General features: G+C 43.1%; 1 protein-coding gene and 1 long non-coding RNA gene across 3 annotated transcripts; one reads left to right on the top strand and one right to left on the bottom strand.

Annotated features, from left to right (window-relative positions):
- Nucleotides 1-8,169: 8,169 nt before the first annotated feature.
- Nucleotides 8,170-31,114, bottom strand: WDR44 (WD repeat domain 44). 2 transcript variants are annotated; one of them, XR_013775999.1, is made up of 20 exons: nt 30,974-31,114; nt 24,709-24,742; nt 22,192-22,266; nt 21,079-21,709; nt 20,359-20,489; nt 20,172-20,264; nt 19,113-19,249; nt 18,032-18,115; nt 17,604-17,710; nt 16,495-16,646; nt 14,932-15,070; nt 14,772-14,836; nt 13,477-13,590; nt 12,562-12,684; nt 11,658-11,849; nt 11,398-11,499; nt 11,033-11,148; nt 10,456-10,583; nt 9,689-9,849; nt 8,170-9,238 (listed from the first exon to the last, which is right to left on the bottom strand). XR_013775999.1 is itself a non-coding variant. In XM_079318856.1 (20 exons), exons 1-20 carry the CDS (start codon nt 31,045-31,047, stop codon nt 9,144-9,146), a joined length of 2,724 nt encoding a protein of 907 aa, XP_079174982.1. In that variant the 5' UTR covers nt 31,048-31,113; the 3' UTR covers nt 8,170-9,143. The 2 variants fall into 2 exon arrangements, 1 of the variants encoding a protein (XP_079174982.1); XM_079318856.1 differs by having other exon boundaries at nt 9,689-9,820; nt 30,974-31,113.
- A 3,043-nt stretch (nt 31,115-34,157) lies between these two features.
- LOC306808388 lies at nt 34,158-36,761 on the top strand. The gene is made up of 3 exons (XR_013776016.1): nt 34,158-34,377; nt 36,130-36,175; nt 36,640-36,761. It is a non-coding gene; the product is annotated as an uncharacterized lncRNA (long non-coding RNA).
- Nucleotides 36,762-66,476: the final 29,715 nt, after the last annotated feature.

Below are 66,476 nucleotides of genomic sequence, written 5' to 3'. Positions count from 1 at the left end.
TGAGAAAATATCCAACCTATAGAGTTTGCTATAGGAAAGTGCTTTGATTACAGAGTCCATGATCACATTTGCTTGCCCAGCTGCAAAACCAAAAGTAAGGATATGAAAAAAAGGACTCAGTTCCTACTTCTCATGACTTTATCACTGTGGACTTCTTTGAAGGATGGTAATTTTGAAATTACAACAGAGAGCCTTTGTCTTGCCCATTAAAGCCTTTTTTTTTTTTTAACTTATTTTGTGTGTTGTGTCTTCACAGCAAGATATTGTATTGAATAGTTTCCATATAGTCATAGGAATTTATACAAACTGATTAAATACTATCTACAAGGATCTCACTGGAATTATAGGCATGCCTTAAGTCACACAACATATAGAGAAAAAGTTTTGATTATGAGAGACAATCTGTAGGGGGTGATGAATACAGCCATTATGACCCAAACCATTCAAAATGTTATTTGTGACTCCTAAAGCATGCAAGCCAGTTATTGTTCTGCTTTTTAGCAGTTCACTGAAGGGGCAGCAGTCACTATTTCATATGAAATATTGCTCTGGCTTTTTACATTAGAAACAAATCTGGTTTACATCAAAACTAATCTGAAATTTTATTGTTAATTATCAAATATCTATTAGATGTGGGATAGAAAATGAAGAAGTTGATGAGTTAAAGGATTTGCATTTTCACAAACACTAAGCTTTTCCAAACCCAAGTTGAATGAAAAGCATTGTGATGCACAATTCCAGTGGCAGCACAGTGAGGTTCACTTCCTTATCCATACACCCATCAATGTTCTTGCAGAGATTTTCTCAACCACTTCAAACCCTCACAGCACAGCCTCCAGCGACTCCCTTGCAGTGAACTGGCAAATAAAATTATTGGGTCTCCTTCACCTGGCCACAAAGGACAGGTAACACCACAATGCCTGTCACAGAGTGAGGGTACCCTGTTCATCCTGGCCCCTGTGGTTCCTCAGAGGGGAGTGGACACTGCAGGAGAGCTCACACCAGTGACTGGGGTCAACATCTTTGGCAGAGCCATTTCTGCCTTCCATGTGCAACATTAGGAACAGCTCTGAGAACCAGTGTTTGTCTGGGGGGGAGAATATGCTGTGATGGTCACTTGACAAGGAATAAAACCCTCCCTAAAGCACACACTCCATTTCTTATCCAGACAGAAGCAAAAGGTTCCTGCTATGATTATGAGCCTGGTGCAGTGCCAGCATCCAAAGAGCTGCCCATCAGCACCCCACTGACCTGACCCAGGGGAGACCAGTGAACAGTGAGGCTGTTTTTTGAAGCAATGCATGAAAAGGAAAATAAAAGCCAAGGGAAGGACACATCACAGGAAAACAATAGAAAAGCAGAAAGCTGTGACTCCCTCTTGGGCAGATGAAATATCAGAGTAAGAGTCTCAAGAACAAAAAGTGTAAAAGCAAGACAACAGCAAGCACAGCACTGCTGTCACAGACAAACCCAGACCTGCAAGGACTGTAGTTTACGTCTTTTTCACAGGGAAAAAAGGCCAGTAATGGTTTATCAGCATAAGAAATGCACCAAGGACACACAGGGGCATTCTGGAAGTGCTGAGGAGTTGCACTGCCTCAGATAAGCAAACTTTCTCCAACTCAGTCTGCCATGGGGAACTCACAGATTCAAATGTGCTAACATTTTCCTCTCTTTGTCCTTTTGTTGAGACTACAGCCTTGAAGTCCCCAATGCCATTTTGATCCCACACCTGCCTGACTGAGCAGATGAGCAGCAGCAGATTGCAGTTCCCAGTGAGGATACACATTGGAAGATGTAGCCAACATGGGCAAAACAGCTCTCCTGCCACACCTCCTCCCCAGCTCTGCTGGACAGCACAGACTACAGGAACAGAAAACTTGCAAAGGACATCATATTGACTGATGATTCCCTCTTACCTAGCACTATAGCACAGAAGATGCACTAAAGAAGAATCTCTTTTTTTTTTTTTGAGAAATACCTGTCTGTGCAACTGACACTGACATAAGGTCTGGAACCATAAATAGGAACCAGCTCCACAAGCCTCCCAAAGGTGCTGAGGGTTGGTGGCAGGCTTAGGACTTAATTCATCAAGCCATCCAACATAAAAGGCACTTAATATTATCAGCCAACAGTCCCTTTTTTCACTGCTTTCACTGGTTATCTGTGGGCCTTTCTATCACCTGCACATGAGCCTGTCCCAGAAAAACACTTACCTATGTGATTAACTTCAGCAGGTGATCAACCAAGTGTTTCAATGCATTGGGGAGGGTCCTGCATTCCTGCAGGGAACCTGCCAGACTCAGTCACCCAGATCCAGATGTACTTTTTTTGCCAGGCAGGAGGAGAATTATGAATGACTTACACCTTCCCTTTCCCAGCTTCAAAATTGCTGTGAGATACAGCTGTGATGTTTGAATGTATTTCTAGTACATCAAAATTTAAAAAATTAAAACAAACAAACAAACAAACCAGGAAGTGGCCTTAGAATGATATCTGCACAGACCCCTCTCGATAGCAAAGCCAAGGCACAGACTGCCCCAGGTCCACACGTGAAGAATCCTTAAGCAAAAACTTTTGTACAGCTTGTGCCTTCTGCCAAAGCAAGGGACAAATGAAGTGCTCGGGTATCTTGATCAGACATCATTCCTCAGCTGCACATGCAGCCAGCCAGCACTGCTGGGGAAGTCTGGGGAGTCTCAGCAGATAGAAGCACAGTGCAAGGCCAGGTGCACCACAGGCATGCTGCTCCCCCTGGGAGCCACATCCCTGCCACCCATCGCTAGAGGTGTCAATGGCACTGCCATTAGGCAGCCCCGTGTTGGCTCCTCCAGCCTGTGAGGGGAGGCTGCTCCAGCAGGGCTGCAATAAGCTGGTCCTTATCTGCTCAGTCCTGGCGTTAAAGGGCTGCCCTCTGCTGACTTATCCTGGATGCACGGCACAGCTCCCGGGGTGGGAGGAGTGCCGGATCCAAGCATGCCTTTCCCAGCAGGGCTCCCTCCGGGTGTGCATTCAGCTCTGCAGGAGCTCACACTGCTGCCCTGCCTGCCAGGGCTGCTGTACTCCTTGCTCACCTCCTCCAGATCCTGGGGATGCAGGTCAGGACAGCTACAGGGGCATCCTGGCAGTTCCCAGCAGCATCCACCCTCATGGAAGAGCACACAAGGGTTTGCAGGGATTTAGGGCCCTTGCACAAAGGGTCAGTGAAGCAGCACTAAGAGGCACCACCAGTTTACCTCCTGAAAAACAATGAAACTTCATCATATCTGATTTAAGAAAATTCAACCAAGGTACTGCTTCTGAAAAACCCAGCATTAACTATTTTCAGATACAGAACTACAAATTAGATGAATAGCAATTCCAACTGTCTCGAAATCCCCTCTTTTTCCTTTTTCATGTGTGGCTTTTTTCCTTGTGCCACAGAGAACTGAGCAGAGATAAAACCTCCTCACTCCTTGTATTCTGCACACCCAGACGGTGGAAGGGAGAGAGGTTGAGACATGGTTGTTGGAGAGGGCTAGCTCTGGTCTCACCATAAGGGTGGAGAGCCTGACAGCAGCTGCAGAGCTGCTGCCTGCACCAGTACACCAGAACAACAGTGACAGCACTGCCTTGGCTGCTCACTGCCCCTGCAGCTCCACCCCTAACCCCAGGGGGAAAGGGCAACAACAATTTCTGGCAAAATTCTGTTGAGGAGCACCTCAGGTGGCTGATGTTTGAATCTGTTCTAGTGTTTTACTACTCTGACAGGGGAAAAACAAACAAACAAACCAAACATTTTTTAAATATCTAGAAATAAGGATTTCCTCTATCTCATTTGTGCCCATGGCCACTTGTCCTTCCTCTGGATAGCACCAAGAAGTCCCCAGGATTTACCCATTCAGAATTTTTACACATGGGCAAGATGCCCCTGAGATGGCTCTTCTCCAGGGTGAACACACCCAGCTCACTGTAAGCTCACTAACCCTTTGCTGGACTCTCTCCAGCACATCCTTGTTTCTCTGTGCACAGGGGAGCCCAGCACTGCAGTGATGATGCCCCTGAGCTGCTGCCTCTCTCTTCTGCATCCTGGAGTACAACTGATCAGCCAGCAGTGATGGAAGGAAAGCACAGGGCTTGGTTTAGTGTAGAGCTCTACTGTAACACAGCAACATCCAGCTTATGAGCACTCCCCTATTTATCTTCCTCTGCTTGAAGGTTTTCAGGATCATTTACAGTAACTGCCACACACAAGAGGATTATTAACTTCTCATACAGCTCCCATGAGCAGCTCTCTAGCTTGGACAAAGAATACAGCAATTAAGAAGTGGATACACACAGCTGCTGGACATCCCCCCCTTAGGTCAAAATCCCATTGCTGCCTGTATTTTTCACAGCAATTCTGTGAAAAGGCAGAAGTAGAAACTCCCTGATGTTTGCTTCCTTGTATATATATGTGAGGCCAATTGGAAAACAGTATAAGGGGGGAGAGAGGTCACCATTGCTCAAATAAATCTATTCCACAATATGCTCTGCACAGGCCAATTAATTAATCTCTCACCCTTTCAAATTTTCTTATTTTATTCTGCTCTTAATTATTTGTTTTCAGACAGCAAAAGGAAGGAGCAATTACTTCCATAAAAACAGAGTCTGTTGAAAACCTTAGGCACAAATTGTACTAAGCAAAGTCCAGCAGGTCTAAAAAGACAAAAATTGGGACATTTAGATATGCAAACAGAGGAAGTAAGTGGAAACAGAATGGCAGATAACAAGGAAACACGTTTTGTGAGTCTGGTCACATACTGGGACAGGTTATCTAGGAAAAATATAGTGTCTATCCCTGGAGATACTAAAAGGCCTGTGCAACTTGCTCCAACCTGGGTGAAGAGCTCCAGAGGACTCCCTGGACCTCGAGTAATGTGATTCTTTAACAAGCTGTTCTGTTAATTACCATAATATAATACCAGCATTTATTCAGGAGGGTACTAAAGGATAGGTTTAAATTTATGCATGAATCCTACAGAAATCAAAGGACTTACAGTTAGTGAAAGAACAAATTTTCTGGCACAGCTTTAGACATCTGCTCATCACTTACTGCAGTTAAAGACAAATTTACCCACAGGCTAAAACAAGTAGTCGTGTTCCTTTCTGAATGGCCTTTTGTGTGTTGTTCTGTACACAGCACTTGGCTCCACTCATTTTTCGTGCTCCATTTACTGAGCATTATAATCTGAGCAGAATTCCACACCAAAGCCTGAAGCAGCATCACTTGTATCAGTTTCTAACCATGTGAACTGAAAAGCCTCCATTGCACCTTACCAGGAGACCAATACTATTAGCAAAATACTAGGAAAGCAAAATAATATTAGGAAATACATATATATGTATAAAACTAGGAAAAAATACTAGGAAAGCAGCTATAGACATCAGCATAAAGAACATGGATTCATGACTCCAGCAGCACATCCTCAGAACCAGCCAACAGTTCCCTGCAGCCTTCCAGTTTGTTCCAACCTTCACAAAATGAAGTGCTTATAAGCAGTTCTCAAACAAACAAGGTATCATATATGAAATCAGAGAAAACACTTAGAAAACAGACACTGATGAAACACCAAAAAAATTGCATTGCTGATATTCCAGCCAGAAGCAGCAGGTAAGTTTGCCTCAAAAGGTAACACCTTACACTCAAAAGGTAATATTCCTCACACTCACAGGTTCAGTTTGGCTCATTTGAACAGTGGCCATCTTCCAACACATGTTCATCAAATTGCTAATGACAAGCAAAAAAAGCATAGTGGCCTTCAGTGACTGATGAATCGATTCTGCCATGCCTATGGCAAATGCTCTAATATTTAACAGTGTTAGCATCATGCCAGTTGCAGAGTTCAGCATTGCTTTCCATTAAAAAAACCCAAAAGAATCTCACCAACCAAAAGGAACAAAGAAACCCTTCAGCTTTTTAACTTCAGAAAACATGACTTGTCCATCTAGAAATCAAATTTTAGTATGATTCAGCTATTTGATCTGTTGTTTTTGTCCCTCTGTACGTGCACTTGGCTTGATGCCCAGCTCTGAAAGAGACAAAGGTAGCAGAGACACAGCTTTGTTTCCAGCCGCAGCCACTCAGTGCCAGAACCAGCTGCCAGGAGCCAGCTACAGCAGAAATGAGGTGCTGAAGATCTGTGACACTCCAATCAGCTCATTTTATTGATTCTTGTAAAGTGACCGGGTTAATTCACATTTCCTGCACCAAGGTTCCCCTGCAATGGCAATTCCTCACTTTGCCTGCTGAGAATTCTCAATCACTTTCTGCAAGGAGAATTTTCATGACATGAATATCAATCCTTCATTCTTTAACAGAAACTGTTAAGTAGCCCCCTGAAAAAACACTCCAGAGAGAGGAACCCTCCTGCACAAAGGGAAGTGTTCTATTTCAATAGATCTCCATCCATGCTGTGCTTGTGCTCCAGCCAGGAATATCACTGCAGTGCAGGGGCACTCCCTGAGGTACAGTTTGGATGTACAGACCTTGGAGGCTGTGGACAAAAGCAGAATGTAGCATGTAAGGTACCAGAGAAACCCCCAGGCTCAGCAATGGCTGAGATCAGACAGGACACAGCACCACTCAGACTGGAACAGCACTAAACCCACACAACTTCTGGAAGGAGAGGGAAAGAGGCACTGATTTCTGAACCATCAAAAACGAGCAAAACAGTTCAACTGGGAAAAAGCATTGAGAATACTAGATCAATGCAGGGGAACACCAGAACTGAGTGCTGAAAAGCTAAATACCAAGATAAATGGAAATTAATATTCCTCAAGATCAGCTTTGTTTACTACCTGGATAATGAAAACAACAACCCTTTTTAAAATGATCACTTGAGTACTTAACAGGTCCAAACACAACATCTTAATAGAGTTTCAGGCAGCTAATAAGCAAAAGTAACAGTTCAACTTACATCCCCAAAGTAGTCATGTTGGGAAAAAAGAAACCAAAACCATTCAGATCATGAAGAGGTTACAGAGGAGACTTTGCATAGAACATGTAAAACAACTGCCAAAATGCAGGCCATTCATGCTGCAGGAACCCCTCCCAAAGGCCACTCAGCCCCACACGTACCCCCAACACCACATGTCGACAGCAGCCAGGTCTTCAGCCACTCAAAGCTGGGTTTGACTCATCCTCTTCTGTGTATTTCTTAGCAGCTAATAAGAGCTCCCTTCTCCTATTACTCACCCCTAATTTTTGCATTTACTACTTTAACTATAATATGGGAAAAGCAGGCATGGAAGACCAGCACAAATAAAAAAAGCATAACCAAACTCCCTAAAGCTAAGCCCATGTTCCTCTTCCTCCAGTCTGGACTTTTAGCTCCAGAGACAGGAAGGCCACAATGTGCCAAGACTCTGGAATAAGGGTACCTGTAAGCAAAGTGACAGCATTTGTACTGCACAAAGCAGCTTCTTAATTTGTATGAGTCAATAAATATACAGAGCTCTATAACAAACCCTAGAAGTGTCTGGTAACAGCTCACAGAAATCTCAATCAGTTACAGTCTTCTACACAGTTACTGCTTGTATTACAGAAACTGATTTTTGGAGTCACAAATCAAATATCTTCTCGTGGCATCTCCTCACTTCTGTCAGTTCAGTGGAGCTCAAAGTAACAAAAGAACCTTGAGAGTTTAGCTTGTTTCATCCATGCAGGTATTTTCAACAATGAGTCAAACTCACCCAAGTGTGTTAACTGAAGACAATTTTATATCACATGTACCATTCTTGTATCTATTTTGACTGATAATAAACCCCTTGCTACTGCCTTTCTTGTCCAAGACAATTCTGTACAAAGTCATAGCCAAACTCACCTGAGTAAAAAAGAATTAAAACGTGAGACTCATTTCCTGCCTTTCCACATCTTCATTCTTCCACTAATGGGAAGGAGAAGATTCTGTGCACACTTTTGAAGTGTCCTCCTCATGCTAAACTATCATATAATTACTCCTAATTCTGCTTAATATCCAGTTGCAGTACTCCATTCCCCATTCTTTCAGAAAGAAAGGTGTGATAAGATCAGGAAAAGTAGAACTCAGAAGGTAACAGGTGTTTGCAGGATCAATGATTGCAGAAACAGGTCAAAACTACTTCACACAAAAGGCAAATTAACAAATCAAAATGGAAAAGAAACAACAATTTCCAAGTGTGTGACCAAGTTTAATGACACATTTGTTCTCTGAAACATTTGACCATCAATAACATTTCATGGGTTACAGTGCCCAGAATGTTACTTCATAGGTGTTTTATACGAATATTTACAAGGACTTTCAAAATTCAGTGGCACTAAACAAACAAGAACTTAAAACTTTAAGCTACAATGCTTAAAAAATGTAAACAGTTTATTTTACATAGTTGTAAAATACAAGAACTTTCTAATGCAGCTTAATTTTATCTGGAAGGTGAATATATCCTGGTGCCCGTGAACACGGAATGAGAGAATTCTTTACACAAGTATTGTGCTCCAGTGTGCAAAAAATTATGTATAAGAAAGGAATCTAAAGTCCACAACAATTAAAAGACAACAAAAGAATTTTCACGTCCTGAAGTTGAGAAATTTATAAAAACATTTACACATGGTTGCTGACCCATCAAAAACTTGCATAACTTAAAACTCTGAATATTAGCTACTACAAATTCAAAATCTTTCTCAAATAGAATTTTGTGCAAAGATCAGACAACATTATTCAGCATTTTTCCAGCCTTCCTCCCACCTCAGCTCCAGACATCCAGTGGCCACAAACACCACTAAAATGCTTTTTATACAGGTTCCAATTCGTGCATATATCCAAAAGGCACACACATGTGTGAACATGGTTTTGTGCAGAAACCTGTGCAGGTTCACAATGACATTGCAAAACAACTGTTTGTAGAAAGTTTAGAGTCTAATGTTTGGCAGGATTATTCTTACACATTCCTTTCTATCCTACAAGCCCAGGTGTTAATAGGCACACTGCTTTCCAAGAATCCAATATTTGAGTAGCCTTAAAATAAAGATTTAAAAATAAATCAGCCTGTAACATTATTATATTAGATACTTTGCTTTTGCCTGCATTATTTATGGAATTTTAATCCCACAGTACCATAGCTTTATGTGGTCAGTTGCAAACCAACTAAGATACATATTTCTTTTTGTTAATGAAGACTTTAATTGCTCCAGTAAAGTCAGCTGATAAAAGCACTTCTGTGTGATCTGTCTTCAGAGCTCCTTAAAAAGAAAGAGAATAAACTGTTAGTTCATTTTAAAAAAATATATAAATAAAAATCACATTCTCCTTAAAATATATGACATCATTGTGATACTCTTCTTCCTTTATCATATTCCTGATTTCTACCCAATACTTCAAGAAAAATCTGCATTTCTAGGAAAGAGACCTTTTCATTAATGGTGGATGCAGCTCTACTTCCTAAGAACTCCAATGTAAAAGGAATAATCCTAAAGTACCTAGGATGGCAACTGTACCCCTTATCTCACATCTTCAGCTTTTAAGAATGCAACAGCTGCCAAATGTTTGAGGTGGAATGCTAAATTGCAACACATACCCACACCACTGCAAGGACTTTTCTTCTCAAGAAACCCCCACTCAGATTGAAAGTATTTATAATATTTTCCTGCTCTTACCATGGTACCAAGCAGAGTTCATCTTAAAACACCTACCAGAGGGTATGGTGTCTGATATCTCACAATCTTCTCCCTTACTTTCAGCTTCTTGCTTTTCAGAAGTTTCCAGTGACACCATCAAACCAGGATTTGGAGCAAAGATCGCAGAAGTGACGACTGCATTGTGTGCTTCAGAAAGATAATCCAATTTTGATTACCTTGTTTCAAGAATTTGTTAATTTTACAAGAATAGCAGGCATAAGTTCTAGTAAATATACAAGAATCTCACTGCTAGTGGCATCAGGTAAACTCAGAATTCAAGGAACAACTGTCATTATTCTATAATCTTAGGGATTTCAGAAGATGTTCTAAGTGCCCAAAACGAACTGGCAAGAGTTCCAGAAAACATTTGACATAAACATGGTCCACATTTCCCAAAAACTGTGTGTATGTGGAACAGATAAAAGTGCTGCTTTTTCCCAACCCATTTCTGCTTTTAGCCTACTATGAAAGAAAAAAAGCTTGCATTTGTTTTCAAAGGCACTTTTCCATAAAGGATTATGGGTTGATAATTATTTTGATTTCTACAATCAGCCAGTAAAACACTACATTAATTTCAAATCTCTTGCTGAAGCTGGACAAATTCTAAGCTACTCTGTCTCTTGCCATCCCAAGAGAGTCTCCTGTGAACAAGGATTCCTGATAAGCCACCAATTACCATCCCGTTAAGAATTTGTTCAAGTGAAATGCATAGCAAATAAAATACTTCCAATTTTCAAATCATATGAACTTTGGTGAAACAAAGTTAAAAAGTTGGTTTTTACCTTTAATGCCTTCCCAGAAGTCATTTCGGTCTCTTCTTACAGATGTAAACTTGCTCAGGTCATGGTATGTACTCCAAATGTAGACATATTTATCTTCTGAACCACTTACAATGTAGGTAAAGTCATGGCTAGATTCAAAGAAGGAAAAACATTACTTTTCTTAGCTGTTCAGGCATGTGTTACAGTAGCTCTGCATCTCTAAACTCTGACACTAACTGGGCTACAGCTCAGTATGCAGAGATGATCTAATCTGGGAAATTTATCTGGAGCAGGGGGACTGAGCAAGATGATCTCCCAAGGTCATTTCCAACCTCAGTTCTAACACAGTTCCTGCACTCACAGCAACAGTAATGGACACACAACACATTGTCCACAGGATGCAACTGCATTCATTCATCCACAGGAGCTCCTGGCTCATCACTCTTGAGCAGAGTCTCTTTTTTACCTTTGCATTCTGAGACAAATGACATTTCAGAGGCTCAGTTTTGTGCCAATGTAGATTATTTAAACAAAACCCTCTGTACTTCAGCCACAGTTTCCCAAATCCAGCAACTTCATTGTTATAATATTGTCTTACCTAAAGCTGGCTTTGATTTGGCTGCTGCTGTTGACATAACCTTTGTACTTCATTGATAGAGACAGATCTCTTAGGTCATACAACCTGATTCTGGAATCATTTGATGTCACTAGTATCTAGAAAATAAATAAATAAATTTAGGAGTGGAAACAATTTGCTATCTGTAACTATTTTTCTACCTGCACGTTAATCAGAGCATAATGTAATTTAAAGAAAATATTTTCTATTTTACCACTACTTAGTCTTGTATTAGCCTAAATCAGCAAAAAGGAAGGATTATTTCAGTAGTGTTACAAGATCTGGCACAAACTTACTAAGCATTAGATATCAGTACTGGGCCAAAGCTGCACTGAAAGACAGTATACCTTATTTTCTCCTGGCAAAGGTTCAATGCCAGTAATTTTTCTTCCAACTCTATTTCGACCTCTGGTAGAACGTACATGTATTTGTGTGTGATACTTCAAGTGCTGAAAAGATAACAAAACATGTCCCAGTTTGAAACAATTGTGTAAAAATGTTAGTTTGCTTCAAGCTCTAACAGGTTTTTCTTGGTATTTAAATAACCATGACTTCTAAATCCATTTATTACTTAACATAAAAGAATCCACAGCCTCAAAGTTTTTACCTCTGTGTCATAAAAGATGCATCTTCCATCATAGGTGCCTATGACTGCATATTTGCCATTCTGGCAGAAGTTGGCAGCTGTAATCAATTTTGTCTGCCCATCTACTTCATTCCATAATGCCACTTTTTTGTCAGGAATGTTCCAGAGTCGGAGTTTTCCATCCAATGAACCACTTAAGAAGTACCTGTCATCCTGAGAACACACAGAGGGTTTAATCTCTGCTTGAGTTATGAGTATGTCTCTGCCCTCCTTAAAACCTTTTCCCATTCCATTTCCAAATAGCTCCTCTACACAATTTCCCAAATAAGAACCCTCAGATGAGCTGATTTTGATGTTTATTAAATTTGTGGCAAATGGAATTCAAATTCTTACAGATTACACACATGCAGTTATACCTCAGGTTAAAAAATTGCTGACTGTTAGCACAGGAACTTTCTACCCTCCCAACACTCACCCTGCCAAGAGCTGAAAGCTGTTTTCACAGTTTCCCATATATCCACTAGTTCTGTATGTTTAGGGAACACTGACAAACCCTGTTCTTCCACTTGAGTTTTATTAATACTAAGAAGCTTGATAACAGTATTTTTTTAAAAATTATAAAAAATAAGTTGAAAGTAATCTCTGGAGGTCTCTGATCCACCTCCTCTGCCTGTAGCAAGGACAGTTCTAGAAGTTTGATCAGGCTGTACTGTGTTATATTCTGTCGAGTTTTAAAAATTTTCAAGGATTATGTAGTCTCTGAACAATCTGTTCAATCTCATTATGATTTTTTATTATCCATGAGACATATTTTTTAAGTGCATAAACTATTATTCAACCCTTTATTTTTTTTTAAACAATTAAAAGAGGAAGTGGAATGTTATCATTTTACATTCTACCTCTCTAAAAGGAGAGTTGCACTTACCCTTGGATGGAAAGCTATAGCAGTGACAAAGTCTATGTGCTGGAAACAGCAAAGACATTCTCTTCTTGATATGTGCCATAATCTGACAGTTTTATCCATAGAAGAAGAGAGCAAGAAGTAATTCTGTGAAACAAGAGCATTCCACAGTTATTAACAGACACAAAAGTAACTGAAAATACAGAATTGGATTGGCAGAGCCTTACCAACTTCTATACTGTCATGAAATTCAACATTTTATCTTTTCAGATAAAAAGGTTTATCCAAATTATCATTACTGATCAGTGCTTTCCTTAAGAGCTGTACACTGACCCTTTGGCACAGAAAATTTTCTGGAAGATGCTCAGTGAAAATGAGTACTTGGAATGTAGTTAAAGTATTCAGAGAAGAAATGGCATGACAGACTTCAGAGATGCCTGAGATGCTTCAACCAGACTGTGCTCCTAAAATGACAACTGCATTCTCATGTGGAGAATTATCTGAATAAGTCTGTTGTGAAACAAGGTAATTTTCTAGATTTAAAATAGATGTATATATTCAGCAACTTCAGAATGTGTACACTTCACACAAAAAGCAAAGCATACTGCAGATAAGAAAAGCAGTAATACCATAAAACACAAACCACACAGCTCAATGGAAAATCCTCTCACTCTAAATCACTTACTTTCACTATTGAATAACAACTGTAATTGTTACTGGCTTGGTTTTTTTTTAAAGACAACTTTTAATTACACAAGCCCAAGAAGGTTGCTCATTTTATTCCAATTATTTCAACTAGAATAAATGTCGCCTTTACAAAACTTCTCTTAACTTCAAGGGTCATTTCATATTGTTTAAATGTATGGCTCCAGTGGCAACTGACAACAGAAAACAAGGAAAACACAGAAGAACTATGTAGCCTGTATGAAGGTGCCTTACTTTAGACCAGGAAAGATCAAGAAGATCTGCTGTATGGCCTTTGTATTTGCAAAATGGTCGTTGACGAAATGGGGCGTTTTTATCATCTGGGTCTTCATCAACTCCACCACAAATCTATGAGAGAAATGTACAGAAATACTACCAAGTATTAGCTGGGAAAATTAACAATGAGGCATGTACTTCTTAAAAAAGTATAAGGATAGTAACAATTTGAACAAACAATATTGCACTAATGAATAACCAAAGTAAATGTCAAGTACAATGGGCTGTGAAACATCATCCTGAAATTGCAAAATTAACAAGTTCTAAATTTTCCATTTTTCAGCTCTTATTCAGTGGGATCAGTTTGACAGCAATTTAAGCAAACACCTAAAGATAAGCTTTTGGAACAAAGTATATCAACCTTAAAAACTGCATTCCACTTCAGAACATAAGGTGTGAGTTCAGGTTTCCAAATTTCTAGTGCATATCACCAATGACAACTTCCTAGTAAGAGACCAGCTCAGAAGTAATAGTTGTAAAGTAATAATTTTTAAAAAGCCCTAGAACTTCCTATACAAAACCTCTGCAGGAAAAAAAACAACCCAAACCCAAAAAAACCCAACCACTCAAAACAACTTCTCTGGTGTGTGTGGCTCAGCAAGCCCACTCATTTACATGAGTTAAAGAATGATTGCTGCCTCCTGCTTTCCCCTCTGCCAAAACAACACACACTAAATAACGCTGCTGCCAAGATCTTCACTTAAACCCTGATTTTGTCATCTGTTTCTTACACCAGTTGAAGCCAAAAATAGAAAAAAAACACCTTAAATAGATTAATTTTAATGGCAAAGTTTACTACAGTATCTGAAAACTTTACAAGAGTGTCTGAATACTTTTTTTCAGTCATGTTCCATTTTTATCTACATAGATGTGAAAAATTTAAATATGTTAGATATCATTATGCTTCTGAGAATCCCATTGCTCACTTTGGCCTTCCTCAGAAAAAAACATCAAGTGAGACATTAACCACAAGTCAGACATAAAGCACTAAGACAGGAAATTCAATGATGTAGGGTTTTCTCCCTTAGCAATTCACTCAGAAATCTCCTCTGGCAGGAGGCGCCAGCACAGCCATGCATGGGCATCCTTGCTTGCACCCCCTGGATACAAGATTAACATACTTGATTGAAGACAACTATTGATATGACAGTTTGACAAAAGACACAAGCCAAGAATTCCTTTAATGTGTGTTTGGATAAAGCAACAATGAAGACCAGACCATCTCTTCCCCTCCCAATACCTTGTGTACCTACCCCTGCATCGGTATCAGACTTGGAAGAATTCAGGCTCTCTTGAGAGGGAGAAGGGGAGACACGGCCTGGAACACAGACAGAAACACCAGGCTCAACATCAAGTTCCCAAATACCCAGAATTTCTGCTGCTTCAGATCTCCAGGCATGCATAGAGAGATACCTTCTGTGTTGTACTTCATGCGCATGTTATTGAAGTAGTCAAAGGCATTCTTTAAAACCCATATCCTCACAACGTTGTCCTGCCCTGCAGATGCCAGCAACCGACCACAGTGAGAAAATTTCATTGTCCAAACAGCACCCTGTCAAAATAAAGAGATGATTGTTTAAGTCACAAAAAGTGCTTTTCTGCATACCAAAAAGACTTGCTACGTCAACTGACAAGATTTAGTAATACACAAGATACCACAAGTAAAACAAACTGTAGATCAAAACACTGATAAGTAATTGTTAAGACTGGTGGATTGTGCAACACATGTGCAAAAGCAGTTTGAAAGAAAAAGCCCACAGGGCAGATGACTGCAAGAGAGGAAATATAGGAGGCCAGCACTACCACAGAATTCCACATAAGACTTGTACAGCTGTCTGAGAGACTCAGAACCTCCTGCTTGTTTTGTAGAACTGACAAGTACTTGTAGCTGCACTTGAGTTTTGCATGCTTTTTTTTTTAAAGTAGAAATTGTGCTTGGTTACACCAACTGGCAACCAAAATGGGTACTACATGTATTTGTTATATTCATAATTGGCATGAGGGTTTTGCAAAGCCTCTGATGATAACAATTCTTTCTCCATTGCAAAGTCCAAAGAGTTACTAGTCCATAAACCATAACCACACAAGCAGTACCCCATTTCCTCCTGCTACTGAATAAAGAGCTACTAGGCATTTGACTCCAACAAGCTCCAACAATTGGGAAGAATTTCCTAGGTTTAAGAAGTCAAATGGCATGATGGAAACTAACACAGATTACCAGCAGGAATTGAAAGTTTGGTTGTGGATGACAAGTTTGCAATCTCTGGTCACTGACTGCTGTAGGTCATGACCCCCAGCCCAACACTTAAGAGATGAGGAATTGCTTCCAATGTCAGAGAGCTGCTGTCAGCAGAAGTTTGGGAAACCAGGAATATTTGAATGTATTCCAGACTCCATAGGGAAGCATGCACACTTCAAACAGTGATGATAGTTTTTCTGCCTCATTCTCCACTGGCATCTCTGCATTTATCCTATCCTGGCTTCTCCCCTCCTTATTATTATGATCACATGCTCCATTAACTTCTCCCAACTTTTGCCTCCAGAACCTATTAAGTATTTCTGTTCAATACTTGTGTTCATCTGTCTAATAGAGTGATTTATTTACTGCTGAGCAGGTCAAGCTTGCTGCTCTGTGCTCAATTCTGGTAGTGGAAAATAGCCTATTTCAGCCTAAAGTTGTAACTGCAGGAACTAAAAAAAATAAAATACCACTTGATATCATAATTCTTCAAAGGAGAACTCTGGAGACTCCCTGATGCCTGGGAGTCTACATGCTTTTCACCCCCTGAAGATCTGGGCAAACCAGCCAAATTTTCTTTTTTTTTTTTTTGCCAGACTATTATTTTCCAGAATTAAGTTTTTCACAGAGAATAAACCTGACAGTGATTTTTGGAGGTCAGCAAGTAGATGAAAATGAAAAGTTGAATCTCAGGCTGAACAGATTCAGCAAAATCACAGATGGAATTTGATACCTACCATATGCTCTCCACTGAGATCCTGAACAACTTTGATTTGTTCAAAATCATAAGGTCCCTTGAAGCCATGTGCTGCCTTGAACTTAACTGGTCTTGTATAGGGCATCCCTTCATCATCACTGGAAGAGGGATCATCTTGATCTGTGTGAAAGACTAAGAGGAAAACAAATTCAGCACTACATATTGCAGCACACATTTAATCTGTTAGTAGCTTTTTGGTAGCAGATTAGTCTTGAATTAGAAATTTCTATAGGCAATTTTAAGATCTTAAAGCAAAGTACAAATAGTATTGCATCAAGGTCTAAAAATATATCTGCATTAATTTTAGGCTACAGTGAATCCAAACACTGAACAGTGAAAATAAAAACTGCTATCAATTTTTGTACTGCACCTGTCTTGCATTTAGCAGATCCTGCACTAAGTGATTTCTGTCAGTTTAATGTGTGCTGAAAACAAGTCTATTGGTTTCTTCTGAGTACACTGCAAAGGCCCAGTGATTTGCCCAATTGCAAAAGAACTGTGGCCAACAGCCAGTGGCAACACAAGACACTGAAGTGCAGCAGCTCCACAGCACTTATCTCAGGCTGTGGTTACACCAGCTTGCTGCAGCACTAGAAGTCTGTGTGAAAGATACACTGATGAAACAAGAGGAGGAGAATTCAGTTAGATTTCCCAACTACAACAGGAGCTCAAGCTATATGAGAATTCTAATTATGGCACTGGTTGCCAGAAAACAATCTGATTTACTAAAGTAATGAAGATAATCCCTACCTCTACCTTTGCTGGAATAATTTTGTCACAATATCAAATTTTTGGATTCTGATATCAAAACCTCTTTCTAACAGCATAACAAAAAATCAAAGTATTAAGCTGGTTTAGTTGAAAAGATCTCTCAATGATTACTTTACAAGAATTTATCCTTGTAAACTGGTCATCTCAAAATGCCTACTAAGCTACAAGGTTCAACTCTAAAAGAATCACATCACCAACTGTAGAACAGTGTAAGAAGTAATGCAGCAGTGTATGTTCCCCTTTTCTTTGATTCCTAAAAGATAAACCAACTATCCTACTTTAAAAAAATAAACAAGAAAAGGATTGAGTATCACTTACCTTCATCTCGAACACTCTTAACCTTATTTACAGCACGTTCACCATATTCTTCAGCAAGGTGCTTTGCTTTCTTTACAGATTTGCCAAGGAACTTTTTCAGTTGAGTCCTTAAAAACAAGGGGGCTTTTTAAACACAGAATAATGGAAAATTCTCATTTTTTTGCTACTATGAATCAATAACTTCGATTTGAAATGCTATCTTATCTTTTGTTCATTTCTGCTTCTTAAAATAAACAGCAACTTTGACAGCAGTAATGCAATCTTCAGTTTAACCACAGAGCTACAGACTTATGTAAAATCAGGTATCACTTGTAAAGTGATTACTTAAAAGGTAACTTGTTCAGTAGTCAGAAGGGAAGCTTCAGCTTAGAAAAATAAAACCTGTTTTTCTTTCTAGGGAAAGGAAAAAGCATAAACCAGCAACTTACGTTTTCTGTTTTAACCTCCCTCCATCGGTGTCAGTTTGCTGTGTCTGCATTTTGTCTTCATCATCAGACTGTGCTGCATCATTACTAGGAAACAGAGAAGTGACTGTTTAATGGGATATCATAATGAATTAAAATTAAGTGAAACATTAGTAAAATAGGCTCTGCATTTTAGGATCCATCTTTATTCCTCTATGTAACACACCGGAAAAACATGGACAGTATTTTAATCACATAATAAACAGGTCTTTCAATTTTTAAGAATCTTGATACTAAAGCTGCATACACTCTGCAGGTGCCAGAGGTACAATATTGCCTGCCACAAAATTCCAACTTAAGCTTATAGTGACACTTTGAAAGCTAAGGGCAGAAAAAACACATTAAATTACTAGGAATTTGTAACATGCCACTTTGTTTTCATATCTCGCTTTCCAGAGATCAAATAAATTAACAGTTGTTAATTCTGAAATAAAGAGTTTTAGAGAATTGAGCTTTTCAATAATAAACCAATGCAAAAAACCTAGAAATTGTCTGTTGTATAAATTCATATAGGCCTTTGAAAAGAACATCTAGACTGACACAAGTTTCTGATGATTAAACACATGTCTTCTGCTATCAAAGATGGCAAAAAGACTCTGTTTTACATATTAGAAGGATCTAAAGCTCTATTAAGAACAGGTAAATCTCAAAGCAGTCAGCTGTACTAATAACAACAGATCTTCAGAGGAGCAGTCTCCTATGAAACACAGAAAAACTACAGGAGGTGGTGACATGAACAACATCCAGTACTTGACTGTAAACTGTTTAATTCAGCATAGAAATGGCATTTAGTACATCAAAGGCTAACTGGAGATCAGTGGATTTTCAGATGTACTTGCTTGTCAAGTTCCAGCAATATCAGCAACTTTTAGTTAACATGAGAGAAATCAATAAGGAGCCTGGTTCATTGAGAACTGGGAATTAGCTCAGATTAGTCAGACAGATGGATTGGGGCTCTTTTCACCTGCATAAAAGCAGATTCCAATTATGCAAAAGCTGTGAAAGCAAGAGCATCTGATGAGCTGAAAGCTCTCATGATTCATACCTGACGTATTCTTTAGTTCTCCTCATGATATGCAAAGTCAGGGGATTAATGCCTGTTGGCAACTTTTCTTCTGCCAGACTCAGAGGTATTTCTTCACCTGTATCAAGGTTTTTTATCATTACACTTGCTAGAATTTCCTATGAAAAAATTAGATATGAAATGAAGAGAACTTGATTAGCCTTGAAAACCAAAAGCAAAACAGAAATCAAAACTTCCAAATAACTTATCTTACTGGGAAATTCTGTAGCTCACTGTATATTTATTTTACAAAGATTAAGTTTTATTTACTGTGTTAGTGCATGCATTATCAACCACTAGACAAAGATGAACAGTTAAATATCACAAGCTTCAATTTCATAAATCAAAAATGCAGCTAGAGACATCAACCACTGCCTAACACCTTTCATGCTAATATCAACCATATTATCTAATTAAAAGATGTTGCAGTCTTCCCCTTTCCTACTCCAGCTGCTGCATCCTAGGTTTAGCCAAAGGCAAACTTAACATAGAGATAGAAAAGGAATTCTGAACTGACTAGCACCATGAAGGAAAAAGTTTATTTGGAGTATCTCATGAATGCTTGCAGCAATAGTGAAAAAAAGCTATACAGTAATAGACACAAATGAAAACTTACAAAAGTCAAATAGCATCAGGATTAGTGGAATTATTAGCTGAAGAAACTATTTTTTAGTGTGAGGAAGATAATTTTCTTGTTGGTGACTCCTTCCCCTTTTAGACCCATGACAAAATACCAGGTTTGCTGGTGTTCCCTCCCATGAAAATCCTTTGAGGTGTTTGCACAGCTACTAACACAAACTTGATGGCATTTCAGGTCTGTTACAGCTCACACTTCCAAAGGCTAATGCCACACATTACTCAGGGGGACACAAAGTTCTTAAGTGGACAAAGCCAGCTGTGCCCTCACTCTTATTTGCATTCCTGGTGACAGCATGGAGTGGTTCAGAGAACAAGGAGTGACCTGTGACTATGACAATTCATTTAACAGTCAGGAAAAGCAAGCACAAAGGTGTACCATGTTCAGACCACAGCCATTCATACCTCATCTGTGAGCTCTCTGCCAGAGTTAGACCTGGGTCTCTGTGGTCCAAGTACTTCGTTTGTTGTTTGGCCATCAGCTGCTTTGCCATTTTCCTGAAATTGTGCAGACATAGATTACATTGTCTCTACTATAACACTGAAGCAATAGAAAATGTTAGTTATCAAACTTACAACCATTTCCCAATACCTGTGCAGTGACAATTTTATCTCCACTAGTTGCACTGGCCAAATCCAAGGAAGGCTGAGAATCTTTGGGCACACCCTCTGTCACTGAACTTGAAGTTAAAAGACCACCAGCTGTGAAACTGTCTCGAGAAACTGAAAAGAGATTTATTACAAAGAAGAGCGTAACACTTGCCAAAGGCATCAAATCATAACATCAGTTACAGGTCTGAAGACCCTTTCTGACCAGTTTGGCATTTTTCAATGATCAACTGCCACCAAATCTAACTTACAATTATGTATTTCATATACAGTTGGAGGTTCAGGCAAGATTTCACACCTAGGCCTCTTAAGCTTTATTAACTTCTGTTTAATAGTCATTTCCCTAGTACCCAGGACTACTCATTTACATAAGACCTCAGTCCACACCTTGACTTGCATTTCTATGCAAATACAGACCACACATTTTATTTGAAGTAACTGTTTTTTAGTTTATGTATTGATGAGTCAACTTCTCCTTGCTATAGCTACAGCTATTTTAGTATCTAGTCTTACTTTACAAGAAAGTCTATGAATGAGGAACACTTCTAAAGCAGAAGGGTATTCATTGTAATAAGCTAAGATTATTGAAGAATTTTTTCCCCATCAACTAAACTAAAATCACAGGACTGAATGATCCTTCACTCAAAATACAAACAATAGTAACGCTGTAGGTAAATAAATTCATCTAAAATACAATGCTTGCCTTCTAAACCAGGTTTTTGCACCTCAAACTCCAGCTCACTCTTCTTCTTGCGGGGAGGCGGGGCTGGCCGGGCAGGCGGGGGCGGCCTCGGGGGAGGAACGTTGGTGGGAGGCGGGGGCCGGGCCGGGACCGGCTTCTTGGTGCTGGCCACAATGTCAGGCTCTGCAGTCAGCTGCCTTGGGGGCTTTGCTGGGGCCATTTCCTCTGCTGTAGAAAGGTCTTTGGTAGATAAATCTGAAGCCACTTTTTCTAAAGTATTTGCCTCTTTCTTGTCTGTTATGTCCTCTTCTTTTGATGTTTCTCCTTGTGCTCCAGTTTTATCCATTTTATGGTCAGTTGCATTTGTTACTTCTGTGAGTTTATGAGATTCCTGTTGATCAGAACTAAATGAAAGCTTCCCAGACTCCAATTCAGTGTCATTACACACACTTTGATCCTCTGGTTCTCTAGTGTCTTCTGGTAATGGTATTTTAGCAGCTAGTACCTCTGGGATATCACTAATGATACCTGCTCCAGAAATCCATGCATTTCCATCTGAAGTTGGAACAGTCAATTCATCTCCTCTAGAAGCTAAAGAATCATCCTCTAGTTGCTGGGCCTTCTGGCTTTCTTCTATAATACTGTCAATGATCTAGAGAAACAAAACAAAACCATTCTACCAGTCACCAGCAGGCATTTCTTGGGTACACAAACCAAGCAGCCTGCACAATATCCACAAGAACTCTTCCACTGAAAAGTTGTTTTATAGAATATGCATTTTGTTTAAGACCAGAACCCTGCTACAGAAATGGGCATATTCAAAAGATACAACAGTGACTGATTTAGTCTTTTTTAATATACTTGCAGAGAAAGTTAAGAAACAAAAGCTGTTCACTCTTCAGAGTTCTAATGTACTGCTAAATACAATCCTGTAAATTACACAAATTATTCAAAACTGTTGAATCCTAAATATGTTTTTAGAACACTTAGTTTGATTTTTACCCTTTAGATGAACATTCTAACTAACATTAACAACCAATTCTAATCTATGGTAGTTTCAGGATGAATATTGATCATTAAATTATTTAAGATTTTTGGTGTGATACTGGAAACACAATGCAATATTTAACTAACCTCTTTTGAATCATCCTGTTTCATTTCTCGTACAAATGTTTCATTTCCAGCTTTGTGTAGTTTATTGTCCATATCCTACAGAAAAGAGAGTCATATCACTATGGTACTAACTTCTTCAGATGATCTAACAAAAATATAGCTCCAACAAATTAAATACCATAAAGGACAAGAAATCTGCCTCATTTTCACACATTACTGCTGTCAGATGTTTAAACAGTAATGCTCAGTACACGAGTAGTATTTCACAGTCATGCACAGAAAGGCTGCACACTATGCAACAAAATAGGCAGTTCTAGATAAGAGGCTGCAACCTCAACTGAAATCAAACTGAAGCAGCATGAAGTTTAGAGAAACAAACACATGTAGTAATCTGCAGCAAGGAAATTCTGTATTAAAATATTTTCTATTTTCTTTATTGGCTTTTAGGAAAGGATGCAAGAACTGTATAATAGCCACACATAGTAGAAACTATTTAGAAATATCCAAGCTAAGGCAGGCAGTTCTATCAAGTGATCACAGATATGCTTCTGAGGTTCTAACATGGAATCCTACATTCTACAATTATTCCTAGTGCACATTGTCTATTTAATCCATCAGTCATCTTCATACAGATCCTTCCAAAATCCAAATAAGCTGAACTGAAAATATTCTATTTGAAAGTAAACATCTGTATCATTTCCTACAAAATTTTAGGTTCAGAACCAGAAGTATTTATTCCACAGGACATTGCTTTAACCTCAGGTGATATGGACTAGTACTTTATGATGCATGTTCCTTTCAACCTGAATTATTAGAAGAGTTTGGGTTAGGAAAAAGAAACTCTTTAAAGACCATCTAGTCCAATGAAAGGTCAATCATCACATTGTCCATAAGCACATATATCAGAATTATCTAAAGTGGAATCTGAGGCAATCTTTGACATTGGAAGGGATCTGCAAGGATCCATTAGCCCTCAAAGCAGAGCCAACTAGAACAGGGTGCTTTCAATCATTTCAATTCAATCCCTGTTTTTTTATTTAGAGTGACTGTATAGTACAGATATGTAAGAAATTTCTCCTAGAGTTTGTCTAGACTCTCAGACAATCAAACAGAACCTCTAGAGCATCCTAACACATTCTGTTTGAAACCCCTCCCTGACCCAAACTCTTACTGACATCCCTTTTGGAGAGTTCTGATCTACAGAAAAGACACACTGTGCAAAGACAGCTGCAATTATAGAAAAATTCTTCCTCCCTCTCCACTCCCTCCCCCTCCTACCACAAATCATTTCTAATCTAAATGCAAGCTCTACTTTGCTTTCTTACTAAAACCTATCTTCAAACATATGATGATTAAATACTTAAGTGTAATCAGTGCTTACAGAAGCCCATTATATTAATTTCCAATTCTGTTGACATTAAACTCACACACCTATTAAACTTTGGACTTAGGAAATATTTCTTACCCATTCCAAGACAAACTATACCATTAGTCACACATTCACTGAACTGATATGATACCAAGCAGAGAAGCTACTACTTTTTCCACATTCAGAAACTTAGCTTTGAACAAATGATTTAGGAAGATACTTTTAAAAATTCAAAAATCTAACAGCAACATAGAGAACTTCATGGCTAATAATTAATGAAGACATTAAAGTTAGTTTTGAAGTGCATTGATTGCACAGAGTTTAGTGAGAATAATAAAACAACACTGCTTGAGAGGCTTGCACATGTAATACTTAATTATTAAAGGGACATTAAACAGAACACAAAATGGGGGGTAAGGCCCTGTTTCCTCAGAGGTATAGCAAGATAGGGTATCACTGTTAAAATACTATTGATTCAGAGCAGAGTACTGCTGACAGCTCAGAAACACTGACTTCACTAGGATTTCCCAACAGTGCAGGCAAAACTACAAGCCTGCATTAGACAGAAGTGTTGCACAGCAGCACCTTTGGCCCTCTGAGCCCAGGAAATGAGTGCAATTTGCACAAGGTTGCAGCTCCTCACCTATTCACTGAGTGCTGGATTCAGCCCCACTGTCACTAGGCACAGAATACCAATTACCTGCGTGGGAAGAGGCAACGCTGTCTCATTAAGCTAAATATAGTGTTTTATCTTCACATAACCCAGAGAGGAGGCTTCTGAAGTACAAACATTAAGATTTTTCTTATTGTGGAGACAAAAGAGAACATAATCAACTATTTCATTTAAATCAGGACCAAAACCCAGGTGGCTGCAGAAGCTTGCTTACTACTCACAAATCAGTTGAAAGAGGACAGTTTAGTAACCACATACAGCTTAATTAAATTGCACATACACATGTCAGAATAAATGAGCTTCAAGACACTGTAACATACCCTAAATAAAATGAAAACTGGAATTTCAGGACAAGAACGATTGCTACCTACAACAAGGAAAGTCTATAATTTCCTCTGTGTGCAGATGTCAGGACTACTGAAGCACATCTATATTAGCTGGAAATCCTCAATCCTGTGTTCATCAACAAGCACTTGATTGATTCTAAGAAACTCACCTTTATTACATGGGTTCCAACTTTTGTTGGTGACCTGTTAGAAAGAGAAATAGACTTAGGTAGAGTTCAAAGACAGTAAGCTTTGTTTTAAACAGTTTATAACAGACTTCCTTTGCAGGAACTGCATACTTGATAATTTAGATGAGCAACAAAGTGAATGTTTTCCACATCACTTCTATCCAAGTTCCCTACTCTATGCCCTACAAAGATCCACACCTTCTACAAACTGTGAGAGTTTGTCAGTAGAATCTTCTAGAAATCACTTTTGTGATCCTTTTCTAATAAAAAGATGCTATTCCAAGAACAAAACTAAAAACATTTTGTATTACAGAGAATTTTAAATTAGTATGTATATGCCAAGCATTGGGTAGACACTGAAGAAACAAAAACTCTCAGAAAAGCAGAAGCACAAACACTCCAGGTACCCTGCAAATCAAGTGCCCAAATCCTGATCCATAGTGTTGGCAATATCACAGCCACTCTGCCCTTCAGACTCTGTAGCAAACCTAAGATCTTGTTTCTAATCAGGACATTTGGTATAAATAGAGACAAAATACATTGTAACAGGAAGGAACCAGTGTGCACTACTTTCCAAAATACACACTGCCAAACAGTGACTTTGCATTAGCAACCACTCACACACCACCTCTCCTTACACTAATTACATGAAAGAACAAGCTACCTTAGGGGAATGGTATCAAATAATTACTTCTTGTCAAGTCAATTCAATTAGTGGATGGTCAGCTTTTATTACAACCTGAACTTACATCTTCTACAAGACTTTCAGAATTCTGGAAGATATTTAAATATTGAGTCACACTGCTTACTCTGACTACAGAATCTTACTAATACATAAAGGAAACGTTGGACCAGATGATTTTTCCAGACTTCTTCCACCCTAAATTGTTCTATGATTTTATCAGTTTGTCAGTCCACACACATCCCAGCTGCCTACCAAGATCAGTGACACTCTGAACCTGGCACCAAGCAATATAGACAAATATCGACATCTCAGGCTCATTTGCCCCTCCTGTCTCCAAAATCACTTTAAGGAACAATACTTCCTGAAAAAACCCACAACTATTTCCATTTGGTTTTAAAGAATTTCTGCCCTTCTTTTTACGCTTTGGAAACATTTAATCACAAAAAGCAAAGACCTCATCTATAAACAGAGCTAAGTAAACAAGAAAGTACAGTGGATCAGTACATAAAAGCTATAGTTGCAGCTAATCTAACATGTTACACTGAGATGCTTCTCTCCAAATATTAACTTCAGGTGTTCTAATACCTGTGACAATCTTTTGAGGTATAATCCTCCTAGAAAGCTCTAACCCCAATGTGAAAAAAAGAGAAAAATTAATATTTTGACAAGAAAATAAAAAACATTTTTTGTCTTGCAAAATACATTGCTGGGAAAGGCCACAGCCTGTGTGGGATTTCTGGTTACTGAAATATTTTCAGTTCTTTCAACTCTTGGATTTCCTTAGGAGTGGCAGAAATGTGTCACAGTTCATTAAATCCATGAGATGACTTTAACAGTGAAACATATTTATAATTACAACATTAATGCCTAGGCTTCTGCCAGGGTCCTATTTTACAAGACACTGCTTAGACTTAACAACATAAGTAAGCCAAATCCTTCAACTGCAAATAGATATTTCAGTTTTCTACTGTGACACTTCCCACTAATTAGCCCCTCACTTTCTGGTACAGGCAACTCATTACTACTCTGGTTACACAAAACAGGAGGTTCAAGAGACACTGCTACTGCTTCAGGCCTCTTCAACTAATTAGTTTTGCAGAATATCTGCACTCAAACAAAACCAGATGTTACTTTCCACACTCAGGCTACTCAGTTACCTTGGGAGAGAGGTGCTTGAGTGATAAGGGTTACAGAACTAGCAGGTGTAGAACATAACATCGTGCTGATAGCTTGACATAACCCACACACACAATTAAGGAGAAGCTTTACCAAGAATTTACATGCTTTTAAAATACTACAAAGCTTCCATAACTGTTTGGCAAAACCCCCACTTTCAGATCAGTTTGTAATACAGCCAGGTAAGTTCAGTGGCTTGCCTGAGAGGACTTGAGCTGTGTGTCTGTCAGCACCATCACTCCCTGAGTCGTGAGCAGTTACTGCTTATGTGCTACTACATTTCCACAAAGTCAGTAACTGAAATCCTTGGTAGCTCAGCATGACTCTGGAATGGTCCTGTCTTCTCAACCATCTGAATTTACAGCCTTCTCCATGCCCCAGTTTTACTTTAAGCCCATTAGTTTTCTGGATGCAGTGTATGAAATCCTTGCATTTTTTAAAATATATATATATCTACAGTGGCAAAAGTGTCTGAAAATGTTTACATAGGATCAACCCGAAGTTCAAATATTGATCTGGCTTTGAAAGGTCAAGGCAGCACATGAAAACTGACATATGCCATAGAAAACATAAGGCAAAAACTAATCTGGTATGAATATTTACTAAAAAGTGGGATTTATAAACTGATAGCAACACATCTTCTAGACTGCATTTCACATAACTTGTAAATTATCTTACATGATACTACTTTTACACCAGTTTAACAAAGGAAGGCTTCAAGGTTATCTACAAAGATTAAAAGATTGAATTAATAATTCAAAGAAATATCCCATTTCACCTGCACAAATAGATGTTTGATTAGTTTGAAAGTAAATAAACTCACAAAGAAACTTTTTAAAAAATTGTTTATCCTACTGTCAAAATCATCCTGATAGTGGCATAGGAAGCTCCTATTCTTACTATCAGGTAGCTTCAGCTAGCACCTGTTGGAATCAGGCTTCACATTTTCAATATGTTGTTGTTAAGTTTTGTGACAGAAAACAAAACATTCAGCCCTTCAAACAAAAAACAATGTGAACACTGGCCTTGAGCAAACCCCAAAGCGACAGTGCCTGCCTTCCTGGGAGGATGTGCATTGTTACACACCAGGTGTGCTAGCAGGCAGATGGGAAGAGCTTTGCATTGCCACAGAGCAGCTGTGCCCTGTACAGAGCACACAGGCTCAAAGCCAGCCCAGCAACTCACTCACTGCTGTCCTGCTCACCATGCTCCTCTAACATGTGGCTGCCCTGCAAGCTGCAATTATCCTGCTGCAGCTCTCCTCGGCAGTCACACCTCCAAACAGACAGAGATTCACTGCTGCAATGCATGGGCTGCCCTGGGGAGGCTCCTGTGTGGGAGCATCAGCAGACTCTGAGTGCAGAAATGCATCAACCAACACTTCACGCTCCATCTATTTGCTGCCAGGATCAGATTTACACATTGGCTAAAATACACACAAAGGTTCTACTAAGCATCTCTCACATGTCAAAGAGCTTTATCTGTCTTGCTACACAGAGGAACACTAGGTTCTTCAGGAAAAGCATCAAGGCAACTTCTAAAAGACAGGACTACTGAAGTTACTGAAGTCAAGAACTTAAACCAAAGTACCAGAGGACATTTCTCATTACCTGTATCATCTCTTTAGTTTAGTTTCTCATAACAAATTTTAGGATAACAGCATACTAGGAAGAAATTTGCCCCTCCCCCCCCACTGTTAGGCATATGAAGTTCAAACTATTAGGTTTGGCAGTTCTTGATTTCAGAGTGGGTGGATCATTTTTCCTATAAATAAAATATAGAGGGTCTGTCATGTGCCTGCATCTAACCTAGTGTGCCTTACTTCATACTTTCCTTCTCTCAAAACTGATATCCTCCTGCATGGGACTGTTCAGACCTCTACATTTCAGCATCTTTTCCTAAATTCTTCCATGGTTATAGTGCTCTTAAAGCAAGTGACAGAGGTTAAATAGGGGCATTTTCTGTCACACCACCTCTCCCTTTTTACTCCGGACTTAGTTATCCAACACATCCTGTCAAAAGCAGAATTACAAGTAAAAGGCAAGATCTAGAGCAGAAGGGAAGCACACAGGCCTCACCAGAGGGTATACAGCAGCCTCAAAACATCTCCAAACACACCTCACCTTAGTGAATTCATCACCCCAGAAGCATTACCCCAGGAACACTGACTCAGACCAATCTAATCTGAAAGAAACACTTTGCATCAGTTTGTGCAATTTCTGCTAATTAGTTCTTAAAACATGCCAGTTACAGATCTACTCGAGGAGGAGGATATGGTACTTTTCTTGAGAGGGACTCAAGCATCAATAATTTAATGATTTAACAGTGGGAACTGGGAGCCTACATCCAACTTGAACACTCCACTCTTATAGACCAGACAACAATATAAATAAACAGCAAAGAAGTCAGCAAGCTGATGTGAACACTTGGCACCACTTTCAGGGTTTTTCTATCAGCAGCTATTAAACTTCCCCACATAGAACAAAGACCAGGGAGGAAGGAAGCTACAAACCTCACATTTTTAATGAGAGCAATTATATCTACACTGCTTTGCTGAAAACTATTGCTGCCAAAAGGATTCCCAACTGATTTTACTGAACATCAGAACACAGAATGCAGGAGGAAATATCTGAAACTGCAGAGGGCAACACGTACTTGTTTTCAGTTGCCTTGCCTGCAACAAGGTTTTGATTTTTTTCTTTTTTGTGGTCCCAACTCAACATCATTACACATGCAAAATAATATACCAGCCTGCTTCCTAGAAGTGTCCAATGCACATGTGAAATTAGCTCTTATGAAATCTCAAGGCTTATTTTGAGAAAATACTGTCCATATTGTTAGATTCAACAACAGACTGAATTACAGACCAGTAACTGTATTGCAAACTCACTCAAATACGCTCACAGACATCACCTCCTTACTTGACTCAGGCTCACAGAATTCTATTGACTCGAGTCAATGATGCATTGATACATGTATTGAAGAGCACTAGAGAAATTAAAAGCATCTTGCACTGCAATTTCTAGTGAGTGACTTCGTATTATCAAGTTCTGCTTAGATACAGGTGGTGTAAACCTGCAAAGCCAGAACACGTGGCATTATGTGTACCAGACAAAGGTGGATGTGCAGCTGGGCAGGTTGAATAGCTCACTTCTACCAAACTGTCTGCTTCTCCTTTCCTGTCTGTGCCCTCTAGTCACACTAATCCCTCACCTTCACCCTCTCCTGTCCCAAGCCTGACAGGCTCCAGCTGCTTTAACTTATTGAACAGTTTTTGCTGTTTCTAGTTTTCAGCTGTTTACTTTGAGTTAAAGCAGAGAAGAGTTTGAGTCTTCCTAGAAGAAGGTAAGCAGCTGGAGAAAACCTCATTTCAGTACTGTGAATTTGGCTTACCACATCTTGCAGAACTGTATGCTAAGATGTGCTTTTTACCAGGATACAGCTAAGTAGCAAAACTCAGAAAAACTTTAATACAGGATCTGAAGGTGAGGAGAAGAGATCTAGTCTTTCTTGTAGGCATCCAGTGACCACTGAGTCGCAGCTTAAAACAAGCTCCTTAGTCCATTATTAAAGCTTCAAATGCATGGATCCCACAATCCATACCTATTACACTACAAACAAGCCATGTGAAACCTCATCCTACCAAGTAAAATAATGCAGAGGTTAGGTCCAGGCTACATGAAAAACAGAAGTGATACAAGCCATAACCTGTCCAGCACACAACCAGAAAGAGAAATCTACAGGAGGGAGCACATTTGGCTGACACCAACAACACGGTGTCAGGGTTAGCTCTGAGGCAGCAGCACTGGCATCTATTTCACAAAACGCTGGCAAATTTTCACTACTGGAACCAACTGGCTAAAAGGCAGGAAGCATCAAAGAGAGACAGAACCACAGATTTGCTAGGGTTGGAAGGGACCTCTGGAGATAAAATAGTCCAATCCCCACGAAAAGCAGTAAAAGTACTAAAAACACCACTAAAAACAAGACACAGAGCACACCAGAAGTTGTTCTTTACGCAGCAACAGCTGCCTGTTGCTGACGAAGCTCGCTAGCTTCTCCTTCCTCAGAAAATCTGATACTTTTATCGCATTTCAGGGATTACTTCTGTCGATCCCGAAGCCATCTCCGCACGTCTCCTCCCAGCACCACGCCGCTCTCGCCTCAGGAAGGCAGGGATGATCTCATCCCCTCACGGCCGCCGCAGCCCCGAGCGAGCCCCGCTCGGCTCCGCGCACCCTCCGCGCTCCGAGCGCGCCCCGAGCTCCGGGGCGGCCGCGGCCCCGCTCTGACCCCGCGTCTCCCCCACACCCCCGGGAGCTGCCCGGGGGCCGCGCTGGGAGAAGCGGGGAGGGAGGGAGGAAAGGCATGGCCGGGCGAACTCACGGCGCAGGGGAGCCCGGGGGATGCACGTCCTCGGGCGCATCGTAGAACTCCTCGGTGTCGCTGTCGGACGCCATGGCCGGGCCGGGCCGCCACCTCCGGGCACCGCGGGCCGGGCGGCGCCGCGCGGGTATCGCGAGAGCGGCCCGGCCCCGCCCGCCCGCGGGAGCGGCGAAGGGCGGGAGGGAGGGGCGCGCTGAGCGCCCCCTGGCGGCCGCGCTGAGGGGGCGAGGGGAGCGGGCGCCCCTCGGGACTGAGGGAGCCGCCGGGTCGCAAAATCCCGGAATCGAACAGGCTGGAAAAGACCTGCGGGGTCACCGAGCCCAACCCATGGCCCAACAGCCCCTGTCAGCCAGACCAGGACACCGAGTGCCACGTTGAACCTTTCCTTCCACACCTCCAGAGACGGTGACTCCACCACCTCCCCTAATCGCCCTTTCTCTGAAGAAATTATTTCTGACGTCCAACCTAAACCTCCCCTGGTGCAACTTAAAACTTTGTCGTCTTGTCCTGCTGCTGGTTCCCTGGGAGAACAGCCTGACCCCCACCTTGTTTTTTTCCAGACAAAGGATTCTGTGATACAATCAGATGAGAGAGAGTGAAGATAGTCTACTGGACAAAATGACAAGAAGTTTATAAACAATTTTTAATTTCTGTAATGAATGTTTGAAACTGGCAGCAGGAATTAAATAATATGAATCCTTATTTGTTTTTCTTCATATTTTCCTTCCATAAATCTGATCTTCTGGTCAGTTTTGACCTCTGATCTAATTACGAGTGATCAACAGTAACTCCCAGGGGGAAGAGGCTTCCCCTTGAAACCTGCTTTGCTTTCAATATTTGCTCAGCAATGTGTGCCTGTTCTGAGCCAAAACACTTAATCAATGCATGTGACGGTGGCAGGCTGAGCACAGATTCAGGCTTTCCCTCCACATTCTGGGCACTGACCTGTTCCCCTTGCACTTTGGCTCCTTTAGCTCAGCTACAGCTCTTTGGCTTCTAACAAGCACAGAGTTTCCCGAAGCACTAGCACAAACTGGAGTTCTGTCTATTCTCTTATTTTTGAAAAATACAGGCTTAACATATTTGAGACAGCTACTGATGTCAAATGGTCAACCCAGAGGGGGTTGTGCATGCACACCTGTCCTTGCACGTGCAGGTGACATGAGGCCACATCCTCCTGTTCCCTTAAAAAATCGTGGTGCTTCTCAGCCAAATTAGCAGTAGTGCTGGGATGACAGGAAGGAAACGCACTGGAAATGCATGACCAATTCTTCTGATTCTTTTTAAAAATAAGGAAGAGGAAGCCTAGCATACACCTTAAGTTCTCAGTGTTGAAGAATTTGAATAAATAATTAGTACAGAAAATTGCTGACTTTATTCGTTGCACACTGTTTCTGCTCTGACAGTCAAACATGACAATTGCATTAGAGTAAATAGGATGGCGTCTAAATTATTGAAGTCAGTAATGATGTAACCTTAGCTGGGTAAAGCAGATGGCTCTGGAAACTGGAGAAAAATGCTATTGAAAAGCATCTTGAATTGTTTATCAGTTTGTCACTCATGGCAGCTGCATGACTTCATGTTTTATTAGGCAGAGGAAATTACATCATTGCAGAATTAAGATTAAATAAAATCTCACTTTTGGTATTTAGTCAGGTCTTACATGATTATTAAAATTCAGCTTTACTGCAGTGGTCTTGACCTTTCCACTCCAAACCCATTTGTTCTTTGCATCAGAATTGCTTCTCAGAGGTTGATAGAGCCCCTCGATCAGGAGGATTGTAATCACAGCTCCACAGTGACACAGCCCAGCCTGATTCATCCATGGAGACAAACATAACAGTGGCTACTGAGGTGTTATCTAAGCATTGGCTTCCACTGGCCAAGACAGAGCCAGAGCAAGGATTTGTTCCTGGTGGGGTTATGCTGCCTCTGAAGGGTGTCACTGAGGCTGTGCAGTGTTTTCAGGCTGACTGAATGGTGTTATCTCTGCTGCTTGTAAAGATCATTAAGAGGACAATTGGGTGTAACAGGGACAAAGTTTCCCGAGATAGAAGATAAAGGTCATAATTAGTGTTTGCAAGTGACCTGGCTGCATTCTACCCAGAACTGGCACAGCTCTTTCCCAGCCTGCAGGCAGGGATGAGCGCCAGGATGGCAGTGACGGCTCATCTCACCTTGCAATGGAAGTGAAATGTGTTGGCTTGGAGGGACTGCAATGGCCAGCTCTGTAAGGAGCTGTTAGATCCTCAAACTTATGTCCTATATTGTCCCTAGCCCAGTTTCCTCAAAATCAAACCCACATGAGGAAGAAGACAAGATCATAGATTGAAATCCTTATGAATGGCAGATTCCTTTACATAGCAGATTGTACATTTGCTAAGATTTACTAACATAAAATCATACACAACTGAATTACTTGAATAGTTTTCTGACTTCCATATCCTTCTCAACCATTAGTCTATGCATTTCACACCCAAGTGAGCACAAACTGATCCCTGTGTTTCCCCAGTACACCGTGGCTGAGCCCTGTGCCCAGCAGCTGAAGGTTCTTCATGCCCTCTCTGATGCTGACCAGGTAATGGGAGTTTTTATCTTTGGCTTTGACATGGACTTCTCCCAGGGCCTCCCATACATCAGAGCTCACGTATCAGCTTGTCCCAAGCACTCTGTGGTGTCAGCAGGAACATCTTACCAAAATCACCCTGACGTTTGGAAGTTTTCCAGTCTTTTGCCATAGCCAGGCTGACTTCAAGCATTAAGGCTTGTGTCTTTTTGAGTGACTTTGCTGCTGCTTTTGTGGTCCAGAGGCTCAGAAAGCTCAGGAGTCCCTCTCTGTTGCTTTCTAGCTCATTTGCTAGCACTGCTGATACTGGCAGATCCCTCTTGGCCCCACAAAATCTTTATGTATTCACTGCAGACAGATACAGGGTAGATTTGCAGCCTCTGCAAAATATCACTCATCTCCTGATTCATCTGGTCACCTAGGGACATAAGATTTTAAAGCAAAATTGGCTTTTATCATTGCATTTAAAAAATAAGAGCAAGAAGTATTTTTGTTTCTTTAGTGTTAACTTTGAGCTGATTCCATCCTGCAGCATAGTCAGTGTGTGATTTCCTGTGTGCATTCTGGGCACAGGGAGAAGCAAGGGGCACAAGTACTGGAAGAACTACTGATCCCAGGTCTACCATAGGATGAAGACAGTTGAAGTGAAACCCAAAAATCTGTCTGAACCAAGAATTACACCAGGGTTTCCTGCATGGCATGCTGGGGCATGGAGATGCTTCTCTGTATGACCTTGCTCCTGGGGATACAGAGTTTGGTGAAAATAGAAGAGACCAAGACAACCAGAGCTGACAACTATGTGAAACTGTAAATGACATCAGTGGTCAGATAAAACAGGGTAAGTCCCTTTGGTTGAAAATCCTGGGCACCAAGCCTGTGCTGGTGTGAGAGAGGCAGGGAAACAGGAAAAGCTGCATACCTTGAGCACCATGTAGGAGCATCTCTCTTTGCCAACTTGTTTGACAAGCCATTGATGCAAATCACAATTTCTGGTTCTCTTTGTGAGAACTGCTCCTGCCTAGTGCTGCAAACCATTGTTGATGCACTGCTGTGACTTGGTCACCTTCCCTTGGCACCTGACACCAGAGCCATCACACAGTGTCACCTTGGTCCCTGTGCTGTCCCAGGTGGAGCTTGCTGGGAGGTTTGATGTCTTGACAGCTGTCTTGCACAGGCAGCTTTGTGTGAAGGGTAATCACAGAGCATGCAGAGTGCACCCAAAATGCTGCAAAAGTGCCAGGAGGGTCACAAGGAGGATGAGGATGGATGAGCAACTTGGACAAGTATTGGCAAAGAGAGGAACCAGGGGAAACTGGAGGAGGGAGGGAGGATCCCAGCTAGTAAAATGCTGTGAGGGAACTCAAATCACTCCACAAGGGGGTGAAGAAATGCACTAAGAAATGCAAACACAGAGATAACTGGTAGAATGTGGTCCAACACCCACCTCCAGGCTCAGGGGAGTGGAAAATCTGCACTGGGAAATGCTCTGTACCCAGCTCCCACAGTCTTCCCTGGGCAGCCAGGTAACAACAGTGATGAAAACCCCATAAATAGCAAATCAAATCACAGAAAACACACTGACATAAAATACATAAATCAAAATGTTTCCTGAAGAAGGTGTGGCAGGGAAGAGAAGTATGGCATGGCTGGCTGTGTCAGGTGTGGAAACAGACAGTGGCATTTGCCAGCTGCTGATTACTAAGTCACACTGCAAGCCCTGTGCCTGGGCTATTTGCACCAGCAGCTATGAAACAGGTTTGTTTTCATGCAGGTTGTGAGGCTGATAGGGAGCACATGGTGCTATAACACATACCTTTCCTTTCTGGGAGCATGGGAAGTGCTCAGCACGAGGCATGCTGTTGGAAAGAAAATATCCTACATGACTGAAAAGCAGATCTGGAAAATATTTTCCCTGAATGGACTGAGCAGTCTTTTCCTGTTGTGATTAAGAGGGGAAGGTCTTCTGACTTATTTTTTCTGCAGGTTATTCATTAGGAGCTGTAGTGATGCTCAAGGAGTAATGGGTTCAAACTGAGAGTGATCTAGTAGAGATGTAAAGAAATTCTTTACTGTGAGGATGGTGAGGCACTGGAACAGGTTTCCCACAGAAGTTATGGATGTCAAATCCCTGGCAGTGTCAAGGCCAGGTTGGATGAGACCTTGAGCAAACTAATGAGAGCAGCCCCTGCACTCCTTCCTTATGGAGATGCCCTTCCCATGCCTGGCAGTGCCCATCATGGTGTGCTTTATGCAACTGAAGGGGTTGGCTTGTTTTTTCTCTGCAAAGGCCAGATCCACCCCTGGAAAATCCAGCAGTGAGGCTCCTCCCCATGGCCCAAAAAGTGGGAAGAAGAAGTTGGTGCTCTTTTGCTCCAAACACTGGGTATGTCCAGCCTGGATCCTGCCTCCATCCCACAGGTGTAGGGACATGGTACCTGGAACTGAACAGCAGTGACAGGTCCCTGGCAAGGAGAAGAGCCAGGATGGGCTGAGCAAAACTGGCAGTGCCTGGGGGGTTTCCCTGCTTCCAGCAGCAGAGCATCAAACTTTTCTGTTGGAAGTGAAATAACCTTGTTATTTTTATGGTCAGTTACCCAAAGTGTGAAACAGGATGAAGTACAGCTACTAAATCAAAGGTGAGGTGAAGACTCAGTGCCTGCTGAATGGGTTAAGAAACAGCTGAGAAAGCCCCATCTGTCTTTTGAGGTGGCCTCTCAAAACTCAGACTGTGCATGGCTTTCTATTCAAAGAATTTTCCTGCTGCTCTGACTTGCACTGTATCATCTGCTCTCACAAACAAACCAATTTAACTACACAGACGTGCTGTTTAATCGCTCTCCCTGGCACGCTGACAGTTCCTGCATGTGCAGATGAGTTTGCCAATGCAAATGCTCTGTCCTCCAAATTTCCGTGTTTTATTTTTGTCTGAAGATGCTCAGTGGATTCATATACAATTGTTACATTTTTGTTTTCTCTATACTCTGTCTCTAGATGCCTAAAAGTGCACTGCTATTTTATGAATCAGGCTTGGTGTATCAATGTATAGCAGAGCCAGGAGTTGTGCTTTTCTCTGAACATCTACTTTTGTTCTTCATTGCAGCTCACCAAAAATCATGATCAAAGCAATGAATGCTGGCATGCATACTGAGAGAGAGTGCATTGGCTGTTTTTGTAAGGAACAATTGAGAGCAGCTTGCTTTGAAGTGAATTTTGTCATATTTTAAAAGATAATTTGTTACTTGTGAAGATTTAAAAAATCCAAAATTAATGTAAGTGTTGAAAGAGAAACAAATACGTATCTTTTACTAACATGATTTTACAGAACACTTATATTGAAAGGGAAAGAGAATAGATTACAGTGGAGGAATTACGTTGCATGCATTTTCTCTATTGGAAAAAATTCACTCTGAAACATCTGCATTCTAAAAACACTCATAAAAATTGGTCTGATTTCTAAAGACACTGAGGAGTCTGGAAGTTATAACTTTATATATGCAGTTAGCATGAAGTCAGTCGGTGCTAAGAAAACATCTTCTCCAGCTTCTGGTCATCACACCTCTGTTTAATAACCAGAGGCTGCTCTCCCGGGCACTGCCTCTCTGATGTGGTGCAGGGAGGACCCAGACTCCCCTGGCCTACAGCCAGTGGGTAAAACTGGTTTTAACTGAGATATTATCAGCCCTTGATCTCTGGTTTGGACTCAATTCCTCCACAGAATAACTGCAAATGGGACACAGTTGCATGAAGGGACTTCAATGACTGTAAGAAATTTTACTTGGAGGAAAAGGAAGCTGTTCTGTTGCACAGAGGTCCCTGCTGGGCAGAGCAGGACCTGGAAGTTGTAGCCCTGTGGACACCACCCATGCTGGAGCTGCCACTGATTTAGGGTTCACAGATGGGATTTCAGTATTCCAAGCTTCACTAGTAAAACTTTTGTCTTCATGACCAGTTTCTCATAGTCCCATGGCTAGCTGGGGCTGTGGGCTCAGGAGTTCATGTGCAACCTCACTTGTAAGCCCAGATTTACCTGTGCCTGTATTGGTACTCTCCAAATCTGGGTTTCCAGTTCTTCTCTCAAAACTTGCATTCTCTTCCACAACCACACCAGCACCTTTCTCCAGCTCCATTACCTGTCCATAGAATGCCATAAAATGCAGAGCACACATCAGCACTTGCTGGGAAGTCCCAAGAAGATGCTGCAATGTCCAGCCACCATGGTGTGAGTCAGGGTTGCCGTGGTAGCCTCAGCTTTGAATTCTCCTGCTTTCATGATTTTCTGCCTAAACCTTAGGATTAGTTTAACCCAATTTTCTTTCTTTCTATCTGTCTATCTATCTAATAATGCACTTTTGATGATAATTGTGATTTACTTCTAATGACTTGTTATGATGCTTTTTTCTCTTGATAGACTCGGGGTCCCACTCATTGAACCACCTGCCCCATTCCTGGGAATGAGCTTTACTCTCTGGTGCAAGAAGTGGTGTTGACAGAGCACAGAGATGGGGAGAGAGGTGGTGGTGTGGTGGTGGTAGCAGAGAAGTGTCAATGCAAACAGTAAAAGCTGGAATGACAGTGGTGTTGGGGTCAAATGAGCCTGATCTCTCTCAGATCAGGATTGTTTGCTGCTTTATCAAAGTATTTGATGTGATAACCCTGGGGCACCCCCAGAGGCTGCTCTGCATCTTGTCAGTATTCACTCTCATTCTCTTTTCTGCTTTTTCCTTGCCAGCAGGGAGTGTGTCTTATTCTGCCATCATGGTCTATGTGAAGTGTAACTCAGGATGCAGCAATTTCCTGCTGTACACTTCCATTTGTGCCTCTTTGCTGCTGAATATATGTCCTTAATTATAGACAGTAGGAGCAATTTACTTGTTTAGCAGTGGCCAGGAAATGTACCCAGGGGAGATCTCTGAACATGACCACAAAGCTGATAAAGATTAATGTTAGGTGATAGAACACTGGATTAGGCTATTCTCACATTTGGGTCAATATCTGCTATTCATAGCATGAGCATTAAGTAAACGAATATCAGCTTATTATGTGCTATTATATTTAATGAAGTTCAGTATTTACTTTTTCTCTAAAGACTGCCAAGGACCACATTAACATTGCTGTGTGCTCTGGCAGGCAGGAGAGCAGTGTGGTGAGTTTAGTACAACAGTCACGTCGGAGCTTTCAAAGGGCACTATGTGACCTCTATGTTTTATTGTTAGGCAAAGCTAATGGTATTAGAGTTAGTCCCATTGCTAACAGAAAATTCATTATTAGTGGGTATAAATCTCTTTTCTGCTATAGATGTTGATATCTGCTGTGAAAACTAATAGAGACGTCAGTAGACATTTAAAATAAAAATAAGCTTCAAGGCTATTGTTGATGTTGTTGTGGTTTATCCAACAGCTCCATGTCCCTGCTGTTCTGCATCAGAAATAACAAAGGAGATCCTTTGCACTTTCATTCTCACCTCCATTAATTTCCTGCACTGATTAAAAAGCAATAATAATAATAATCCCAGAACTATTTAGGAAGTGCAGAAACCCAGCTGCATCCTGCACATGGTGGACCAGCGTGTGTGTGCATAAGCCCAGGCCAGGAAGCTCCTCACCCCCCTGAAGAGCTGCCTCCACAAGGCTGCTTCCCAATCCCTGCAGCCTGGCAGGATTTCTTCCTTTATCCCTTGGCTGTTCATCACCTCTCCCCTGCTCGCTGGCCACTTCAGCCCACCTGGTACCCATTCTGTGGGCTCTCCAGAACTGCCTCCTGCTTCCCCTGCAATGCCCTGCTCTGAGGTTAATCCAGCAGCTGAAGATCCCCAGCACCAACCACCATGAAAAAAATCAACCCATATCCAGCAATAACTTCTGCCTAGAAACAGGAGCTTACTGGGAAATTCTGGTTTTCTGTTTCATATGTTGAGTTACACTGTGGTTCTGGGGGAGCTGAAATCACTCTGGGAATTTTTGAGGCTGTGCTAAAAAGGACCTGATGTATTGTGCTGAGGAGCAAAACCATCTCTGGGCTGTGGGTAATAAACAAGCATCTATGGAGGCACAGAAAGCAACAACATTAAAGAACATAAAATGGAATGTAGTTCTTAGTGACACAGTTAGTCAAGACAGCCAAGCCATGGAGCACTTCACATACTGCAGTACAGCACTGCCAAGCTCTAGACCAGCACCTTGCTGGAGCAGCATCTGCACCAGCATGGGGCAGGGATAACCCTGCCCAAAGGTATTCACAGCCCCTCTGTGTCCAAGAGAGGACCTGTACCTACCAGAAGATAAAGACAGAGCTGCCCTGAGCTCTTGCAGATGAGGAACATCTGTGTGCTCCAGGGTAGGACCAGCATCCTGCAGAAATAGTTTTCCCAGATAGAAGAAATTTTCAATATTTTAGATTTTTCTGCCACTCATCAGCCAAAAATTCAAACTAAGGAAAAATGAAAATCTCCCACATTGCTTTTTGAACAGAACCCTAAATTATGCAGCCTAACAGGCAGAAGGAGTTACTGCAAGGTCTTTGTTGAGATCTTTGTTCTAAATTTAGAGCTTTTACTGGCTGTAAATAAAATCCTTGTAGTTGCTTATATACAACATTTTTCCTCCTCTTGGTTAATTTTGGGAGTGTTAAATATGTATTACTAAGGAACTGAAATGTCATAGTCCTAGATTAAACTCTAGTGGAATGAAATTAAAGGTTTCTGCTCCTGGTTTAGAAAAACCCAGTGTGAATGTTTAATAGCAGCAGCAAAGCCAGAATTACAGGTTAAACTCCCAATCTGTGTGCATGGCTAACACCAGGAAAACAGAAGCAGTTTGAACTTTTAGAAGCTCAAGTTAAGAAACAATGAAAGAAATGTAACTTATTTTAGATCCAGTGTTCTCCTGGAAGGAAGTAGCTCCTGCTAAAGCCCTGATGGCCTAGGGCTGCTGGTGCATTCCAGGGATGATGCCTAGATCCTGTGTGTGTGGATTTGAAGATTTCATCCCAGCTATCCCATGGTGCTTGATTTGGTGGGATGGGCCAAGGCTTGCAGCAAAGCACCAAAAGCTGCGCCATCATCTCTCTGTTTCTTTCTGTAAGTGATTTAGAAGCTCATACCCACAAAAATCACTACCCTGCCAATGGTTATATGGCACTGCAGGGTCAGAGTTCTGGCAAATATTCATTTGGTACAGGTAAAGAAACCCCACACAAATACCTCTTTGTCTGTGCCTCAAGTTCCCTGCACAGAGGCTGCCCAGAGGCCAGGCACCCACTCAGGTGGGTGTTCTGTGGGAGCAATGGGATGTTCAAGGCCAGCCCTCTCCATTCTGCCAGCTCTGGCTCTGCCAACAGTTGGAGGGAAGCAGTGAGGAGTGGAGAATAAGGAACAACCTCCTCCAGAATTTTCCGTGCCTCAGATGACCCCAGGAAAAACAAGAGGGCTACTTATGTCTGCTTCCATATTTAATACAGGAGGGAAATGCTCTCTTCAGTAGGAAGGCAGCATGCTTGACCTTCCTTTTTGTGTGTCCCAGCATGCAGAACACCAGTGACCTTCATGAGAGTGGGGAGAAACACATCACTGCTGAATTTGGGGAGAACACAGCCCATTTGTCCCTGTTGTTCTGGGGCAATCGGGAGCTTTTCACCATCTTCAGCTCCACAGTGGGATCCTCCACCCAAGCTTGTGACTGGGTAGGAGTTGACAGTTATGGGAGAAAGCAGCAGAAATGCTTGCTGCTGTGCTGATTTGATTTTAAGCTTTCACCCAGGAGTGCTGAGTCAAAGCTGTCTTGCTCCTCACATGGGCCAAAACCACCCTGTGGTGTTAGATGGCAAGGTGCTGTTCTCAGCTGGCTTCTGCTTCATTTCCTCCTCAGCCCCACAGCCAGCTCCATGACATGCCAGCGAGTGCAATTTCCCATTTCCTTCCTCAGCTAATTCTGGAAGGAACAATAAATAACAAGAGGAGTCCTTTATAAAGAGATATGAAGTGCTCATATCCGCAACGTTACTAAACTTACACGCTAATTTATTATCAGAATATCTATTGATATGAGCAGCACTTGGACAGGCCTCCTCACTTTCCTCTGCAGCAGTGCCCTCCTGTTCTTCCTCCTGGAGGTGATTCTCCTGAGCTGGATGGAGCTGATCAAGAAACAAACAGAAAGAAAACCCCAAACAAACTCTTTTTATGTGAAAAAAAATCAAACCAAAGGATAAGATTCTTAACTAAGATAGGAAGATTTAAGAACCCTTTAAATGCACCTTTTTTAACAGCTGGCTCTGAAATGACGGGAAAATACCCTTTCCACAGCTGAAAAGGCAGCACAAAGGCGCAGTGCCTCAATCCCCAGCGCTGCCGGGAAGCCGCAGCCGCATCCCGCACCGAGCCCCATCCCGGCCCCTGATGCTCCGCACGGGCTGAGCCCCGAAGCAGCGCTGAAGGCGCCGAGGAGGGAACCGAAGGCGCTGCCGGGGGAGATGCGGGGCCGGGAGAGCAGCGGGACCGAGCGGCTGCGGCCGCGTCCCCGGAGGGTGGCGCTGGGGCCCCGCCGTGCGCAGCCGGCAGCGAGGGGACACGGGCTGGTGGCACCGGGCAGCGAGGGGACACGGGCTGGTGACACCGGGCAGCGAGGGGACACGGGCTGGTGACACCGGGCAGAGAGGGGAGACGGGCCGGTGGCACCGGGCAGCGAGGGGACACGGGCCGGTGGCACCGGGCAGAGAGGGGACACGGGCTGGTGGCACCGGGCAGAGAGGGGACACGGGCCGGTGACACCGGGCAGCGAGGGGAGACGGGCCGGTGGCACCGGGCAGCGAGGGGAGACGGGCTGGTGGCACCGGGCAGAGAGGGGAGATGGGCCGGTGGTACCGGGCAGCGAGGGGAGATGGGCCGGTGACACCGGGCAATGATGGGAGACGGGCTGGTGGCACCGGGCAGCGAGGGGAGACGGGCTGGTGGCACCGGGCAGAGAGGGGAGATGGGCCGGTGGTACCGGGCAGCGAGGGGAGATGGGCCGGTGACACCGGGCAATGATGGGAGACGGGCTGGTGGCACCGGGCAGCGAGGGGAGACGGGCTGGTGGTACCGGGCAGAGAGGGGAGATGGGCCGGTGACACCGGGCAGCGAGGGGACACGGGCTGGTGGCACCGGGCAGAGAGGGGAGACAGGCTGGTGGCACCGGGCAGCGAGGGGAGATGGGCCGGTGGTACCGGGCAGCAATGGGAGACGGGCTGGTGGCACCGGGCAGCGAGGGGAGATGGGCCGGTGGCAGCGGGCAATGATGGGAGACGGGCTGGTGGCACCGGGCAGCAATGGGAGACGGGCTGGTGGCACCGGGCAGCGAGGGGCTCCGGTGTGCCCGCAGAGCCTGTAAGTGATGTGCAGAGGCTGCGGGGCGCTCCCCAGAGCCTGGCTCCCCTCGACTGAGCCGCACAGTGAAACCGCGGGACCAAATCCCGCTGGAGGCTTTGGAGCCACTACTTCCCCTGCATCGACACGGGTTTGATGCTCCAAGGGGAAAGGCACCATGTCTTGCCACTGTATCCAACAGCTAAAGCCATCCTCAGGGAAAAGTGAATCATCCCCCACCTCTGAAAGTGTTCAAGGCCAGCTGGATGGGCCTTTGAGCAACCTGGTCTTGTGGGAGGTGCCCGTGGCAGGCAGATTGGAACTCCATGGTTCTTAAGGTCCCTTCCAACTCAAAGCACTCTGTAATGCTAAGTCTCCATTCAGGGATTGGCAAAGGAATCGATTTAAAGTCATTTATTTGAATGCATGAGATCTGAGCTTAAGCATGCTCACTCCCTTAGGACCTTTCCACTTGCTTGTCTTTGAAGCAGTTCTCAGGGGTTGTTTTGATCTTCTCTGGAAGAAATAAGACTCTGGTGGCTTTCCCCAGTTCCTTTCCAACAGTTTGGTTCTTGGGTACTGCTTGAAATACTGGATATAGCATGTCTGCAATAAAGCAAGCTGAGATCTGCCCTGTGCCTGGTTGACTCGACCAGTCTCTTTCCTAATTGAAAAATGCAGAAAGCCCCCAGGCTCTCCTGCACAGATATTTCACAAAGGCTAGAGGCAAAATCAATTTTAAATGGATTAACTCTTATGAGTGTACCTCTGTTTTCTTGAATATATTATATATCACAGGACAGTTTAAATAGATTAAGTCCTGCGAGTTTAGCTCTGTATCCTGAGTACTGTGGAATTAAGGGTATCATGTTTCATAATATTGCTGAGAAGGACACTGATTCATTGCACAAAGCAGAGGTCTAGTGCAGGCCAGTCTCTGTGGAAAAGACCTTGCTGTGTTTCTTAGGTTTCTCTCTGATTCATGTCTCCCCTCATCATGTCCTAAAGCACAGCAAACAAGAGTTCAGTACCCTTTTCCTCAGGCAACAGTGGAAGGGCATTCTGGTAGAACAGAAAAGCAGTGTTGCTTCTGGGGGAATGACTTAGATGAACATAATGCTGTGGGGAAACAGGTGCAGTTTGGTGCAATGGAAACAGATCCCCCTTTCTTGGTGCTGGGGCAGAGCAGACCCTGGGAAGCAGGGGCAGGAGGGTCTGGTACTGAGGATGGCACCCATAGCTCATCTCCCCCTCCTGCCATCAGAGTTTGGGGGTTTCCATGGCACATGGCACTGCTGCAGGGGATTGGGCATGTGTGGCTGCAAGGGTCACTCTGCTGCCAGAGCCCCACAGTCCTGCTGTCTCCAGAGCCAAGGCAGTGTAAGACACCCAGGCATTTGGCACACAGGCTGCAGGAGTTTTGTCTGAAAGCCTGGTTTGGAAGGCAGTTTGCAAAGCTATGGAGACATGACCCTCCAAGGCACAGTGCTTGCAGGGTGATGCTGCACCAGGAGACTGGACACTGCTGCAGCCCGTGGAGCAATGTTCCAGCTGTCCTGTTAGGGAGATAAACCTGCCTGTGCTGGCCTGGATCTGCAGCTGCTGTAGGCAGGGACTCTGTTTCACACTTGCAGCTCCCCCTGGCCTTTGGGACCACCACCTCCAATAGGGTCCTGCTCACTTATTGCTTGTAAACACAAGACATGATCTTCCTGTCTTGCAGATTTAAACTCCTCATTTGTTTTTACAACAGCCAGAGGAGCAGCTGACTTTACCAAGGCCATAAAGAAAGACTTGCCTATTCTGTTTTGAGTATACATCCCAGACAGAAATGCACCATGCATGCAGCCCAAATAAATACACCAAGGAACAGAAGAAAACAGTTTAAGAGATATCTGTGTATAAAAAGCCCAATGAGTAACTGCTAATATAAACTTTGAAAAACAAGGAGCCAAATCCTCACTGGAGGAGCCACAGCTGAATGTGCAGGAGGCAGCTCCCCAGGACATCAGCCCCCAGAAATACATTCTGAGGGCTCAGAAACACACTCTGGACACTGAGCAGCTGCAGTTTGCTGTGCTATCCAGCAGGAAGCGTGATGCACCCTGCTAGCTTGCAGAAAAGCAAATATTGACATTTTGGAGAAACTTGTAAATAGCATCTTGGCTAAAACTTTATTTGAGTAGACAGGACCTTTATGCTCACAAGCAGTGTGGAATCCAGTAAAGACCAAATGTCAGACTGTAGCCTTTAAAGAACAAGACAAACGACCACAGTAAAGGACACATTACAGTAAGCAAATCTGAAATGAGCAGCAGCCCTCAGAGCACTTTGAGGAAATAGAAGCTCATCCAGTACCAACATCTCCTCTGCCCCTTGGTGCAAGGAGCAGGATGTGCATCAGAAACCAGTTTATATGCTCATGCTGCTATTGTCAGCCCTGAACCAAAAGTAGAAGATTCCTCCTCCTTCTCCAGTCCGTGGCAGTGCTGTCACAGTGTTCTCTCACAGCACAGGCAGCTGCACCTGGGGCATTCCTCTTTGAGCTGCTCCAAGGCAGAAAAGCAATGTTCCCTCAGGAGCAGAACCATGGGGCTCCCATGCCAGACCCCAATGCTGAAGACAGCAATGTATCCCCTGGCACTGGCCAAGAAAGGCAGGCTCTCACCTACCCAAGGGGGGTGTCTGAGCTGCAAGGACCCTCTCCTTGCAAAACAGGAACTACAGGGCATACTCTAAATAAAAGGGCCAAGGTGGAGCATGGCATCAAGACTCTTGGCATCCTTTGTGCCTGGGTGGTGCAGTCCTGGCTGGATGCACTGGCAGGGCAGGGAAGTGCACTCCATGCTTTGCCAGCCATTCACTTGTGCCTCTAGCTAGCACTAAAAATAACTCACTTTCATCAGCCTCAAGTTCATCACCAAAAAAGAGCAAGCAGGTTTAATTCATTTGAACACAGCTTCATCTAGTCTTCAAGGAGAGGATGTGAGGCTGGCTTTATGATTTATCCAAGACGGATACCTTTGGGGTGCAGTGGCAGGGCCAGGTAGGGATTTCTGATGGCAACTGGGACAATCTGTCATTTTTCCTGCTAATGAGGGTCAGGCCAGATCCAGCCCTGTCTGTGTCAGCAGTTCTGCTGAATCCAGGGGTTACACCAGTGTTCAAATTACTTCCCATTAGTTAAAAACTGAATAAAGGAAGCTCAGTGAGGCTGAAAGCCCTTGTAAAACCCTGCACAGCATAGGGAACTGTCCACATTCCTGTAGAGATGATTGTTCACCTCCATATAGGTGATGGCCAGGTCAGAGACTTTCACGGGGGGGTGGCTGTCCCAGCCATGGTCTCAGCAGAAAGTGTAGGTCAGTCACTGTTTCAAAGCATTTAACTCAGGTGCTGGGAAAAGCAGCTCATCAGGAAACACAGAGTTCACTCTTGTTGGATGCATCTGGCCCTGAGCAGAATGGAATTCAGGCTCTGGTGTCATCTCAGCCACTTGCCTTTGATTTACTCCTTGGCCAGGAATGATTTATGTATTTCTGCCTATTGCAGTTCATTAGATCTAAATAACAACCATCTTGCTTCAACCTGAGGGCTCATCCAATTCTTTATGCTGATGTACTCTGACACAAAGTCAGTCAGGAATGTGAAACCATGGCAATATTTGCTTTGAGCCCACTGAAGTGAAGTGCTCTGGCATGGAGCTGTGCCTGCTGCTCAGCCCAGGGTTCTCTGGTGCAGCAGTGCTGGGCACAGGCACCCCTGGTACAGCACCATGGCCCTGGCCAGGGGAGCATCAGGGCTCTGGCTCAGGGACTGGCTGCTGCTCCAGTGCAGGTAACACCACAGTCCTGGCTCTCAGGAGGCTGTTGTGGGAAAATGCTAATGGGACTTTTGCAGCTTGTTTGCTGTGGGCCAACACTAGCAACAAGAAAGCACAGGTTATACCTGGCTTAGAAGGACAAAAGCAGCTCTGCAGGGTGACTTCAGGAATCACAGAACATGGCCCACAGATTTTCTGTGATGTAACAATGTACAAAGACATCCATTCCCTTTTCCAAATGTTCTTCCAAACATCCTGATGAGCTGACACCCCTCTGTCTCTGATGCCACCATACTCTGGGCCTCACTGTCCAACAGCAAAGCTCAAGTCCCATTTTGTCAGTCCAGCCTGAACAGCCTCACAGGAGCTGAGAGCTGTCTCAGGGCATGAAGTTTGGGCAGCTCTGCTCAGCAAGCTCAGCAGTGATGGGCACGGGTCACTGGGCATGTGTATTGCCTTTGTTAATTGCCAAATTAAAGAGAAAGAGTAAATTCAGCACTACTCTGGGACAGAAATGGTGACTTCCCTGGTCTTGCTCAAAACAAAGTTGCACCATCTTCTCACATATGCATAGATTTGTTTTATATTCTTGCAATTGCACCTTTTAAGAGCAAGTGAAAAACTCAACATAACTGAAAAAAGAAATAAAATTAATCCTGTCTGGTAGCTTGGAAGCTGCAGCTCTGAAGGGGAATAACTTGTCTTTATCTACAGAGCAACAGCTTGCCCTGGCCCTTGGTAGTGGGGATTACAGAAACTCTGGTGATGCTCAGGGTAATTAATCTGCCCTTCTGGGTGGGAGGTGAGTAGTACATGTGTGTATCTCTAAGTGCACCAGGAGCAGCTCAGCCCTGGTGGCTGGAGCTTTCCTCCCTATTTGGCTTGTTGTACATCCTTGTGTCACTCTCTGCAAGGTTCTCAGGTACCACCAGCCCTGACATCTTTTTTCCTTGCCCAGTGGTGAGAAGCAGAATGGCCTTAAACACAGTCATGTCAGGGGACTGTGGGGTCCACAGGGCATGGAAAAACCCCAAACACCCAGCATCCAGGAGCAGCAGGCAGAATCGCTGCAGGGAGCACGCTGGTGCCTGAACCCTCCCATTCCCAGGGGTAACACTGGCGCTGATAAAAGACAATTTCCCACACATTCTGCAGTTTACATAGTGATTAACTTCTGCTAATTCCCAGGGGAAGGTAACTGAGTTATAAATGGATATATGACGTAGCAAGGGCGTAACTTCACTTCTCAGAAGCCTTTTCTGAAGCAGATGAGTATCTCGATTACGCTGTCTGCATTTCTAGCCAAATGTTTGTTGAACAAGGCGTATTCTTTATCTGGATCCAATGCCCTCCCTCCTGCGGCGGGTGCTGAGGCAGCAGAAGCCGGGAGGTGCAGGTGTGTCCGGGGCGGCTCGGCCAGAGGCACAGGGAATGAATGCAGGGCAAACACACGGCACAGCTCTGCTCCCTGCTCCTGGGCACAGCCATCGGGGTGGAAATGTGGACAGCTCTTTGGGGTTTTCTAAATGTGTTCTTCTAAAGATCCTACATTATACTGTATACTGTATACATAATGCAATTCAAGTTTTTCTGATAAATTTATCAGGTGATGTAATTATTTTTTTAAAAAAACAATTTCAATCAATCCTTGCATATACTCCGAAGGGAGAAATGTAGGAAAAAGAGGAAGGGGAAGATTTGAGGTTGACTGTCATGGCAGCTGCAGAGCTGTAAGTGATGTTGGGGGCACAGCTGGCAAGCAGGCACAGAGCAAGGGAGGGCTGGGAGCATCCCCTGTATCTCCTGGCCTGGACTGCCTTCCTTGGGGTCCAGAGGGACCTGGAACGCCTCCCCAGACAGCTCATCCCTCTCCAGAGGAGACACCTCTCGAAACAAAATGCACTGAGGGCTCTGGTGGCTGCGCTCAAAGCACAGCTCTGTCTCCCAGAGCGTCTGGGGCAGCATCTCCTGCAATCAGGGAGATTAATGTGGGATGGAGCACTCAACCGCGGTGTGGAACAGCAGAAGCCCTTTCAAAGTGCTGGGTTACATCATAAAAGCTTTAATCACTGACGAAAACAGGGAGGGATAATAATAGCACTGTGTGTGTGTAACATACTGTGGCACATCTGGTTGCAAGTCGATTTTAGGACAGACTTTTTTTTTAGAGGTGGGACCTCTAAAGTTGTTTGTGAATCCTTTGCAGACAGGCTTATAGCAAGAGAAACAATTAGAAAATCATCTGAATATGAGTGGGTACAAGGAACTCCACGCTACAAATACGTGTATTTTGGCAGTGGAGATTTAAAGAAATCTGATTTCCAAAGGATTACTAAGTACTTATTTTGGTCAGCCAATTCTCCTTAGGGAATCGTTAAGGGAAAAACATCCAAAGGGCAGCAAGACAGTATCTCAACAAACTCCTGAAAAGACAAGCTGTGATTTCAAAGTTAGATTTCAAAAGGCACAGTAAGTACCTGCCAAGTGCTCAGATGTGTCTGGATTTTCACCAGCCTCTTCTCCCTTTGCTCCCTTGGGGATCCCTGGGCAGCAAAGGGGTTCCAGGAGGCTGGGATGTGTCCAGCCCGCAGTGGCCACACGCAGAGCTGGCTGTGACCTGACGGGCGCTGGCTCTGCTGCCCCCGGCATTTAGAGGCTCTTAAACGATTTGTTATCACTGGGCTCTCAGAGGTGTCAGCACTCTAGTGCTGGAAGTGTCCCTAAAGACATGGACTTATTTTGCTTTGAATTAAGCTCAAATAAACAGAATTAAAGACCATCTGGCTGAAGGATTGCAGGGTAGCAATCCAGCAGAGAAAACAAAAGCGAGGTGTTAATGTTAGTGACAGCTTTTGAGCAGAAAGGTCCCAAAGGTTGTGTCTTTGTCCTAATTTTACATTATTGGTTTAATACCCTTCCTTGTATCCTGAGGAGTGTTATTACAAGATATAAACGGCTGTGGCTGAGAACAGAGCAGCAGCTTTGTCTCTTTTCTGCAGAGACAATAGTGATGGAGCAGAAAGCAAGCAAAAACCAAACCACTTGAAATAATAAGCAAAACTGATGAGTTTAATTCACACTTATAAACACAATTACATTGTGTGATCACCTGTACTTCCAAATTAATGTCAGTCTAATGCTGGTGGGGATGAGAAGGGACAGCTCTTTCCTGGAGTCCTGTGAGCCTTGTGCAACGCCCAAAGCAGCCCAACCCCTGTGATGCTCCATTCTCCTCAAAGTGGGGCAAAATGCCTGGAACAGAGGTGTGAAAATATGAGAGCAACTCAAAACACTTCAAATTAATACAACCCCCTGTATGGATGGAGCTCAGTGCTGGTGGATGGCTGTAGGGCAGAAGCATGTTGGTGCCTGTGGCCATTGGCTTAGCCATGCCTGAGATGAATAGGACAAAGGGAGCAGAGATCAAAGCATATTCCAGGTCAGAATCTTAAGGCTGACACACTATATCCTGTTTCTGACATCCTGCATTTTCCTCCATAGCCTTCTCTCTGTTTCTGTTGGCTACATTTGTCCTACTTGTTGGACTGTGCACTTTTAACTCCATTCTCTTTTAAAACTTGCAAGGAATTTCTATTTGAGAGCATAGCCCCAGAAGCTGAAGCTGTGGCATAAAAACTAAAAGCTTTTGTAAAAATAATTTTTAGATGTCCTTTTACAGGCCAAAGCTGTAGAAGAAGCAACAGCAAGAATTAGCAGTGTCCCTGGTGGAGGCCTCAGCATAGTCTATAAAGTTTACTGATGATCAGCCAACAACTGGAAAAATGATTCCTGTTCCAACAGTAAAGCAAGACATACTGAGCAAGTTTTGTTCTTTAATAGAAAGTTTACTTTTGTTATGACCTTCTTTAAACCAGGAAACTGGAAAACAGGAAAAACCAGGAAAACCAGAAAAATGGCTAGAAAATGTTTAGCAGTGACACTGCTGGTCCTGTGGTGTTTTGAGAATGGAAGTGGGAAAAGTTTCATGAAGACACAACTTCTTCTGTGACATTGATAAAGCTGGAAGAGCCAGCAAGCTTTGCACAGATAACCCACACTTCAAGTCTAAAATAGCAGATATCGTTTTCAAATGCAAATGGAGGAGAAGTGTGCTGGGCTAACTGGTGGTGATGGGTAGAGGAGGGGTCTGGAGAGAGAAGTGTCAGTCCCCACAGAGCAGCAGCCCTGTGTGGCAGGGGATGTGACAGGACAGCTCTGCTGCATGTGGTGCTGCACCCACACTCACAATTTCACATGGACAAGTAATACAAACAAAACCCAGTCAGAGGGACACATCCCTGCTCTGCAGATGGTTTAAAAGCTTTGGGAAAAAAACTTGACTTTTTCCATGTGACTGTTCCTCCCAGGCCATGAGCACAGCTGCCAGAGCCCTTCCTCCTCCTCCTCCTCCTCACCTGCTGTTGCAAGCACCTGGGGTACAGGAGAAGGGGCCTCTCTTGCTGCAGCTTCAGTGATAGGGATGGAACAGGGACAGATATGGAGACTGCAATTACACCTTGTGGGAATCAGGTTCTGCAAAGCCCAAATATCCCCTGTTACTCCTGGTGAGCAGCAGGTTCACATCAGCTGGTAGGTGTGACAATGACCTCTCCTCTCAAATGCTTCAGGAATCTTCTGGCAACAGGATACCTTCCTTTCTGAAAAACAAGAGCTACAGACTATTTTTAACATTTTGATTTCAGGTGTTAGTATATTCAAATATTTATTGGATGACCACTCTTGCAAGGGTGTGCCTGTTTATTTATAGCTGCTTCATATTTCTAATTGTGTTTTCTCCCATTCTCGTGTTGTTCCAGCTAAAACAATAACTTTCATAACCCTCCTCTGCACATTTTCCATGTTTGTGTTACACAGTGTAACTGAGAACAGCACTCATGGTGAGAGCTGAATCATTCCTGGACTAGTGGATGCAGCTGTTGTAGCAGAATTTTATACTAAATTGCTGTTGGGGAGGGACTCCCAACAGTCACTGAACCTCTCATGTATCACCAAGATGTCAGGGAGGCACCATAAGGCATCCTTGTTGCTCTTTTCTCTGGAGTTCTGCATCCCCAAAAACCCCAAAGGCAAAGGGATGGGTGAATCAATTACCTTTTTGTTTCTGCCATTAATATTGTATTTGGCAGCACCAGGATGGAGTGACATTTCAAAGCCCTGGCTTTTTCATAGATTCGGGTTACACTGCCACAAATCCTTCGTTAGACTCTGGGCTCACCTGGAAAACCTTGTCCTGACATTATCCTCATTAAAATATGGGAAATGCATGTGGGCAGCACTGACAGCATCAGGCAGTGGTTTGAACATGTGTCTAAGGGACTCTTCTCTGTGACCTGCCTGGTAAATGTGGTACCAGGCTGCTGACAGGGTCCCCCAGAGCCATGGGTGAAGACAGAGGCAGGGGAAAGAGCTGATCAGTTATTTCTGAGGTATGGTGGAACATCAACTCTAGAGTGAAACACTGAAATTTCATTTTAATGTCTTTCCACTGAGCTGCAGGCTACAGTTCAACTAAAATTCAGGTGCACTGTATTGAAGGGCAATTCCTCACTACCCCATAGTGAAAAACAGGCATCATCCAGCATACCTGCTGCTTTCCTGGGCATCAGCAGCACCACAGGCAGCTAGGAAAGATGTGGGACAGAAAGCAATAATTTTGTTTTCAGACATCCTGGGTGATAATGTGGTAGGAACATTAAAAATTGCTGCTGTCAGAAATGTGCATTTTAAATGCTAAGTCTGCTGATGAAAAAAGCCAGTGGTGGGAAGTACCTCAATTTCTTTTTTTTCCAGAAAAGTCCATGATATTTGGGAAGTGCCTCTGGGGTACCATGCACAAAGAGTTCGTGCAAGGAGACTAAAGAAAGGGTTAAGCAGCTCTGCAATGGTGCCTTGAGACAGAGAAGCTCTGATGATGGACATGATTTTTCTCATTTAATGAGAATCCTCATTTCATTTTTTAATAAACTGGCTCTCTGCCAGGAGGAGTCACAGAGAAGGCACAACCCCCCACTGGGACACATGGACTGGCCAGGAAATGAAGTTGAATATAAAAGACATTACATGTATACTAAAAATAATTTTAGAACGTGCTCTAAATTCCTCCCTGAATTAAAAAAAGAAAAAAAAAAAAAGCAAAAAAAAGCACCCAACCCCCAAAGTTATTTGGCATCCCTGCATGGCCCAGGACAGCTCTGAGCATCCCAGCAGGATGGAAACTGTGTGCTGCTGTTTCCCCCTGGCTTCATATCTGCCCACACAAGACAAATTGACTGTGGCTGGTGTGCCCAGAACATGTGAATGGAAAGAAACAATAAGAGCCCCTCTGCCACAGAGTGGCCAGTGTGCCAAGGCAGGGAGGGAGTCAGGGTGTTAAATGGCTGTGATATAATACACCCAGACATGACAGAGTGTTCAGCATCCTCAGGAAGGCATCCAGGACCTTCCTGAGGGATCAAGTGGTCCTGCTCAGCTGTGGAATGGCAAAAAACCATAAACTATATCCTTAATCCTGGACTAGACAGGACAGCCTGCAAGGCATAGCCTGTGTGGATTGTGTATGTTGCAACCTCTGCTCCTGAAGGAAATGAAGACCCAGTTTTGTTTTCCCCTCTCTGCCTGACCTCCTGGGTTAGAGCTTCCCTAAGGATCTCTCCTGGCCCTGAAGGGATTGCTAGAGAGCAGATATCTGGGGCACTTAAAAGAGAATGGAGTGTCAGCCTTGTAAAGCTCCACAAATTCCTGGCTGTGCAGGCTCCAGTCATCACATAAAAAACTGTCACAGACCCCAGCCAACAAAACCCTGGAGAAAAGACACTCAGGACTCACCTCTGTGCCTCTGGTTTTACTGGCACAAAGAGGAATACTCACTGTGCTTGCTTGTCAGATATTCAGAACTGTTTCCAGGAGCCTTTCAAGGATATTTTGAAAACATTTTCTGTACAGTTTCATGGAAATAATTTTCCCTGATGCATTGAGCCAAATGAAGTGCAGCTTCACTGACACACCCCATCTTACTGCATTGCTTTTGATACTGCATTTCCCTGCTGGTGGGAGGGTTTGTCACTGTACCCCATGGACAGATGCTCTGTGGGATCTCCATCCCTTTCTTCAAGGCAATGTTTACAGCCATCAGAGCCTGCAGCTGCGACCAGCAGTAAATAAAAAGTTTCAAAAGCAATGGGCTGGGTTCACCTCCAGTATTTATCCTGCTGCCAAACACCTATAATTTCCCTGCCAAAACTGATGACCTGTTATTTACAACCCCCACTTTATGCTAATTAATTTGGTCTCCTTGAAGGGAGACTGCTGAGTACTTCTGCCGTAACACGGAGAATCAAGTTTTGATATTAAAATTGCATGTCCCCACGGCCCCCACAACCACAAAAAGGCTTTTATCAGTGTTGGGGCACAGCCAGGAGAGCTGACGGTGATCCAGGTTTCTATCAGTATTGATATTCTTTGCTGTGCCCTCTCTTTCTCATACACAAAATTTAGGATAAACTATAAAGTGTGTGCAGATTTATGTACTATGTGAAGTATATGCAGATTCATGAAACATCTTCATGGCATTATGCTGCAAAGAAGATGGACTAGAAGTAGTGAAACCATGATACTGCAGTCTGATGGTTGTTGTTTATGATCAAATATCCCTCTCTAAATGAAGCCCACCTTAGAAAGCTCCTGGAGTGTAAATCTCTGTGGTCAGCATGGACATTCCTGGCCAGACCTTGCATAGTCTGTTCAGGAGCTAAGCTGTGAGCCTTTCAAGGATCTCATCCTGTTTCTTTTCCAATAAGTGTTGTGTTGCATTTTTGTTAATGAATTTTACTTTCCTTATGCCATTTAGTCAGGATCAGTTGCCTCTGCCCTCCCTGCTGTAACAGATCTTGGTGTTTCCTATTCAGGATGCAGTAGCTGAAATGTTCCCCTGTAGATAAAGTACTGGACTGAGCATCTTTGTTTTCTCTCTGCAGCCATTATCCTTGTGCTGCACAGAAAAATAAAGATAGACTTACACTGCAGTCATGGCTCAAAACTTGGGATTTATACCCATGCAGCTACTACAGTGAAATGCCCTGTAATGAGATAGCTGGTGTCACTGGGTCCTGCTGATGCTGTGCACACTGCAGCATCTCGGTGGTGCGAGCACATTTCACAGCAATTTGTTTATCTCTGTAGAAACAAACCCTTCACTGTTGTTGCTGCACTGCTGGTTAGCCTCACTGGAGGTGCCCGAATCTGCCTCAGGGCAGATTCCCTTTTTTCCCAGGAATATCATGATGAGACACTGCATTTTATCCAGTGGCAATGTGAAACTTTCTTTTGAAGCATTGTTCTGGGACATTTTGGGCCACTAGGTAGTCCTGAGTCGTTCTCCTGTCCGTATTTTGGCGCGGCTCAGAAGGTTTAAGATGCTTTACTGGTGGGTGAGCTCAGCTGATGGATGGAGTCATTCCACACCACTGACAGTCACTAAATTTGCTCCACTTGGAACCATCGAGCTGCTCTTGCTTGGAGATGGATTTGTTAATGTATTTCCTGACAGCGATCAATAATTTATTTTATATTCATTGTGATCTCTAGTTGTGAGTGAACCCTAAAGACAGATTGCTTTGATATAAGAGCTGTCAACTGCTGCCGAAAGTCCATTTAGCAGCTCCCATTGTGGAGAATGAGAGCACTCAGTGGCTTTCACTGCTTTTGTGCTGTTAGGGGCGGGCAGAGGCAGCTCTTCTGCCAGGACATGGCCAGGCTGTGTCTCACCCAGCTTTGATCAGCTTCTACAACTTTCAAATGAACACTGCTCCCGAGATCAGCATGAGTGTTTGCAGAACACAGCCTTTATTACCTTTCTTTTCGTGATAGGAAAAATAGAACACAACAGCTCATATCTTGTTTTGATATTGTAGTGATAAATTACAACTTACATACAGGGCTTTCTAGAATTCCGCATTTTCTATTCTTATTGCTAATTATAAAGAAACAAAGGTGCACTGCTTTCTTCACTATGGGAAGAAATTCCCAGGTATCAAAGCAGCATAGGGATCATGCCATGTGCAGTGCTGTATTGCAAGGCTCCCCTGCTTCATCAAGAGCCACTGCTCTTCCTATTGCTCCAGGGGAAATTGTATATATAATCCCTTCATCTGGCACAGACCACTTTCCTGCATCCTGGCCAAATTGTGTTGGATGAAGGAGTTTCCTCTGCTGGCACTTGTTCCCTGCTCAACCCCACCTGTGGGAAAGGAAAGGAAGATGAAAGTGATATTATTTATCTGCATTCCTGGCAGTGTCGAACTCCCGTTTCCTCTTGATGATAAGAAAGACTTGTAACACCAGTTTTATGAGTTAAAAGTAAGTTGATTTTACCCAAATTGAGAATTATTATGAGTGTTTTAAAATTCCTGTCATGTTCTGAAAGCTGCCCTGCAGTCATATGAAAGGAGTTAGAAACATTTGCCAGCAGGGAACAAAAGCATAAGCATGCAATGACAAATTGTTTAGCCTGGAGAATACACAGTCTACAGTGGTGGAAGCAGTTATGTGATTAGTAATTCTGTGCAAAAAGTCTTGTTCCAGTTGTTGCCCAAGCTAGAAGAACAGTGAGAACTTGCAGAACACATCGATTAACCCAGCACTTCTGTTGGCTGCTGGAACTTGCATATGGTGAATGCAAACATAATTATTTCACAAATAATGAAGTATCCCCTTGCTGGCACTTAAAAGCTCAATCCTGCTTGAAAAAAAAAAAAAGAGATAGATTGATGGGAATGATAACAAACACCTTATTGTAGTTAATTTTGGAAATGTATAGGATTGAAAGAAAGTACTGTGTTTTGCTTTTTTCCTCAGACATTTGTTGGAAGCACTTCCTGACTTGCACTTCACTTTTTGCCTAACAGTGAGAAAGAATTACATCTGGCTATTTTTTCCTGATGACCATAAAAGTTATAAAACAAGAAAAGACTCGATGAAGATACAAATCTGACATTCCAAAAACCAAAAAATGATTGAGACTTTGGAGTTGCTGATAATCTATAACTCAAACTTCAAATTCCTAACCCTCTCTGGACTGACTCAAAATGTGTATAGGAAATCAAGATAAAAGCAATGTAGAGAAATAACACGACTAAAATATTGAATTGCTTCACTCTTCTTTATAAATTTGAATCTCAAAGAGAGCAAGCAAGGAAAGACTCTACAGGAAAATTCCTGTATTAAAATGAAAGCTGTTGTGCAAGAATACCTGAATTACCAAAGAAATGTCTTGACTGAGTACTGCACCAAGTTCAGGCACAACCTGCAGCCTGCCCCAGCTCCCAAATGGTAAAGTGCCCTCTCTTTACCTCAGCTAAGGAAAAGCACTCTCTGATCTTTTGATAGTGATGTTTTATTATAATACATTATAGAATGAATAATTCTATTTTAAAAATAGTTATTAATCTTAATCTGAAATTCTGCTTCACTGATTTTCACTGGGGGAAAAGCATGATAAACTTCAAAATTGCTTTGGAGGAAATGATAAGTTCCACTATTATTTTCTTTTTTTTTTTTTTTGAGTGAAATCCTTTGAGGTAAGGGAGGACTTTGGGATGTGACTGGCAGACTGCAGCTGGTAAAGGTTGTTATTTGTCAGGGCTCATGTTCCCAAGGAAGGCTTCCAAAATAATTTATTCAACTGAAGATGAGGGAGTCCCTATTACAAAGGGAAATGTTGCAATCATACCCTGCAAGACAAAGTGGGTAAAACATTTTGTGTGTCTACCACAAGAAGTTATACCCTGGGCAATGGACCTCTGGCTGTCTGATCCCCACTTCACCCTTTTATGCAAAGCTGGTGATACAGAATGCAAAATCTACTGGTATGTCTTGAAAAGAATAACTCAATCAGCAGTCTTAGCATTTATGAATTTTAAAAATAGCATTAAAATGTCAGTGTTGCTTTTATATCAGTCCTTCATGGCCTCAAACTACAGAAATTATTGCTGTACTGGACAACATAAGGATGTCAGTGGTTTATTTAGGTCAGATTCCCTCTTTGTAGTTGTTGGGTTAAATTTTATAACCACTCTGAATCCGTGAGGCATTTAAATCTCCTCCTGCTCTGCATGGCCTCCTTTCTGCCTGAGTGCTAGTTACAGACTGTACTCCCTGCAGTCATCTTCTCTGATTTTCCCAGCCTTCTTTCTACTCCCTTCACATTTCATTTGTCTTCCCAAACTCCTAAGATTTGGATCAATTGTAACCTAAATGTTTTCTGTCTTTTTTTTTTTTTTTATTTCCACATGTTGAATTTTAATGCTCTGAGGCCAAAATAACTCCCCCTTCCTACATATTTTAATATTTTAACTATGTCTCTCCAGTGAGATGCTCCATTTACATTGGAAATGTTTCTCTGAGAGTAGCAATGCTGTTTGTGCTGATTTCTTTCCTGCTCTGTGGTGAGCTAGGTTGATAGAGAAGGGCAGGCTGTCCAATCTGGCTGTGATTCTCTGCTGGCCCAGTAATTGCCATTGCAGTGGTGGATAACTGTGTGGAGGGCAAAGAGACAAAACATTAAGAGGGCTAAGAGAGATGAGGCATTCAACATGGTATCAAGAAAAATCAATCTTTAAGTTGTTGTTTAGCCCTCATTTTTACATTTGTGAAAATTGCTGTGGATGGTGAAAAGAGGTTGGAAATCGAAGTTTTCATATGGGATTTATCCATATTGTAATTTAATTTAAAATGTTTTTGTGTGCCACCATGTACCAGCCAGCTATTTCCTCTTCTAAGCACTGGGAACTACTCTAATACCTGGTATTTTTGTAGAGCAAAGGCAGTAACTGTGCAAGGAGAGACATTTCAAATAGCTTTTTGATAAAGCTTTAGTATATATTTAGTGTCATTTGTCCTTGAGGGCTGCCTGCAGCTGTCTGGGGAGGCATGGCTGTGCCTCTGTGCACCTTAGCTGGCTCTGATCTGAGCAGTGCTTGGGTGCTGAGGGAGCTAATGCCCATTTCTCTGCCCTAAAGCATGAGGTCAGAAGGTGCAATTTCCATTTTTCATTCTGGACACCAGAAGTATCTCATGTTTGCATCTCAGGATGGGAAGAGAGGCTGCCAGGCTGTCTTTCTCACAGGAAATACCTGAGAAATTGGGAGACTTTCCTTGCTGATATTCCTGAAAAGTGGCTGGTGTCTCCTGGATGCTGTTGGAAGTGGAGATGGAGTAGGACAAGGTTGTAGAGCACTGCTCTGCCCTCTAAAGATTTTTATTTTGATAACCTGGGGGAAATTTCCAATCCCCACCGTGGGGAAACACCAAGAGCAGGGTGCAGGTACACTGGTGTCTGAATGAAGCCTTTCCAGCAGACGTGGTGTGCTGTGCTCAGCTCCCTGTGTCTCTGCTGGGGGCTGTGCTCACACAGCCCCTCCAGATGGTCAGTGCTGAGCTGTTCCCTGCCTTTGGAACAGGAATGTTCCTGCAGGAGCAGCCGGCAGCCCAGAACTGCCTGTGCTCAGCAGATGTTCCTTCCTACTGCAGCTCCTTAGGGTTTGTTATGAATTATTGGGAGCCAGAGTTCTCAGTGAACTTTGGAAATGCACTGTGTGAGGCTGGACAAGCTGTCTTGAGGAGGAAAGTCAGCTTTAAAACCACTTAAATTTGAATTATTTTTTTTACCACAAAACATTTTCAGTGTTTACTGCCTGACAAATATGCACCTTGCCTCTCATTTTAGAATGATTTTAATTTTGTGAGGCTGTTATTGTAGCATGAATATGCAGATCTATCCTACCCAGAACATTTTCATTATGGCAAAGGTATAAACCCTGAAAGTAACTTTGCTATATTGCAGAATAAAGTAAGAGGAACTAAAAAACATCCATGCAGCAAAGGACTTCAAAAGGAGCTCACTCCACATCTGGTGTTAACTGGAAAGGCTGACCTGGAACAGAGACTAGACAGAGCAAAAGGAATAAAACAGGTATTTATTGAAAGGTGTATCAGATAAGTGATACACTTTAGGCAGTGCAAGAGCCTGGAGGGGCTACACACAAACCAAATCAAAGATGGATCCCAGTCATGAGTTTTCACACTTTTATAAGTTTTGGTTCATCTACATATTGGGGTCAATTAACCAGCCACAGCCCTTGACTTGTCCCCTTCCCTTCGTTGTTGTTTCTGCTTTTTGGGTACCAGTCCTTGATTCTCTAGCTAGAAAGGAATTGTTTTGTCTAACTACCCTGTGAAGAGACCTTACTAACACCTAATACCAAGTTTCAGAGTTACACACTAAGCAGCACTGATTCTGGAAAATATAAAAACCAAAACCATCACTGGAAGCACATAGCTGCATCTCCACCTGTAGCCCTGCACCTGGAGAAGGGTCAGAGATGCTACAGTTCACTTTGGCAGGCAATGCTGCTTGAAAGAGCTGCAGAAATGCTGCTCTAAACACATGTGAGCACTCACAGCATGTGAGCTGCATCTCCTCAAAGGCTCAAATAAAGTTCAGTAGGAACTACCTGCAGAACTATAAATAGTGAATCAATGTTGCCACAAGCAATTCAGACTTAATAGAGCTTAGTTTCTCCTCTTCCCAAATTCTGTGTTCTGCAACAGATTCTGTTACAATTTATAGGAAATGCTGAGAGTGAATTGTTTCCAGCTCAGACGGTGGTGGGTATGTGCTTTCTTTTGAGATAAAATCAAGTTGTGTAATTTCAGAACAGGAAATACTGTTGCTTAATGCATATTTCTCTCTCTAATCTGTAATATCAATGCAAAGTGATTGTGGGGTGGATATTAACCTCCTCTGCCTGAACTGGTAACTGTTCATTTTTTATACCTTTCCTAGATGCTGAAAACATGTATTATCGCACCAAATTGTGTTCAGTATAATTATCAAATTGAATCAATTTTGTTAGTATAACTACTTGGAATGCTGTTTTCAAAGGAAGTGTTAGTAGACTTATAAAAGAAATGTTTTTGATTACTGTCTTGCTGTAGTATAATATGCAATGTATATTATAATTGTGTATAAAACTTACTTTGTAAATTGTTTTATATTAGTAATTTTGTGTGTTTGTCCTGTGGTGTGTCTATACTTCAAGATGCCTGACAGAGAGTCTACAGTAAATTTCAGGTGGGTTTCTTGCAGAGAAGTACATAACAGGCATCAAATCTTTGTAGAAAAGTATGCTTAGAACAAGTTTTAAAATTACAATATAATATCTAAGCAACATGTATTTCCAAGAAGAATCCCTTAGTGACAAAGCCTAGGTCTGCAGAACAGAGCTTTGCAGCCCTCCCCTGCACAGCTGGGCTCCTGGGGGCTTCCAGATGCATACTGGAATTTGGTGCTGAGATGTCCCAGGTAAAGCCCAGGAAATCTTGACTGATTTTTAAGGTGAAACACTGGAGCACTATGTGCACTTGATTCATTTGCCAAGTCCTTAGTAAAAAAAATAATAGTAATAAAAAAATCAACAGTGAAACGAGATGGAACCTAGACTGTAAAAACCCCACCTTTTTCCAGGTAAATGAGCAAAGAGGATCATAAAGTTGCTGAGTGTTGGAAGTGTGGGCTTGAACTTGGGCAGTGCCCATGTTACTTGTGTGTTGGAGATATTGCCTTGCCTCAGGATAAAAAAGAGCAGCAGGATAAAAACCCAGTATCTGGAGTGGCATGTGTGTTATAGCTGTTGTCCATCTATTTCTAATAGAAACAAAGAAGCAAAAAGGAAAAGAACTCACTCTTTCAACTTTCTTTTTGTAAAATATTGTGACTGAGCACATTCCTATATTGGGGTTATTCTACTTGGGAACATTTGTGTAACATGCAGTGTGTCACTCTGTCCATGTCTCTTCTCAGCATTGGTTAATTCTTCCTTAAGTTTTGTTAAGATAAGTTGAGACTGGCAGTGGCTCATGCAAGAGGTCATTTTTGAAAACAGGAGTTGGAAAAATATACACAAAAAAATGCTTTCTTCTGCAACTGAGTTACTGATTTTCTTGACAGCTTTGGAGTCGAAGTGAATTGGTTCCCTGTGCCTGAATTTGCTTCAGTTGCTCTCAATGATGTGAGGAGAATAGAAGTGAACTCAAAACTGCCCGTAGCAAAATCTGTTTGAGAGTTACTCAACCAGAATATCTTTTGCTCTGAGATTGTTGCTGCACTGGCTTTGATAAGGCAATGCAAAAAATGTCCAGATAAAAAAGAGCTTTAAAAGCCAAGTGCTGTTCATACACAACTCTCAGATGGTGTGTTATGGTCTCACAGGCTGTTCAACCTTTCCTCCAGGGTTAAAAGGATGAGGAGCTGGTTGCAGTCTTGGCTGGAAGGCTGACTATGGCTTCATAATTAGCTTTGCATCAAGTTCTGCCCTCAATTGCATTGCTAAAATTCCTATAACTTCATTAGGGTTGTCTAGGTTTAACTAAGGCATTATTTGCCCTAAGATTACCTGCAGTCAAAAATTTGCTGAATGCTGGTGGTTCAGTAATTAGAGGTGTTTACAGGAAACAATACAGGCAGAATGGCAGAAGAACAGCAGTTCCCAAATCCAAGGTGTGGCCACATGAAAAAGAGGAGAGAACTGTGAAGAAAATTCAGGGTTAGCATCCTCCAGCGCTATGGGAGCAGGTGAAGCAATTCTGAGCTTTCCAGGAGCAAACACTGTGGTTGGGAGAGCAGCTTGGGGCTGGCCTTTCACTTGGTAATAATGCTGATCCCTGGAGAACACAAGATGTTTTTATCTGTCGCTCACATTCCCTAGGCCACCAAGGACTCGGTGAGTGTCTGTGAGGGGACTACAAGGATGATGGAGAGGGGCTCCTCACTGGGGATTGTAGTGACAGGATGGCGGGAATGGCTTCAAACCGAGAGAGAGTAGGTTTAGATTAGATATTGGGAAGAAAATCTCTACTTTGAGGGTTGTGAGGCACTGGCACAGAGAAGCTGTGGACGCCCCATTCCTGGAGATGTGCAAGGCCAGGCTGGATGGGGTTTGGAGCAAGCGGGTCTAGTGGAAGGTGTCCTTGACCACGGCAAGCAGGTTGGTACTGAATGGTCTTTAAGGTCCCTTTGAACTCAAGCCATTCAGTGACTGTATGACTGTTGCTTTCTGCCCTCCCTGCCGTTCCAGCAGCTCTCCCGCCGCACCGAGCCCCGCCCGCCCCGCCATCTCAGACCACGCCCCCGCCCCGCCCCAGCTCCGCGCATGCGCAGCGCGCAGCCCGTGCCGGTGACGCGAGGCCGGGCGGGGCGGGCCGGGCGCGCGCGGGGAGCGGGGCCGCGCTCGGCACTTGAGGGACGCTCCGGAGCGGGGCCGCGGCCGGGGCCGGGCGGCCGCAGCCGCAGGTGAGGGCGAGTGCGGGAACCCGGCTCGGCTCTGTCCCGCTCGGGGCCCGGCGGGGCCGGGAGCGCCGCGTCCTGCGGGGCCTCTGCGGCCGCGGGGGGAGCGGGGCCGCGCTCGGAGAGCGGCGCGGGGGGGCTGCCTCGCAGCGGAGGGGCTGCCCCGTTCAGCGGGGCCGCTCGGAGGCCGCGGGGCAGCGCTGAGGGCGGCGGGGCTGCCGGCGAGTGGGACGGCCCGGGGTGTCCCGGCTGCGCTCGGGGGGCGGCGGGCGGTCACCCCAACGCGGGAGCGGCGTGGGGCAGTGCGGGGAGGGACGTGCCCCCGTGGCAGCGAGCCCGGCGGGGGCGCTCGGTGCGGGGCAGAGCCCCAGCGCGCCGGGCCCGGCGGGGCAGCACGGGGTCACCGCTGGGAGCGGTGGGGACACGGCGGGACTGTCCCGGCCGGGGTCGTGTGCGGACCGGGCTGCGGCGCTTGTGCCGCTCGCAAAAAGTATCTTTGGCTCTCCTTTTCCAGGCTTTGTTGTGCAGCCATTGTAATCGTTCTCTTCCTTCACCCGGCTCGTTCTGCTCGTCAGTGTTTATTGTTCCCTGGTCTTTAAATAGGCTGGCTGAGGTCTGGGTGCAGGAAGGAGTTTTGGGGTTAGTTCTGAGATGCAGCCATTAGAAAGGGGCGCGTAGCTGTCGCTTGTAATTAACTCGTCAGTTTCCTCTTTCGCCTGTTCGCATAAAATTTAGGCCAAGCTCTGTTTTTAGTAGGTACTGTTCAGGACTTTTCGCCTCCGTACGAAAAGTGCGATGTTAGCTTAAGAACTCTAGGAGTCTTGGCTCGGCTCCTTTGTATAATTCAGGAGACGCAAGGTGCACATCTTTTTCGGTTTTGTATGGCAAAGGGCTCTTCAGCTTGGATGTTCTGAGCGTTAATGAAACTGATGCTGTCTTGGACCTGCTGTGAAATCTGCATCAGAAATACTTCCCTTACTCATTTAAATATGCCTCATACATTTGAATAGAACGCCACAGAGGAGTTTTCCTTATTCTTTCCCCAGTGAGCTACACATAGAGATAATGCTAATGAATAACCTTCAGGGCTCTCTTCCCACTTCTCTGATTTCATGGTAGAGCTTGTTCTGCGGTCCTGTTTAATACTAGAATACGCTGCAGAGTGTTGATAGTAAAAAAAATATAATTGTGTATTAACTTAGATTAACTGCTATCCAGAATACACTTCTTGTGATCTCTTCATTTCTGTGATTTTCAAAATTGTTCTTCTAAACATTTTCCTTCACTTTTAAGGTTCAAAAAATTGTAGCGAGGTGCCAGCACAAATTAGCATGCTGCTCTGCTTCAAAGAAGCAAGACTGCTTCTAGTCAGCCAGTGACAGTAGGTGTCAAAAATGAATTGAAGTGACTTTGCCCCAGCCAGCTTTTTATTATTATTATTACTTTAAAGAATTTCTTCTGCTCTTCTGTAAAAGAATCACTAAACTGAGTGTCATCTGAGGCCATAGTTCAACTCTATCTGATCTGTAGCAGTAACAGTGGCTTGGAGAATTCTGTGATTCATGGTATCATTGGCACAACTTCTAGTGATGTATGAAGCAGATCAGCAGATGCACCCAGCCAGAAGAAAAGGGTTATGCCCAGACTCCCTGATCCAATTTGCAGTGGAGTCCCCCAAATGGCAGGAGAGCGTGTCTGTAGAGCCGTGATGAGCACTGGGATGTCTCCAGCAGCCGTGGGGGCCAAGCAGGCAGGGCAGGATGTGCAGCTGGTGTCCTGCTGGGGCTGCACGGGAGGCTCAGGGGGAAGTGAGATGGAGTTACTGCAGGAAGGGTTCCTCTGCTGGCACATGACCTGTCTAAAGGCACAGTAGGGTTTGGCATACAAAGTAAAGCCTTGCCTTTCTCCCCTGAACTCCAGGCCAAGTTGGATGGGGCATCGAGCAACCTGGTCCTAGTGGGAGATGTCCTTGCCCATGGCAGGGGGGTTGGAAGGGTATGGTCTTTGAGATCCCTACCAACACAAATTGTTCTATGAATTCTAGTCACAAGTGGGTTTGTTTTGTTTTGTATTCCATCAGCCTGAGAAAAATGCTGGCTTCTTAAAAAAAAAAAAAAAAAAAGGATCAACAAGCTATCTCATGTTGAATGTGTCTCAGTGTAATGTGATACTTGCATGTGCTTCTTTGGCAATGGTGATCAAGCTCAGGTTGTCTAAAGATATCTAAACGTATAACCTTTGTTGTCTGAAATAAGAAATCATTGAAGTTACCTCCAGGCTGTGTGTTCTTGGTGTGGTCCAGCTGTTAGAAAGGGGTAATTAATCAACACTACAAAGAAAGTGTAGGTAGAGATTCCAAAGGAATCTGCAGTGTGTTCTCCTGGGAGTGTTTCTGCTAGCATTCCTTTATCGCCTCCACAAGGCAAAGCTGTCAGAAATGCTTGTGTTTTTCATGGTTGTTAGGTTGCTGAAGTAGTTGTGATGCCTAGTATATGGCTTTTGCCCCCCCCTTTACTCTTTTAGATGATATGTCTGTGCTGGCAAAACTTTCTGTGAAACTGCACTATGGCAAAAATTGAACAATTATGAAGTGTTTTAAGAATAGCAGCCTCAGAACACATTCAGTGTTTGGCTGTTTCATTGTATCAATAGTGCAAAACTTTTCTAATGACTCTTAATGGCTTATCAGAGTTGATTTTGACAGCCCGGGGCTGGGTTCACAGGGCTTTTATCACAGATCTGGTATAGTGTTTATGGCTGTCAGTGTGAGTGGGAGGTAAAAGCTTAAATAGATGGGGCAACGTGTTCTGCTTTCCTTTCAATGTTCTCTACTTTCAGGTTTTTTAATTCTCCCAGCTGTATTGCATTGTCAGAGTACTAACTGGAAACATTTTTATGGTTTTCTTTTTAACTATTTGTGATGCAACAGGTTTACTAAAATTGTGAGATTAGTGCTTTGTGGATAAATTAGAAACACTGCAAGAATCTTTTCTCAGTATTTGGCTAGCCCTAAGCCAAGTGTCTTTGAAAAGCTACAAAGCAATTAAACAATGATAGATTGCAGCCTCAGGGAGCAAAGGCATGCTTTCAGTGGGCATTAAGGGGAATTGAAAACTTTTCCAGTTTTATCTGAATTATTATGAATTATGATTATGAAATTATTCATGATTATGAAATATTATGAATTATTTTCATGAAGCTTTGTCTCTGAGTCGTCACACAGCAGGAGGTGTTTGGGGAGAAGTGTGCCTGTGCCATGCAGTGCAGCCTGTGTCCTGTATCAGGAGCTCTGACAAGGGAACCAGCCTGGAACTACATTGGGGTGGGAGATACAGGGAATTGGAATGTGTGACTTGGTGTTGGTGACTAAAGTGTTTCAGAAGTGGATTTCCTGAAGATATCTTCTGGATTTTGAGC

This window comes from Erithacus rubecula, assembly GCF_903797595.1.
Source record: "Erithacus rubecula genome assembly, chromosome: 15".
In the NCBI taxonomy this organism is placed as follows: Eukaryota; Metazoa; Chordata; class Aves; order Passeriformes; family Muscicapidae; genus Erithacus; species Erithacus rubecula.
This window is presented reverse-complemented; position numbering and strand designations above follow the sequence as displayed.

Bases quoted from the DNA above. Each gene is read 5' to 3' on its own strand.
- WDR44 (XM_079318856.1), bottom strand. From the start codon at position 31,047: ATGGCGTCCGACAGCGACACCGAGGAGTTCTACGATGCGCCCGAGGAC. The intron at 21,710-22,191 runs GTTAGTTAAATA...TTGTTTCTCTAG, and splicing joins AACAGGATGATTCAAAAGAG to ATCATTGACAGTATTATAGA. The intron at 9,239-9,688 runs GTAGGTGTTTTA...TTTCTTTTTAAG, and splicing joins ATCAGACACCATACCCTCTG to GAGCTCTGAAGACAGATCAC.